Raw genomic sequence first — 72,089 nt, 5'->3', positions numbered from 1 at the left:
TACTCGCATCCAAATTAATGCCATCACTAATTTCTTTTATTTAGAATATGATGAGACCTCTTTAGTGCACGACTTTACCAGGAAAAATAAGAGAGTGAATAGAGGATGGGGGCAGGATTTACCAAGTAGAGGACAGTCCTAAATAGCATTTTAGTGCGCGTAAAGCAATGGACAGGTGGCATCTACAGATTGGTTTTAAAGAAATTCTATTAAAATGGGAATTCAGCATAAAAAGGGTTGACAGGGAATGATTGGGGGTATCGAAAAAGTAAAAAAGGGAATTTGGGTTGGGGAGGTACTGGCCCTCGAAGCCAGCTGGTTATCTTTTCTTTATTTTCTTCTTTTCAATTTGCTGTTCATTTTCTGGTTTCTTATTTTGTGTAGTTCTTGTTGATGATCGAACTTGTGTTGTTTTGAATATTCATAATAATACAGTAGAGGTATCTCAGTGAAGTTCTGGTTGAGAGTGTTTTGTCCAACAATTGTTGTTGAGGTGACTGGGAATTCCGGGAAATTGGGTGCATGTGTGGTTATACAGGTTGAGTTAGAATAAGGTTTCTATCAAAGTGGTATCAGAGCGTAGTGACGATCAGGGTATGGTTGGAACAAGGATGGAAAACTGATTAGATATTGTGGTGAAAGACATGAGAATGATGAGGGAATGCTTGATGGAAATCCCAGCTTGGATTAGACGCAAAGACGAGGAAGAAGCCAGCAGAGTTGAAAGGGCTAGGTGGACAGAAATACTTGTTAATCTGAATCCAAACCTAGGGGAAGAGAATGATGAACCTAATCCAAATACGAATGGTGAACACACAGTAATAGGAGTCGACCAGAATTTGCCGGCCGGAAAATTGAAATGCCGATATTCATGGGTGAGGATCCTTATGGATGGTTATTTAGGATCGAACGATACTTTAATGTGTATCAAGAGCGGAGGAGGAACGATTGAACACAATGGCGGTGTGTATGGAGGGAGACGCGATAAATTGGTTTCAATGGATGGAAATCCATGCTCCCGTAGCATCCTGGCCTGCGTTTAAACTCTCCCTACTTCATCGATTTGGTGGATCCTAAGAGGTAGGATCGTATGAGGCGCTGATGGGAATTCAACAGACTGGCTCTATGGAAGATTACCGTCGTAAGGTTGAAGCATTGTCTGCACCATTACGAGATGAGAAACAAGACATACTTTGGGTTGCCATCCTAAATGGGCTCAGGCCAAAAATTAAAACAGAAGTAAGGTTGGGACAGCCCAATTCGCTAATCCAATTGATTGAATTGGCCCAGAAAATAGAAGAAAAGAATTGGGCTTTGGATGAATTGAAGAATGGGCTAAGTAGGGGTGTGAGGCCCGAAGGAGTAGGTGGAGTTAATAGAGTGGGTTGGACTAATAATAGTGGGCCAGGTAAAAATTTTGGACAAAGTGAAAATGAATTAAAAAAACTCATATGTGACCAACCCAATGGCAACTTCAGGCAACACAAATACAAATACAAATCCAAATCCAAATTTCAGTGCGCAAACGAGCTGAAATTGGAACGATTGACATCTCAATGTCGTTTCGAGCGACAACCAACGCAGCACCAACAATTCCGTTTAACAACCACCGACCCATTCGAATTTCAGGAGAGAGTTCCCTTTTGAACAGATGACAACATGAGATTTAGAGAAAAAGGGCGCGTGGGATATGTTTCCGGTGTGATGCGAAGTTCTTTCCAGGCCATCGATGTGGGGACAAACAGTTCCACGTCATTCTGATCGATGAGGAGGACACCTAGGATGAGACGAACAACAGTGGAGATGAGTTAAGTGAATTTGTCGTAGAACAATTGCAAAATGATGCAAAGCTTTTGATTAGTTCTGTTGTTGGTATTTCGGGTTCGAAAACTATGAAATTGAAGGGTAAAATCAAAGGTGTTGAAGTGATAGTGTTCATTGATAGTGGAGCGTCACACTATTTTATTGGCAAGGGTGTGATAGAAAAATTGGGGATATCAGTGATGCAGACTCAAACTTCTAGGGTGAGAGTTGGTGACGTTATAGAGTGCAGTCTGAGAAAGAAGTAGGAATGTGCAACTGGATATCCAAGGAGTTCCAATTACACAAATTTTTTTCCCATTCGAGATGAACAGAGCGGATGTAGTTCTGGGAATTGCTTGGTTGGAAACTTTAGGGGAGACAACAGTCGATTAGAAGACACAAGGGATGAAATTTAAGTTAGGAGACAAAGTAGTGAAGATTCTAGGGGATCCCGCCTTAAGCAAGACCCTAATTTCATTAAAGGCTATGCTTAGGACGATCCAACGCGAGGGACACGGGTATTTTGTAGAGTTTGGTAATTTACAGAAGCAATCTGAGTTCGAATTTGAGGGGGACAGCAGCATCTTATCAGTTCTGAATCGGTTTCAGTTAGTCTTTACTTCGTTATCAGGATTACCGCCGCCTAGAACCCAAGATCATTCTATTAGCCTCATTCCCGAATCCCAACCCCCAAACACTAAACCTTACGACTATCCCTACTACCAAAAAAATGAAATAGAGAAACTCGTTGGTGAGATGTTAGCTTCTGGAATCATTAAACCCAGCCTTAGTTCCTTTTCCAGCCCAGTGTTATTGGTTAAAAAGAAAGACGGCGGATGGAGATTCTGTATTGATTACAGGGCTCTAAACAAGATATTGGTCCCGAATAAGTTTCCCATTCCAGTGGTGGATGAATTATTTGATGAATTAGAAGGAGTCTCAGTTTTTTCTAAGCTGGATTTGAGGCTGGGCTACCATCAGATTAGAGTTAAGAATGAGGATACCCACAAAACGGCATTTAGAACACATGAAGGGCATTATGAATTCCTAGTCATGCCATTCGGCTTGACCAATGCCCCAACCACTTTTCAAGCCTTCATGAATGACATATTTCGGCCTTTTCTGCGGCGATTCATTTAAGTTTTCTTTGACGATATCTTGGTTTACAGCTGTACAAGAGAAGATCACATTCGGCACCTGGAGATCACCCTTAGCACACTTGAAGAACACCAATTAGTTGCCAGAAAAAAGAAATGCTTCTTCGGACAACGGAAATTAGAATACTTAGGGCATATCATTTCAGCGTATGGGGTGGCGATTGATTCTTCCAAAATCGACAGTATTTTGCAGTGGCCAATTCCTAAGGATATCAAGGCATTACGTGGATTTCTTGGTTTGACTGGATACTACCGACGATTTGTCAAAGATTATGGAAAAATAGCCATTCCTCTTACATGTCTACTTAAGAAACATGCATTTCGATGGAATCCTAAAACCCAAAAAGCCTTTGATGAGCTTAAGCAGATCATGACATTAGTACCGATGTTGGTAATGCCGAATTTTGCTAAAGAATTTATCATTGAGACGGATGCCTTAGGGAGTGGGTTAGGGGCTGTTCTTATGCAAAAGGGTAAACCATTAGCTTTTTTGAGCAAAAGGTTATCGGCACAATCTAAGCTTAAATCAGTTTATGAACGAGAATTAATGGCTATTGTAATGGCGGTTCAGAAGTGGCGACATTACTTATTGGGGCGACGATTCATCATTAGAACGGACGAACGAAGTTTACATTTCCTAACAGATCAACGGTTATCGAGTGAAGACCAACAGAAATGGGTTACTAAGTTGATAGGATTGAACTTTATCATCCAGTATAAACTGGGGACAGAGAATCGAGTAGCTAATGCTTTATCTCGAAGAAGTGAACTGGTTGATTTCAATGGGCTTTCTGTGAGTTACTCTGCGGTGTTAGAGGAACTTGAGCATGCTGTTCAACAAGATGACAACTTGCGTGGGATTGTCCAAGAGCTACTATTGGATCCCGATGGCCATCCACCATTTAAATTAGTTGGGCACCATCTCTTGTATAACGGCCAAATGGTTTTACTGAAGAAAGAGGCCCACATTCAACAACTCCTACATGAGTTTCATTCGTCACCTGTTAGGGGCCACTAGCGCTTCTTTCGCACTTATAAAAGGCTCAACAGTGTGGTGTATTGGGAGGGCATGAAACAGGATATCAAAGAGTATGTCGACTCTTGTTCGGTTTGTCAACAAAATAAGTACCAAGCTTTGAGCCTCGCCGGATTATTGCAGCCCTTATCTATTCCTAATCAGGTGTGGGAAGACATTTCCACGGACTTCTGAAAGCAAATAGCGTCGACACAATTTTGGTGGTGGTTGATAGGTTGACTAAGTACAGTCATTTCTTGACTCTTAAACACCCTTACACAGCCAAAGATGTCGCCAACCTTTTCATTAAAGAGATTGTTCGGCTACATAGGTTTCCTCGATCGATTGTTTCCGATCACGACCGTATATTCATTAGTCACTTTTGGAGAGAATTGTTTAAACAATCGAGAATGCAGCTTTGCATGAGTTCGGCCTACCATCCTCAAACAGATGGCCAATCCAAAGTTGTGAATTGGTGTGTGGAGACATATCTACGTTGTTTTGTGGGAAGTCAGCCTGACCTAAATAGATCTCTTGGTCTGAGTTTTGGTTTAATACAACATTCAATAGCTCCACAGGTATGACACCTTTTAAAGCACTTTATGGTTGCGATCCTCCAACTATCCTTAAGTTTTCCAATCATGGTTCAACTGTCGATGAAGTGAATTGTCAATTGCAAGCTCGCAATGTCATCTTAGCAGAGTTGCAGGAGAATCTCCTCAAAGCTCAGGGACGAATGAAAAGTTATGCCGATACAAAGAGGAGGAAAGTTCAACTGGAAGTTAGGGATTCAGTTTACCTCAAGTTGCAACCCTACCATCTTCGCTCTTTAGCTCGTCGATACAATGAGAAACTAAGTCCCCGATTCTATGGTCCTTTTGATGTTAAAGAAAGGATTGGTACAGTGGCCTATCGCTTGAATCTACCTCCCACAACCCGCATTCATGATGTTTTCCATGCGTCATAACTCAAGAAAACTAAGTACCTACCACCTACTACCCAACCCTTCCCTGTAGCACTGGATGAGGATCTTGTTTTGAAGGTCAAATCGGAGGAGGTTTTACGTACATGAAAACTTTTGAATGGTCCTTTGGAAGTCTTAATCAAATGGAAAGGCCTGCCCAACTATGAGAATTGGGAGGAATTCACCTCCATTGATCTCCAATTTCCTTTATTCCACCTTAGGGACAAGGTGGCTCTCCTTCGGGAGGGTAATGATGAGACCTCTTTAGTGCACGTCTTTAGTAGGAAAAATAAGAGAGTGAATACAGGATGGGGGCAGGATTTACCAATCAGAGGACAGTCCTAAATAGCATTTTAGTTGCGCGTAAAGCAATGGACAGGTGGCATCTACAGATTGGGTTTAAAGAAATTCTGTTAGAATGGGAATTGAGCATAAAAAGGGTTGACAGGGAAGGTTCGAGGGTATCAAAAAAGTAAAAAGGGAATTTGGGTTGGGGAGGTACTGGCCCTCGAAGCCAGCTGGTTATCTTTTCTTTATTTTCTTCTTGTCAATTTGCTATTCATTTTCTGGTTTCTTATTTTGTGTAGTTCTTGTTGATGATCAAACTTGTGTTGTGTTTTGAATATTTATAATAATACAGTAGAGGTATTTTAGTGAAGTTCTGGTCGAGAGTGTTTTGTCTAACAATTGTTGTTGAGGTGACTGGGAATTCTAGGAAATTGGGTGCATGTGTGGTTATACAGACTGAGTTAGAAGGTTTCTACCAGAATACATTGTTGTCAAACCACTTCCACTCCTATTTATTAAATTTATTGAAGCCATCAAGAAATATAGTAGTAAAAATTAAAATATAGAATAGAATCTCATCCTGTAATGTACAATAAAATACGGACTAAAAATTATATCCTCTCATCTACATTATAAATATGGAATAGCATAATAATCTTAATTACCTTGTTGCTAATAAGCTCCAGTTGCTTCACAAGTAGCAAAAGTGTCTCACCAGCAGCAGTAGTCAGGACAGGTAAAAGAGCGGGTAGTGTTATTAGCTCGAAATCATTTCTATCCTACAATAAATTGTCAGAAATCCTAAATTAAATAAAAACACGATAATGCTAGACAGAATATAAAATAAATTCATTACGACATGCTGCCTCAACACTTCCTCCACATTGAGTTCATATCAAACAATCAGATCTATAAAAACTACAAAACTGGCCCTTAAGATACAAGTTCAGGACTTCAAGTCAAACCAAAATATAAAAAGGCAAATCAGAAAGAAACGCTAGAAAGCCAATAAAACAAGCTCCACAAGGTTCTACATTCAACTCATCAAAGGATGCTCCATGCATAGAGGGCATTCAATTCACACTATTAATGTACTATTCTGTAGGGCTGTGCAAAAAAAACCGGTAACCGAACCAAACACGGTAACCGAACCGAACCCGAATTTTTGGGTCGGTTTCGGGTAACTTTTATAAGATACCCGAATTTTCGGTTCGGCTATCAGTTATTTAATTTAAGATAACCGGGTACCCGGTTTTATTAAAAAAAAAAAAAAAAAAAAAAACCAGTTTTTAAAATTTTTTTTTACTCTCAATTTTCAAAGGGCAAAAGCCCTAAATAGGCAAATACATTGCCCTAAAATTTCAGCCCGTCAGCGTCACTGCGTCAGGTCCCGCACTTTGCTCTCATCTCTCTCAAATTCTCTAGTCTCCAGTAAAGTGCGTCAGGTCCCGCAATCTTAAGCATGTGGATTACATTTGATCTTTTATAATTAAGTGATATTTGAAAGGCAAAAAGAATATCAAGGATAAGAAAAGAAAAAAAAAAGTAGAAGAAAAGAGTAGCAGAGATTTGATTCTGTATTTCTATTTCCTTTCACATATTTCTTTGTTGCTGCTTCTTCAGTTGTAAAATTATTGAATGAAATACCCCTGATGGAATTGTATCTTGTAAAAAGTTAAAATTCATGATGAATTTTAATCAAATTCGGGTCATAAACCGGGTATCCAATTTTTGACCCGAATATTCGGGTACCCGCAAAGCGGGTATTCTAAAAACCGGTTCAGTTTGCAGGTACCTTTTTAGGGGTACCCAAACATTCGGATACCCGGTTTTTCGGTCTAAACCGGTTTGGGTGCCCGGTTTTGCACAGCCCTACTGTTCTGAAGGTGCAATAAACAATTTCTTCACATGAAAGCAATTTAACAAAGCCAATGGTGAAGGGAAAAAAAGAAGCTTCTGTTGTCATCGCATTAATTGAAACGGCTATTTAATATAGAATTAGACACAAGTTGTTCCAGTAGAAAACAAAGAGAAGGAGGATACAAAACTTTGGAAGAAATTAGACATCTACTACATGCACTATACCAATCCAACCTCCTTTCAACAACTGGTCCAAACAGATTAAAGTCAACAACTTTACATGCCTATTTGAATGCTATGCAAGGATTTAATAATCTGATTAACAACAATGCGAAATATATTAAATAGGCATGCCAACTTTTGATATTGTTCGCAGTATGAAAGAACTAGCACCTGAGACTCTGCTATTGTGAGAACCATGGGCAGAATCATTGGTTGCATCACTACATTCCGAAGTTCTGCACAAAGTGGCGGTAGAACCTGCACGAAAATCTTGTTCAGAAAAGTTTCTGTGCATCATAATTGTTGCAAAATAGAAGCTTGAATGGTCCATCAGCTCAGAAAACAAAAATTAGCTCAATTCAAAGTGAAATGTGATAGATTATCAAACTTCATTTTAAAATATATAACCAAACTGACAGATTTCAACTTCAAGTCAGGTTACCAAAAACAGGAAGAAACTATCAAAACTAAGAAACAAGAAAATTCTGACCCAAGAGAAGACTCAAACCTTATACCGCAGAACACGAGAATCAAAATCTTTCCACATATCTGATAATGCTTTTAAAAATTCAGATTTCTGCATGTTATCTCTCCCCTGCAAAAAATTAAATTAAATAAACAAAAATGTGATGCTAAGAGGTACCATTTCTATAAAAACTCTTTATTTTTATCTTTTTCATTCCTCAAACACAGCACCAGGAATAGTATATCTCATAAGAATGCGTTAGCAAGCTAAACTGCAAAAGCTTACAAGCATGTGGTCAAGGAATCGAAGAGCGCGCAACCTAGTGTCATCACGAAAAAATGGAGAACCTACAAAAGGAAGCATAAATTTCAAAGAAATATACAAACCAAGTATGAGTTACAACACAAAAGAAATTACAGACAGCCAACAATAGCTCAGGCAAATTGCTAATGTATTTTAAGCAACTAATAGCCACTCCTGAATCTTGCCACAACATCCATGACATTAACAAGTAACAACAATTCTAGGTCTAATGTAGAGAGACCCTCAACAATTTTGCCTAATTTATCGTAAAATTAGAAAGTACATCCAATATCAAGAAAAGAGTAACCTGTGGCTCCCAGTCCAATTTCATATATGATATTATCACATGATAGCCCTATATATCACCAACAAGGGGGTTCGTGTCACTCCTTAAATTATACAATTCAGTTTTCCTCGCTAGTATTTTAACTCCATTAAAATTCTGCCACTCCTTACCAAGCTCAATTCTCTTAGTTTATTTTAATTGTTCTGATGTCAAGTATTAATTATCTTTCTTATTTGTTTTTTTTCTAGGAAACAAAGATAATCTATTAATGGACAAGTTGTCCACACGAAAAAGATAGAGCATCCCAAAAACCCAAAGGTTCGAAAAACACATCTGCTATTCCAAAAAACATCAATGCTAAAAATCAAAAACCCCTAATCACAAAAAGTTACAACCTATAAAATCTTAGTTATCTCAAATCTTTGATTATGTTTTATGTATTTTTATATTATGTGTTTATCTTATTTCCTTTATTATTTGTTGTGTTAAATAACTATCGGTCTTGAAGTTTTTTTAATTCTATAACTTTTACTTTGATATAAAATACAATTAAGTTTAAGTAACTTACACACATTCATAAATCACTTTTCTCTTTTCGGTTTTCTTAGCTTTACTCTTTTCAGCATTAATTAATTGACATTTCAGTTGTTACAATAATATAAATAAATAAAATTTGAAGAATTCTGGATAAATAATAACAGGTGTTATCTCTTTATATGACTCTTTTGTTTTTATGACTCACACTATAAAATTTAACCATATTAATTTTATAGCGTAGTTAATGAGTTAATCATCCAATAATTTTTAACTATAAATATTCTTAAGAGTGCCCCCTCACACAAACTTATGGGTCCACTGCTTCACATAATGGCAATAGCATTGAACATAAAAATGCATGAGCAATATGCCATTTCAGATAATTATGAGGAAAAAGCATGCTCACATATATAAAATTTTCAAATCAAAATGATAGACAAATTCTGACATATTGCCTTCTAAAACTGCAAAACTATGTAGCGAAGATATTGGTGATAGATAGGCAAACTTCTTGACACTTTTCAACGGGAACATCATGGTTATCAGCTTGTGAAAGGGACCCTCTTAATCTCTCTGAACATACCTTCTTTTGTCCCCTGTTATTTGAAATTCTTTTTTTTTTTTTTCTTTTAATGCTGTCCATGTTCAAAGTTCTTTTAAAAACCAATTGAGAAAATAAAATGTCCTCAATTTATAAAAATACAAGAGTGGGAAAAATGAATGGGTCCATAATGCTCACTTTTTTACCTGTAAAATCTGACGCTGTCGGCCTGAGAGACTCATTTGCCGAAAGCATCCTTTGAAGGTCAGGAACTAATTCTGGTGGGATAGAGGAGAAAGCTTCATTGGATAAATAAGTCAAGGTATTCATATACTGCAGGAAAATAAGAAATAAAAATAAAGGACAAGAATTAAACATTGACAACTAAAAATGAAATTAAAAAGACTAAATTATGTTAGGATGAGACAGCAACAACCACTGTTTATTTACAAAACTAATGACAAAATGTTTAGACCATTAAATTAATGTACATTCAATGGTTGAAATTACATTTGAATAATAATAAATGCATATTGGAGGTCGTACATGTCATATGTAATCTAAGCCATCCAAAGAATACCAATTTAATTGTCAGTCACATTCTGTGACATTTGTGCAAATAAAACAGGGGCCTAGCGAATTGCCAATGGATGTGTGTATCTAGAGAATAATCAAATAGAGCAGCATATCGGCAGCACCACAGCTGAAAAAAAACCAACAGTTTTTCTTGTTTTCAAAAAACGCTTGATGATTGAATTTATAACCACTGCCAAAATGCAATGAATTATGACAAAAATAATCTATTAGTACCATCTTGACATTGTTGTGGCAATCAAACAAAGGCTTGCGAGCAATCAGGTGGTAGGCAAGGCATCCAAAGCTGAATATATCAGAAAAGCATCCAACTGAAGCAGTCTTGCTCCGAACAAGCTCAGGTGCAGTGTAATTTAAGGATGGCTGAAGGGGCAGCATAGAATCCTCAACATCATATTCCTGTGCAATCATATCAAATTAAAAAAATGCTAAATATGGTTCACTGAGGAAAAAATACTCAATTCATCAGAACTGGACGACTTGGACCCAATGAAAACATTAAACAAAGAACAGTTGACACACAAAAGGAACCATATAATTCAGTATTGTCAAAGAAGTCCAAGACAAAAGAGGAGACAAAAACCCAAAGTGATCGTGAAAGCAAGTGGACTATTTAGGAAGTGGGTATACATAGTGTTATGGAGTTAAGATCACCAGGATTAAGTGAAGAAAATGCATATAAATAACTTGAAAATACACCAACTTAGAAAAATTAGCAGGATATATTTTCAGAATTTAGCAGAAATAACTAAGTAAATGCAACAATTTTATCCAAAATGAACAAGAATAATGTACCCAAAACAATTTTTTATTCCCTAATTCAACTGAAATTTACTCACAGCATAATGAAAGGCCTGCACATTAGACGAATCACTACTGACTTGATCTGTCGTGATTGCAAAACCAAATCCACCCAGCTTCCATGCCCCACTTGAAGTTATTAGGACATTCTGCAAAAGAATTGTTCGTCATCAGATAACAAATCCATACAAGGGCCAACACCGTAGGCTATTGATCTCTGGATTATAACTATTCCAAATTTCAAATGATAAACAACATTCTTATGCCACTAGATCAAAGAAAATATTAACCATTCCAAATTAAACATAAATAATACTTATCTTCAAAGATAACAATAAAAAAAAGAAAACAAAGACTCCATGTTCATCTCCACAGATTAAGACAAAAAGGACAAAGACTGATTCATATCAACAAAGAAAGATTCACTGAGGAAACAACTTAAGCATTTCAGTAACCTGAAAGAATGTAAATATTGTAAAACAACTCAGTATACACTGGAAAGCAACAGCGACAGCCCATGGCCAAAGGACCATTAACAAAACTGCCAAAACCACAACTCAAATACCCATAACCATTTCCAACAATGTTCCTACCCCCCCACAATCACTCCCCATGCCATCACCATGACCACTGGTGTGGTAACTGTTATAGCTTTCTTTCCCACAATTTCCATCCCTACCACACTAATATTCACTACTAACACAAACACTCATCACTAGGACATGAAAATCAAAAGAAAATTACTAGAAAAGTAAGATAGCCCATATTTTTTTTTTTTTTTTCTAATGTAAGTTCTCCATGAAAAAACCCTTCAGAAAGCAAAGTATTTTACGTGGAAACACCCAGAACTTAAAATATGGACCAGTCCAAATGTCAATGGAATAAGGCGCAAGAAAACGAGGACCTCAGACCCCTGGGTCTCTTAATCCAAAAAAAAAAACGAAAAAGGTAGACAGCCTACCAACTCTCAAGCAATTTCCACTATAGAACAGTCCAACAAAGCAGGAAAAAGTTGTAACAACTTTAAAATGATGAAAACATGTATAAAGTGAACAAATAACCTCAGGTGATATAGCCCGGTGAATGAGATGAGCATTGCTATGGAGAAAATCCAAGGATTCTGCAATTTGGAGTAAACCATGCTTCATTTCCAACAAACTCATCTCCTGCAAAGCAAACACATTCAGAAAGCTACGACTGTCAAGCATAAATAACAATAACTCTTTAGATAGATTCAACACTAAGCAAAGCATCAACCCAAAAAAGAGGTACAACTCCAAGAAACATCTTCAAAGACATAATTTCAAGGAGCAGCTAAGCTGCATACATATTATCTAATCTGGGCTAGATGAGTTATTGTCATAATATGACCAAAAGACTAAGCCAGGAAACTCTTTGGTCTTTTCTCACAGTAGGATTACACAACCAGACTTAAAAATAATTTGGGTTGTTGGATCTTGGAAAAAGTAGCAGCCATTGTTGTTGTAGGGGAAGTAACGAGCAGTTCCGACTTTGTTGTTGTCTACTTGGCCAAAAGGCGTGGAACTAAATCTCTATTTCTTTTACGTCCCTTCCTTTATTAAATGAATTTATGTTAAATGGCAGATAGAAAGCTGGACAATTTGTTCTAGCCTTTTCTTTGAGTTGGCCAAAGGACACATCCATACAGTTAAGATGAGTGCACAAACACCAGATTTCCTATAATTCTGTCTCTCCGAAAAATCATAAACCTAATATGTCAAAACATTCTAAACGAGAACCAACAAAATAAAAAATTCGTAGTATCACAAGTTTTCAAATTCTCATCGCATTGAACATTAAATGCTTGACATCCCAAAAACCCCTATGATTTCCCTCTAGCAGGATATATCAGATCTAAAAGTGGCTTGACAGTCCCCCATCCTACACTGCATCCCATTCCCTAGACATCCCCTCCCACTAGCAAACAAACACTCCATCTCCTAGTAGTTAAAAAAAAAAAACATACAGTACACTTTTCTAGCAACCTAGTATGGAAGATATAATCACCCTTCATTATACATGTAACACCAGGTAATCACAAAGATTTTCATTCACCACATTCTACACTATCTATCTCTCTCCCAGGTCCAAACCTCCACAATCTTCTCTCTAGTATAGAACCCAATGTTACAGGTTCCCTAACATCAGCACAAACTGGGGGGCACAGCTTGTAACAATTAACAAGATGATGTTTAAATCTCTTCATCCATGCCCTTGAGGCATAGACTTTTTAACTTTTCTTGTTTTTCCGCATCAATGACAGACAAAAATAGAAACATAACAGATGTTGAAAAGCTTGAGAAAGTTCTCCTGATACTCATAAATTACCATTGACCATTCCAATCCTATTTCAACAACTGTTGTTAAAATATATGAAAACCAATGCTGCCTTAAAAGATAACCATAAGGTCAGCCAAATAAGACAGGATTGAAACCCATAATAGATCATGACACATATATTACACAACTTGTAAATAATCTTCTTCTGAAGACTGCAAAATCCAGCAAAAGCTACCCTGATGTTTCAATTCACTAATTTAATTTATTTTTCTTCAAAATAACTGATTTATGCCAAATCACCATATACTTCACATGTCCCATCATAGCAAACATATCATTATATATGAAGACAGAAATCCATAAAGCCAACTGTTACATCATGACATTTGCAAACTACCAATGCTTACATTTCTCTTTCACAAGATGATTTGAAGCAACAATCACAAAATCCAACCAAAAGAACTAGAAGAACACACAGCTATCCAATGCCACTGCTAAACCTTAAAATAACTACATGATCATAACCAGATCATCAAACACATCATCGAACACAACACTCATAATCTACGATATAGACTTATAACTACAACTTTCACATTAAAAGTGTTATCATGATCCCATCCCAACTGATGTGACAATTGATATCATGAATCACCAAATTAACTGCCACATCATCATTTTGATAGATATACATAGTTCACAATCCCAACTTCGGAAGTATAACATTTACTCTAATCCTGCTAATTTAACTCATTCAAAATTTAATTGAAGGGAAAACCTAATTCAATTCAAAATCATAATTAATTAACAAACTAAACAAACACATTACGCATACCAATCCCTTAAGCTCCTTCGGCACTTTCATGACATTCCCAAAATTCTCCAAATTCCCCAAAGCGTTCGCCACCGACGCGAATAGCGGCTCCGTCACCATCGCCATCGCGTTCTTACTCTCATCCATTGCCTGCACCACGTGTACAACTCCCGGATGCCGAAGCCTCACCAGTCTCCCCGCGTCCGCACGCGCCAGATCCAGAAACGCGTCCTCCACCGCCTTCGACAATCCCGCACGAACCCTCGCCTCCGACAAAGCGCGCTTATCCAGCACCCAAACACACACAATTGGATACTGCTGAGCGCGCGTAGCGTCACGCGCCTTGGCGGAGTAGAGTTTCCAGGCGAGTCCTGGCCCTGCCGATCCGATCTGGTCAATGATCTCGTAATCTTGGAGAGGTTTCGGTCCGGTTACCTCCTGTACGGTTGTTTGTACGGTTTTTTCGATCACGGCAGCGGTTTTGGCGAGGGCTTGAGTTAGGGTTTTCATGTTGAGAGACATTTTAAATTTTATTGAATATTTGGAAAAAGATGTTGAAATAATTCCTTTTTTTTTTTTAAATGTTTTGATTTAATTTTGTGAGGGATTGGAGAATTTGAGACGATGAATCAGAGAAGCTTTCTTCTCCCGGTTTCCGTTTGATCAAAGCTCTCTTTTTCGCAGAATTGTGTTGAGGCTTTTTTTTTTATATTCATTTTTTAAGTTTTTAATTTTTGGATTTATTAATAAGGGTAAATTACAGTTCACTACCTGAGGTTTCAAGAAAAGTAATCGCACCCAACAAGTTCCATAGAGAGCATCATCCGAGGGAAACTTTGTAAACCCACACATGATTGAGGAATAATTTAAGATGATTACATATTGTATAATTTCTTTTTATCTCATTTATTGATTATAATTTATATGTGCGTTGATGTATGAAAAAGTTTCTATTTACATAATATTCACTAAGCAAAGATACGCTATTAAACAACAACAAAATTGATTGAAGGTTAGACAATATTTTCAACGGAACAGTCCTTGCCATTTGTTTCAACGGGTTGATTTTTTTAGGGAAAATGCAGTTGAAAACTTTGCATCTCATAACTCCGAAAACTACCAAGAACAACCCTGCCATTAGTTTTTCTATTAAAATAGATGGAAGACCAAGTTTGACCATTACAATTACAAATTTACTTATAATTGATTATTAACTTGACCATATTAACCCTTACAAAATTATGATTGATAAAGTATTATCAATATGATTCAAACTCTAGATCCAAACATCAGACTAGTATCTTCACCACTCTGCATATAAAACTTATATAACTATTAACCACTTACCTTATGGTCGGAAAGCATGATCTTAGGTTACCTAAAGGTCTTGTTTGACTCTTACTAAGCGGTCACTTGCCACATTTCAATGAACTCCGAAGACTAGTTAAGTTACACACAAGCTGGTTTGAACACTTTGGTTAAAAAAAAAAAAAAAAAAACTTATGTAATTATGGTACAAAAACAAATATATAACATACACAAACAATATTTTATTTTATTTATGTTACAATATACTTAAAATTAATAATAAAGTATATATAAAATTCATGTTAAAATAGATTTAAATTAATAATAAAGTGTATATAAAGTTCATGTCAAAATAGATTTAAAATTAATAATAAAGTGTATTCAAAATTTATGTTAAAATATATTAAAATTTAATAAAAAAGTATATTTAAAATTTATGGTAAACTAAATTAAAAAAGGAGCAAGTTCCTCCACCACCGCAAACCCAAGTTTGATTCAAGCACAATACATTAGTCCATAAGGGGCAGACACAATATTCCAAGAGTCTTGGGCATTTAAAAAAAAAAAAAAAGATAATTGTTGGTTTTCTTTTTTCTTACTTCGTTCTTTATTATACTTTATATTAAAAAACAAATTAAAAAGATGATATGATTCAACCTCAAATAAATTTTTGTTTTTCTTTTTTTTTTTTTAGAAGAGTTGGGAGAAAATTTTAACATAAGATAAAAACAGAAAAAGAAAATGTAAAATTAGAAAACGAAAGTGATCATAAACAAGATGTCACGTAGCTAGATTTTTTTTTTTTTTTTTAAGGTTTGTTATTTTGTATTTGTTAATTTTCAAATTTAAGTATATAATATTTTTTTATAAAATATTTTTATTGGAATTTTAAATATATTAAATTTTATAGGAACTTTACATATATTGAATTTAATATTTTTCAATATTATTAAATATAAAATTTAGTATATCTTATATAAGTTTAAATATATTAAAATTGACGTTAAATATTATATAATTTCAAAGAAGTTGAAAATGTATTAAATTTGATACCCTTATTCCTATTTTATGGCTTAAATCTTATAATATTACTGGTGTATTAGTTTAATTTTGCACTTAGAGGTCTAGGTTCTAACCTTTTATGTATTAATTTATTCAAAAGGCATGTTTAACTTGAAAAATAAATCCTGCTCTTGGTCCCATCCATTTTAACGGGAAAAAAAACTAACAATAGGGGTTGTTCTTGGTAGTTTATGGAGTTATGGGATACAAAGGTAGTTTTTTGAGTTTCAGCGGTTGTAATATCATTCTCCCACTTTTAAAAGAAACTATAAAAGTGTGTTTGGTTAGAGGTTATGTGGAATTACTCTAGTAATGTTATCTTATATTACTCACATTACCATGTTTGGTTGTTAAGTAATAAAAGATTTTGGTAATCCTAAAAAATCAACAGTAATTATTATTGATTATATAGGTGATAATCTGAATATCACTATTTTCTTATGTCTTCTAAGAGTACTTAGTAATCTTAATTTTGTTACAATTTTACATCTAAGAGTTTGTTTGGATCATATAATATTTCATTATAAAAGATGTTATATTAATGGAATGATATATTACTTTAAAAATTATTAGGAATATTTAGGAAATGTGTTTGATTGGTGCAAAAAAATTGCTAAGTAATATGTATGATTGGGAGAATAAATTGGTGGGTATGTTATATAGATTATTAAATTGCCCTCCTTGTTGAATATTAATATAATATCATTTTTTGAATTATTTTTTAAGCCCCTATATTTGAAATTTGCTAAAACACCCCACCATATAAAACTTTAATTTATAGCAAAATCACCCCCGCTCACCCTAAGCCACTATCGACAGCTAGCCACCACCTTCGGCTACCATCAACAACAGTCAACGGAATGGTGCACGATTGGCTGTATATAGCCGGTCGTGTGCCCAAAAAGCCATTTCCAGCCATAGATCATAAATCCATGGCCGTGAAATGACGACCATTTCACGGCCAAATATGGCCGTTTCCTGCTTGAATCTGGAAAAGGCCTTACCAGTCAGATCTCGCCATTCATACACCATTACAGTGACTAACGTCGGCGGCCGAAAGTGGTCTTGGGTGGTTAAGAGTATTTTGTTAACTTTTTAACTTTTTTATGACTGAGGTATTTTAGCAAAATCTCATATGTAGGGGGTTAAAAAAATATATCTAATAATATTAAAAAATAAGGGCAATTTAGTAATATATATAACATACTTATCAATTTATTTCAATCTAACCAAACACATTTACTATATCATTTTTAATAATCTTCAAGGTAATCTGTCTTCCCATTACTATAACATTCCTAGTAAACATTTCCAATAATACAACATTATCTGAACTAAATGCACCATAATTATAATATCAAATACTCATCACTATTCACATGTCATCGTCACAACATTACCATTGAATATCATTTTAATTGTAGACAACATCACATATGCATCATTTTATTTAAATGAATCAACAAAAACATATAATGAAAAATAGTATACTGACTACAAAATTGAAAGATCTTAAACTTTAATGTAAAAAAGTGAGAGCGAAAATGTATTGTTGATGTCTTTAAACTTGTCATCGATTGGTTTGTATGTCATAAAGTTATATTATTATTATTGTTGTTGTTATTAAGGTGGCAAATATTCCTAGAGCGGGTTGAATAGGAATCTATAAAATTGTTTATGGAATAAAAACTTTCACCAACTCAAACACGTTATGAACTTAAAACAACAACAAAGATAAGCAATAAATAAGAATGATGTTACACAATAAGGATAAACAATTTTGAGCAACAAATGAAAGAGAAATATAAATATGAGCAATGAATTAGTGCAAATAATAATGATGCTTCAAGTAAATATAAAAGGAATAATAAATGAGTTGAGAGAGAAGAAATGTTCATAGATTTATATTGGTTCAGAGCTATATCCACAAGTCTCTTACATCCACTTCTTCAAGACAACCTCTTTGAAGTTCCATTAGAATCAAATTCAGGCCTTTAAACTAATTTGATAGAATTTTGCCTCTTATAATATTTTGACAAGATTTTGCGTCTAGATTTACAAGATTTCACCCATAAGATGTTTGAAAAAGTATGTAAATGATTGCCTTTTAAACTAAGCATTAACACACAATAAAAACAATACTCTCAAAGGTTTACAAATGAGTGCAAGAAAGTGATGTTTTGTTTTTTATTTTTAGATCAAGAGATTATGTGAGAATGATTTTTTTTTTATAAGGCTTTGTTTCTCTGATATTCTCTTTGTCCTTTTTTGTAATAAAACACTTTATTTATTGCTTGTCTCCCTTTGAAGTAAAAAGGCATTGCTGCTTTTAATGCAATTCTTAAAAGCTATAGAACCTAGAGCAACGGACATTCCACCATCACGAATAGACATCTCACCATCGCGAACGATCGTTTTTGACACAAACGATCACTTCGTTCAACTTCTTGAATGATCGTTCTACCATCGTGAATAGTCACTCCACCATTGCTAATGGTCATTCCACCACGGGGAACGGTGGGTACATTGGCTTCTTAAAAATCCATAAAAATTTCAGAAGCATGCGCGACTTCCTAGAACGATGACGTTCTGCCAAGAACGATCTTTGAGTGTGAACGGTCATTCCACTATGTGGAACGGTCGTTCCACTTTAGATACATGAAATTCAACTTGATCTTCAAGGCTTGGCTTCCAAGATTTGTCAAAGGCGCAAAACGTTTGAATTCTGAGTACTTTGACTTTTTACCTAAATGGAATGGGTATGTTGCTTTGTCATGCCGTTGTGAGCAACTTGACTCCATTGACCATATGGAATGTTGTCGTGCTAAGAGGAATGTGCATCTGGGCAACTTTGTGAAACAAGAAACGGTCGTTCCTTCATCCTGCATGATCGTACCAACTAAGAAAACTGCATTTTGTTTTTGGTTATGACTTCTTATCATACCTTAGCTTGTTTGTTAAAGAACCAATCAATTCTTTGGTTAGTTTTTATAAGTAAATCGATGGGTTAAACACAGCGGAAAACAAAATTTTTCCTATCGATTACTCTGAAGAACCCAAGATCAGGGTCTGATATGTATATATTCTACATGCTTAAATTGAAATAACATAAAACCAAACAAGGATCGGATCATACCGGCGTTTGAAGGCTTCGTCAATATCTCTGAACGCGATCTCGCTACCGATCCAAGTGTAGGACCGAACTTACGTCGTCCACATGAAGACAGAACAACAGAGACCAAAGATAAAGAGTGAAAAGAGACCAAGGTTTGGAAAGGATAAAGAGTGAAAAGAGAAGAGAAAAAAATTCTCTCTAATTTTTCACTCTCCCACGACAGCCACAAAAGTGAATGAATGAATTCTATTAAAACCTATTTTGCTTTTCTTCATGTAGAAGAACCAAATATCAATTCCACCTCCAAATTTTATAACAACCCAAACTTAGGTGGAATCACGCATAGGTCCCTATTTAATTATTTAATTAAATTTAATATTAACTTCAATAATTAAACTCGTAATTTTCCTAAATTATTCCAATAAAATTGGATATAGGCAACAACCTCAGTAAATTTAATTATACAGCAAAATTTTTTGTTCGAAAGATGAAAATACCCTTCCATAGTTAACCACTCTTAACTGTTTCCTTAGTGTGTGTGACCCGTAGGATCCTCGTCATACTAGCAGTGAGTAGTATCACGATTGACACCAATCAATCGTCTCACTGCAAACAGACCAAGATTGACTCTAGCAAGACATCATGACCCAATAAATTTGGATTCAACGAAATAACTACCTGTCAACGATATGGTTACCATGCAATCAAAAACTTTCATCATCTGTTATCTCATCGAGACTGAGGCATAGAAATAGTGTTAACCTCAATTATCCTTGATATATTATATTTAGTTACTAGACCAATGACCAGAATAATAAATTAGATTAAGCAACAACTCAATCCCACTGTAATCACAGATATACTGTCATTGTCATTAACTGAATTACGCCGTGAGGTAACTACTCTCATATCCAAGAGTGACGAATCCTCTATCGATCTACCATAGTTTTGATATACTCCTCGATGTAGCCAATCACTACCATATTGACAGTTCTGAATAGAACTGCGTTGGGCTAGTATCAAACTACACCAATCGATGCACAAGACGCTCCGGTGATCTCAAGTCTAAGGATCACATGTATCACCATTCGTTAGAGGATTTGTTCCATAGACACTGGGTTACCATCTATATGGAATCCTCTGGTGGGTTAGTCTAGTGAACTTGCCTACAACAAGCACCCATGTGTTGCACCAGGTTGTTGGCAAATAATCTTGACAAGTGAGATCAATCACTGCATTTTGACACAGTCGTTCAATACTATGATAGCCTTACCGTATTATTTGTGTCCTTGGTTAGAATAATACTGGGGCTACAGACATTTTTAGAATGACTACCATATGTGCTCACAGCGTTCTCACTATCAAGATTTGAAATACTTGATACACTCGTCAGGGTTCTACCATCCTAAGGACATATATCAATACATACAACTATGATTTACATGATTTAGTAGATAATGTCTTTTATTGATTAATAAACATCATTACAAAGAGTCAATTCCACAATAATTATTGGCTCTATGACACATACTCCAACAATTTTGGCACATCAAAACACATGAGGGCTCAACAAAATCCTTAGACAACATCATCAAACACAAAACCACCTCTTCTTGTTCCTGCTCTATCCCTAAAATAGATGACAACTTGGTAGAGAAAAAAAGAGATTATAGTTCCAAATTGAAGCAAGCGACGGAGTTGCGGTAGCAGAGAGATGAAGCAAGCGACAGAGTTACGGTAGTGGAGAGATGAAGCAAGCGACGGAGTTGCGATAACAGAGAGATGAAGCAAGCGACGAAGTTGCGATAGCGAAGAGATGAAGTGAGTGACAAAGTTATGATAGTGGAGAGATGAAGCAAGCGGTGAAGTCACGGTTGCGGGGAGAATTGGAATTTAGGGTTTGATATTCGAATTGAAATGGGATATAAATGTCACTTTGACATAATTTAGAAGGCAAAATTGTAATTACAGATACCCCCTAATAGTTGCAACACTTGCATATATCCTCTATCAAGCTCGAGTAAGCTCGCAAGCTACTCGAGCCGAGTATTAGAAAGCTCAAACTCAACTTGATTCTGCATGTGAGTTGCTCAAGCCTGAGCTTCTCGTGAGGGCCTCGACTCGCCTAACGCCCCTAATGGCTCCCCTTAACCTTTTGGCTATAGCTCACGTCAAATTTCTAAAAGAAAAAGAAATCAAATTGTTGATGCCAAAATTTGCACCAGATTTGGAGTTACAGTCTTGCCCAGTGATTTCCTATTTTGTCCACGACTCGTTGACTTCTTTTTGTACTTTGGAACACTTGTCAACTATAGCGTTAATATATGTTCTTGCAAGAAAACAAAAAAGGCTTCCTATGGAACTGCATGGTTAGAACAAAGGGTGGAGGCTAATTACGGCGATGGTTAACTTTCAATCCAGAATGTTCAATGTGAGGTTTTTTCTATCTGAATATTGAGGTTATGATTCTTTGCATATTAGCCTCATTTATATAGTGAAGTATTAAAGAATTTTAAAAAGTTCCTATTTTGACTCACATTCTTTACTCCCACTGATTCCTCAATTAATCATGATTATATTTACCATATTAAAGGAAATCCCTAAGATATTTTACTTGATGGACATTTGGCAAATAATATCAAATAGAAAATTATTATTTTGCCCTTGGGGAAACTTATGCATTACACAAACATAGTATTATTTTATAATTATACTTAAAATTATATTCAATGTATTGTTGTTTTTTTCTTAAAAGAATCCCCATAATTCTACGAATGATGTTAGTTCTCTTATTTTTTTTAAACACTTTTAGAATTCTATGCCATTTTTTCTTCGGTTTCCACACCCATGTTTTCTCAATTAATCATGATTATATTTCCTTTGTCTTCTAGAGTCTTGAATTAAAAATAACTTCTTTTTTTCTTTTCAACAAAATTATGATAAATTTAACTTATTATGTGAGTGTTGTCTTCATTTCTCTTTATTTTAAAATAAAATTTAATTTTAAATAACAAAACTCATTATCTTAGATATGATTCTTTTTTATATCTTCACAATAACAAGATCAATAATTTTATATATATACTTAAAAATTATTGTCAATCCTCCCAAAAATTAATTTCTAATTCTACCTTAGGCGATTTGCATAGTGGTATCGACGTCATAACCAAAACCAAAAAAGCAACGTTGTTTGGCCACATGACAAAAAGGATTCAAGAAAATAAACTTTGACTTCTTCCTTAAAAAAAAAAAAAAAAAAAATTCTCCAATCATTTTATAATATAGACCCATAGTACATTGAGTCAATGTACTATGGGTCTATATTATAAAATGATTGGAGAAAATAAACAAAATTTTATTAGTAAAGTGGTAAGAAGCTCATTCAGTCTTGACCACAGCCTAGGTTTGAGTCTCTGCCACTATCCTTTGATGAGATGGTATATCTACGTCCTGCAAAGATGGCATAATGTTCAGTGTAAAATGTTAATGAGATTGGGGAGTTGGAAAAAAAATATATAAGCTCCGTTTGATTCGCTTTTGGGAATACTATTATTAGTATTCTCAAAAAAGTTAAACAGTAAAATTGCAAAAACTCACAATATTATTCAACTTTTTTTAAACCCCTTAAATTTGCTAATTTAATTAAATACCCATAAATATTTTTTTTAGAAATTGCAAAAACACCACAAAAATCCACATTTACCAGATTCCAACGCACTACCGACTGAGGTTTTGGTTGAATCTGGCCAGTAGTGCGCCGTCGAAAAATGCCAGATCTAAGGCCAAAGACAGCTAGATCTTTGGCCGTAGCTAGTTGTCAATGACGACCAACATATGGTCGTCGTTGACCATCCACAACGGCCGTATCTTTGGCTGTCGTTGACGAGCAAATGCGGCCAGATTTGGCCGTCAATGGCCAGATCTAACCGTAAATCTGTCCTTTACCGGCCAAACCCACTGTCGATATGGTCAGAAAAGGCCATATCAGCGCAAGACCGGCAAGATCCAACTGGTCATGCGTCGATACGACAACTCCAACCATCCTCCGGCAGTGGTGGCCGACTGTCCTTATTTAATAGGTGGATTGGGGGTGTTTTTGTTAACTTTTAATATTTTATTATAAGGGTGTTTAGTAAATAAACAAATATAAAGGGTATTTTTATTAATTTCCAAATCCTACATCGTAATACCTGCCAAATTCAATTTTTTTTAACTTTTTTCAAAAAACTTTTCTAAAAAATGTAAAAAAGTGAACCAAACGGAGCCATATAAATCCCCATTCAATGAACTATATATAACATCTTCAGAATACTCTTTTATACTAACTAATTCTGGCTTTTAAATAAGGATGCTCAAATGTTTTATCCTACATTGTCAATATGAACATTAGAAGAAGTCCACAAATGAGCTTGTAGCGACGATATGTAAAACAAAAGTAAAATATCATGTCTATTATTAATAAACAATGAACCATTCAGGCAAAATGTTCGACAATGGAAACTCCATATCCTCAATGTACTTAATAAGCATCCTATAATGTGTCCATCACCTTTTGAACATTCTTCTCATGGCAATTGGCAAATATTTAAGTTCACATGGTATTTTGCAAATTGACGGTAGAAGAGGCTACGAAGCTAAGGACTGACAAACAATAAGACACCAGCTTTCCCAAATCCCAACTACCCTCATAGCCCATCAAAATAAGTCCCAGGGGCTTCAGATACATAATTCATCTATGACAGTGGAGCTATGACATTCTGATGATAACAATATATAGGAATTTAAAGAGCTCCTGAGATATAGTTTCACAGGACAACAGTATTGCAAGTATTGCAAGTAGTTGCCTTTATACATAGGAATTTAAAAAGCTCTTGAGATATAGTTTCACAGGACAACAGTATTGCAATTAGTTGCCTTTATAAACTCGTTTCTTTTCTTCTAAATTTTGTGAAGGGAAGACATCCTTAAACTAAGATTATAAACTCTTCAAAAGGGCTAATCAATATTAAACATTAAAACCTTCAGGAGGGAAAATGATGGGTCAAATTTATGACTAATTATAGGCATCAATGGAGGGTAGTAGGTATCAACTTAAAAGCCTGAATAACAGTGGTATAGACACTCAAAAATTAGCAATAACATGACATAGCAGTAAATGCAAGCATCGAACTGCACTACAAACCTGAAGCATGTGATCTATTCGTCCTTCTGCATTTCCAGTTAGCCTCTCCATTATTATAACACCATATGATATTTCTTCTCTTTCTTCAAAATTTTCTGACATTGCAATATACACAAAAAGATTGTTGAGGGCATTAAAAAAATATGGAAAAGAAATCAACATAGATTAAGTGAAATTTCATTTATGGGATCAGGGCTTTGTTGTTTACTTTTAATATTATCTTTTTTACTACTGAAAAATGGAGGAGAACCCTAAGTACAAGAATGGTGGGTCCCTTCAGCCATTGTTACTCATATGTGCAAAAGGAGGACAACATGAAGAAACAGAAAAGCACTAAAACAATAGCAGTAGAAGATTATATTACCTTCTAGGGCATCTGCATTTCTCGATTGATAAACTGTAAGTACTTTAACCTGTTTCAATAGCATAAAACTCAGAACTTCAATACTCACACAAGATCAGAAACCAAAGACCAAAACATGTACATGATAATTCTGGGTAAACTTAAGAACTAAAGGTCAAGTAATATTAAATTGATACATTGAATGTTATATATACATATAAACATATATAAATGAATAGCTACGGAGTCGGAATTTCAACAAAATTAAATTCTCCAACAGTGAACAAAAAAAACCACCCTTAGATACATACATAATATTTAGCTCAAATTGAGGGGAAAAAAATGACACTTTGACAAGTATGGCCAGTCTTGGTTAAGTGAAAAAAGAGCTACACCGAACAAAGTTGAACCTCTAATGAATTTAATCATCATAAAAGTTATTCTCGGAAACAGAATTTTAACTTCTGAGGGAGATATAAAGAACAAAAATGAGTCTTGATTCTGAAGCAAATACCTTAGATACATACATAATGTTTAGTTCAAATTGAGGGGATATGACCTAGTTGAGATACTGAGGAACTGATCACACAGACTTATCGGAAATAACAAGACCAAGCCGAGAAGGGTGATCAAAGCACTATCCTCCGTCACACGCGCCCCCACGCGCCGGTTCGTGAATACAACAGTAGATGAAAAGGTGGAGCGTGAGACTCACGCGCTACTCCTCCGGTGAACAGACTTTAGGGAATGGTCGATCAGCAGGAGGGGCTTCTTCCTAGACAGGCGGTGAGAAAAAATAGGGCCACTCTCTAGAGTGACTCACAAATAATGCTCACTTGGGCAACCAAAAAACCAAAAAAAAAAAAAAAAAAACGAAATTAAAAAACAACCTAGAATTGCTTTGATACCATGTTACAAACAGAGAACTGATTGTAATTTTCTTATATTATATTGACAAATTATACATCAATATATAGGAAAATAAAGAACTAATCTAGGAAACAAATAATCTAATCTAGAAAATGAATAATCTAACTTCTTATTTTACAGATTTGTTCCTAATATATATTGATTACAATCTTATTATAGATTTATACACTTAATCATGCAAAATCTGAAAGATTTTGCATGATTATCTACAACAGTTCACATATACAAAAAAAGTCCGAATAAACAGATGGTGATTTTTCTTATAAGAAACTGATAATATGTATTGGAACAACATGAATTATACCGGTGGACAAGCTGCCAACAAAAGAACAAAAAAAATCAGCGTAGGGGTAACAAATCTATACAAGAGAATAAAATAAAAACTAAGTGGTGATAATTTTCCTTATCCTGGCCAAATGAAACCAAACTATAAATATTAACCCAAAACCTCTTCCCAGTTAAGATGTATGTATAAACAAAAAAGAACAATCTTATTCCCGAAAAAAAGTTAAATAGTCAAAATCTATCACATAATTCCCATTGTTACTTCTCTTTGCTTAGCAAAAACCAATGGTGATTTCGAAACGTTAAATAAAATGGTTTCTTATTGCATTCACAGGCTTTCACAGTGTCAGTTAGATGTTTCAAATAAAATTGACATGCCATTATTGAAGCATTTTATGGCGAAATACAGTCCACCACTTCAAAGGTCAGAAAAAAATAAATAGAGCATCCTGTAGCATTGATATGGATGTGCAAAGACAAACCTATATGCTACAGGATCATATGGGTGAAAAATGTTGAACATTTGACGACAAGCCAGCATCTCTTCAATTATATTTTCTTCATCCATATAATCTTGCCCTTTTCCTGAACAGAGAAGGAAAAAACAACAAAAAAACTGGATTTCTAGAGCTTCAAGTATGGAACCAAGTATAATAGAAGTTCCGAAGAAAAAAGCAGAAATTAAAATTAAAATCAACAAAAGATGAAGATGTTTAGAGGATGGTTGAAAATACGAATTTTTAGTGTTGAAAATGCATGATTGCCTGAACTAGCATCAAAATACACAAGAATTTATTACATATTACATATCTATGAGCTTCTAGAAAACATATAACAAAAACTGCCAAAGTTACCAGCAAAGCAATGAAAAGAAATTCTTCTAACAAATCATAATTTATCCTGAATTTCCCACTCAAATTGATGTAAAATCAAGTCCAATAACGAAAACGTGAAAACCTTTAAACTTCAATAAGGATCTAATGAGATTCTAAAGATGAAAACATTTCTCAAAATCGTGAGGAACAAAAGTATACTTCATTATCCACACCCACGGCCAAATTATATAAATATTTACAAATATACAAAATACTTCTCTAAATGTCATGTCGCAACAGTGAGAATATTCACTCATCAAAATTTCAATCATACAAGCGTATTGAGGATTACCTATTCCAATGCGGACATTTCGGAGGGCAAGGAAGACACCAAGAGGTGATCCAACAGCAAAGAATGTGTCAACCTGATATGTAAGAATTAATGTCAAATCAGTAACAAGATTCACCATCTTAAATTTATAGCTTGTAAGAGGTTCCGTTTCTGACGTTGAATTCGAGCTTTGTGTACTTTATATAAGGGGTATAACTCTTTGGTTCATCGTCTAGCATAGGTTCAAGCTTCTCAGAAATGGGTTGCTTTGGCTTAGTGGCAAGTAACTCATTTTTATCTGTTTATGCAGCCAATAAAACCCAGAGATATTAACACACAAGAGCCCCTTCCATAACATAGAAACAAAAATAGAATGTGAAGATCAAAGATTAACCCAATGCAGGCCTACACGTACCTCTACCTTGATTGTACGATTCCAGCTCTGCTATTTTGGCTTTCAGGGAATCAATCTGAAAGACAGGAAATTTCATTAAAAAGTGGTATCTATTATTATGAACCAAAGATTTCACAAAAAGTATCTGCCATGAAAAGGTCAATTTTATATCCTTGGCTCGTTAAACAAGATGTGACCATACTTACAATCAACTCAACTTCTTTAGCTGTTTGCTCAGTGTCTGTAGCTGTTGCAGTATCTGACACGACAGTACCCACAAGAGAAGAAAAATCTTCAGCAGGTGCTTCCTCGTGCTCTAGATGAGTTGATTGTAAACTCATCTAATCTTGTCCTCGTCAGCAGACCCCACCTTATCACCAGATTCATTTGTCTCAGTGGAGCTTTTACCCTTCAGATCAGCTGAACAGTCACCATTAGAAGGTTGATTGTTCATAGCATGGGAAGATTCTTCAATGGTATCTTCTTGTTCCTTGTACCTCCAATCTATTGGAAATGGGGATGATAGATTCTCTTGATGGGAGAAGATGTCATACGAGAGGACACTTCCCAAGGAATGACCATATATAGAAACCTAAGCAAATGTTAATATAAGCTAAATAGTCACTTAATCATTACAGCCTAACAAAGAGATATTAGCTGCATACCTTTCCGTCATAACCAGGATTTCGTTTAAGAAATTTCAGATATAACCAATTTAATTGGTTTGAAACCTGGAGGAGCAGAAGTGCATCTTCATCAGTTCAAACTTCAAACAAATTTCAAACTTAACAGACTAAAATGTGACTGTTTATGCTCAAGACATCAGCAAAATTTTTCTTTTTTTACGAGTACAAACAATTAGAGCATAATATTTGCCAAAAGAAAAATGTGACTGTCTATGCTCAAGATATCTCCAACAGACCAATGTTCCAGTTTAGAGTACACATGATGAGAAGCAATTTAAAACTTTTTTCGATAGGAGAATTAGACGTATACTGCTTTGGCAAAACATAGATAGTGGATCAGGTATCCACTACTACAAAACAACCCCTCTAATTATGGTCTAAAGCTTTAGAAAGGCTCTCATGAACCTGTGCAGTAAAATGTCAATTTAAACAAGGAACCTGGATTGAAAGAAGCTTTATAGTTGAATAATGAAACATCTTAGTCATTGGGAAATAGAAATGAAAGAAGAGAAGGTGAGAAATTGGAAACAACTTATCAAAAAAAAAAAAAAAAAAAAAAAAAAAAAAAAAAGAAATTGGAAACAAGATAAGCAGTACCGAGTTGATAATATCCTGACAGTAGATGGGCTCATGGAGTAAACACATCATGAACTGTTGCCACAGCATGACATGCAAACCCCGTACACCATCAAAGTAATCTTTTCAACTGCAGTTTCGCAACTGAGCTTCAAACATTTTCTCCACTGTAACACAAATATAGAGGCATAACAAAACACTTCAATGTACCGAATAGCACCAATATAGAAAAAAAAGAGAGAGATTCGCTATGGGACAAATATAAAGGATAGAGAATACACACTTCAGATACAAAATGACAACATATCAGAAAACAAAAGAGAGAGATTTAGTTAAGTACCAAAATTAGTAGCAAATCACTGATATCCAGCCAGCTTATAATGATTCCAGATCATTTCAGGAGCCCGAACCCAATACGTTTCGTATCATTTCAGATTGACAAGATAAATTCAATCCTTCCTGAGATACTGATTTTGACAGAAATCAAGTTCAATATTACATGACTCTTTTAAATGATTCCAAGCTGATGGCTGTAGACTAAAAATTTATGACAACTGTCCAAAGTAAAAATCATTCCTGATGGAAATAATTTCAGATTTACATGACAAAAAGTAAGCAACTAAGAATAAGTGAGACATGATGGTATATCTACAAAAATAGACAAATAAGAGATATACTTCACAACAACATGGGGTTATCATTTCTAATTGAAAACCTAAAAGAAACTTTCAAATTGATAAAAACTAGGCATATTGAAATGCCATAAAAATGTTTCATCATCTACATAATATACAAAATGTGCATGCCTCATTCATGAATATGAAGCAATTACATAGCCATAACAATATGATACATAATTTTCTAGTTTTCCAGAAACGGAAGAGAGATTGAGAGAGAAAGAAATCAAAAGAGAGATTATAACTAAGATACACAACATATCCACAAACACATCTACAATCTCGTCGGTCCATATTAGCTTTACATAAAAAAGAGCCTAATTTCATCAAAACTGCATCAAACATTATGCATTTTCAGATTCTAAACAGCTTGAGATGGGTAATTGACACAAGGGAATCAAACTACATACAGAAGAGAGAGTCAATTAAGTACAAAATAATTTCTTATTCACCTGGCATTGGATATAATGAACTCTCTGGGTGCCACGTTGGCGTGTAGTAAGGTGTTGTTCAGCAAGACTTGCTGTGATATGGCGAAAGTTGCCGACATCATTAACCAAATTAGATTTCTCCAACCTCTGACCAATACCATGTACCATAAAGACAAGGTGCTTAACTGGAACCTATATCAATCAAAACAAATAATACAAGATTAAAATCTACTCAAAACATATCATTCTAGTTTAAATAATATCCGCGAGGCTTGTGGTTGGATCCACATAACAACTCAATTAATTAATTGAGCACATCAAAACACATGTTAGACCTTAAATATTACTGCTGTTCATTCCTGTTAGCTTTAAACTTTAAAAATCAATCATTACCCAACAGAGACAACATATTTTAGATGATATCTTCATATAATAATTCAATACCAAAATGGAAGGGCAAAAATAAAAATGTGCAACTAAATAAGTCATAATCACTAGCTAAATTTAAGCTCACTTAAAATACAAAGGACACTTACTTTTACCAAGAGAACATAAAAGACAACAACAAACCATTACCTAGATTTAGTTACAAAATGAAGACAGACAACAAACACGTTTAACTTTTTATTTAAACAAGACTTATAACATTTAAAAGAACATGAAATAAACCATTGAATTGAACACAAAAAAAATAAAATAAATAGAAATCGAATATATATTCTAATTCATCATATGTTTTAAATTCATAAGAACCACTGTAAATTGCCAAGCTTCTTGGTACCCTAATTCTTTCCATAAACATGATCATAGCAAATACATGGCAGTAGATGCTAGCATCTAAGGGCACCGAAAGAATCACTTAATCCATAAAAAACAGAGAACAAGAGGTTTCATTATAGGCCCACAAATATTCCAACACTAGCAGGTGTTTTATTGATGTAATGTTATTTATGTCTATCGCTTATATTTTACTTGATGTTCATATAATCTACACTTAGATACAATGACAAGCATGTTATAATACTAAGATAGGTGAACCATATACTCGTGTTAGTTTATCTCCTAGAGAATGTCCCCCGTCAGGATTAAATAGATATTTGCCTACTCACTCCATCACCATCGCCTACCCAAGGATCATTGTCTACAAAAAAAAGACAATGCCTTGAATTTTTTACAAATATGACAAATTTAGCCTCCACAAATAAAACCTCATGTTTTTTATTCATAAGAACCCCTGAATTTTTAAAGATATTATTCAAATTAATAATCACGAAAAAATTGCCAAATTGCATTTTAGGGAAACTTAACAATGGCATGCATAATTTTAATGATGAAAACAAGACAAGTAAGAACAAGAAGCAGAATGCCAGATTCCATACCTGAGAACAAAAATCATCCATTTCCTCTTCTTTCTGCTGATGCAATTCCTCCTGAATGTAGTTGGAAAACACATAAATAACATTACTTCCAATTCTATTAAAAAAAAAAAAAAAAATAATGCCCACCAGTCAAAAGTATTTTCAAACGGAAGCAGACCAATTTGATGAAAGACAGAAAGTTCCAACTGAATTTATTTAATCAAGCATAAATTACTTATAATATATTCCAAGAAAAGAAATGCTATTAAATTCCCTAACCAGGATCTAATTACATATTCCTGAAGCATAAGGCACAAATGAAGATGCTAGAAGTTTTTATGCTAGTAAAAATTTAAAAAGGGAAAGATTAGAGACCTGGCTTGGTTTTTTTGACTGGGATTTCGAATAACCACACCTTAACTTAATTCCATTTCCACTGAAACTAATGACACCATAAAAACCAGAAGCATCCTAGGTATCATCCTCGCCAATAAAAAGTGCACAAAGTCCCTACACGCACAACCTGAAGATACATTAATCTTTTCATATACATATGCAGCAGACATTCATAATCAGGTATTGGAAATTCCCATCCACAAGGCAATATACATACTGGGGTAGAGCCTTGTAAATCAACTCGAGCCGCAAAAAGTCCAGAGGTTGAAATCTTCTATGGTGCCAAACCTAGGGAAAGTCAAACTTCTTACTGTTCCCATACAAAAATGGTAAAACAACGCATAATGCCGAATGCAGTTAATTAAAAGGAGAGAATGACTATAAAAGTACAACTTAAAAGATAAAGAAACTGCAGACTGCTATTGTCAGAAAGCCATCGCATCCTAAAATTGCATCTATTAAAGAAGGTAATCAATCTAAATCAGTCTTTTATATATATACACTTTTCTTAATGAGTTTCCTAACCCCAGAGGGCAGGTCATTATATATACAAATCACAGGCATACTGACATTATGAACTAGGAAATAGGTCTATATAGATTCCACCTTATCAAATAACATAATCGTTCACAGTGTCAGATATAATTGCACCAAACCTTACTACGATAAGCAATCTCCAACTGTTCAGCAACAACTTCACGTGGAAGCCAATCAAGGCTCCCTTTATGAGCAAACCAATGACCTCTAAGAACACGTCGATTGTCTCCATTCCAATAAACAGGGAAACAGTGTCTCTTCAACAAATCTACCTGCAACATTTTTAAGGATTTGATCTTCAGAAGTATTCTCTGAGTTGAGTAATAAAAAAAAAAAGACGGCTCTTAAATATAAATCAATAATTAAAAAAATCAAATTAAAATTTCCGCTCAAAACTTCTGAGTTTCGCAGACCAGAATATATAAATAATTAAAAAGGTCAAAACATAAGTTCTTAAAATAACTAAATGAATAAAGAACAAGAAACATGGCATCCAGATCTACATGACAAAAAATAACAGTAATAATACTAAGAAGTTAATAAATCATGTCTAAAGCCATATTTCACCCTTACTCAACACACACAACAATTACAGCAGAAACCTCTGAAAAAGGGTTACCTCATAAAGTCCTCCCTTTACAGGAACTCCAACCCTTTCTTCTTCTTTATATAGCTGGGATGATAGAGTAATTTCTGAGGAAGCAAGACTTGGTTGCTTTTCCAATTTCTGACTGGAACTAGGTTGTTTCTTTGGACCTTCACTACATTCTGCAATTCTTCCTCTGTCTGTAAAGGTACAATCAACAGATAAGCATTTAGCCAATTGCATTAATGAGGAAAACCTGTCTAACAGTTGGATGCAAATATTGCTCAACAAAAGTTTCTTAGAACTAAAATCATTTTATATTAAATCACCTATATTGGTTGCTTCTAACCATGTCTCGTGAATATCTAAAGGAAATTTCATAAAATCTTGCATCATAACAAACATTAACTAGAAGGAACTTATTTTTTAATCAAAAGAGGTTGATGGTCTAAAAGCCAACCCAAAATCCTAATAAAAATAGAAGGAAAAGCATAATCATTTAACAGACCTGCAAGAAGGATGCCTCTATGCCAAGAGAATCTCTTATACCAAAACAAAAGTATTCATTCTTTTCCACTATCTCAGTTGGAGGAAGTGAAGCAGTTGGCTCTGTAGAGTCACAAAAGGAGCAATATTTCATCAAAATTCACATGTATCTTTGATTTGACACAAATATTAATGGCTAAATCTATTAAAGAGAAACAAACTACTAAAATTTGTGTTGCTGCAGCTATTAATCAATTATTTGCTCACAACTGAACCCCCTCTAGGAGGCACTACGACTTAGTCTTCAACATTCTTAACAGTACTACATTTATCAAATAAAATATTCCGCAAACAACTAACTTATAATAGCTAACAAAGCAACATGCATATTGAGCCAGCAAAGCTCAAATCTAGATAAAAACTTGAAACATCATATCAGTAAAAACGAAGCAAAGTAACCTTGCAACAGAACTCAATGCATACCACAAAACAACTAATCACGGTAACATGTTAGCTAACCCAACAAAGCTCAAACTCCATAGACAGCCACAAAACTTTCATATGCGTAAAACCAAATCAAACCAAAGCAAAGAGACCACTGGAAAGCCAAGTGAACTCAATGTAGACATACCCACATCTAAATAATGATGACCAACCAAACTAAAGTTCTTGCTTAGCTAACTGATATATGTTCAGAGAGAGAACATAAATCATCAGATAGAATATATGTATGCATGCAGGTATGTATTTGCAGGACATATGCATATAGGCCCCTTAAAACAGGTAATAAACACTCCAAACCATTTATACCGGGCCATGATGCAAGCTTCAAAAAAAATGTAAAGATTCTTGCCAACTGTTTTCGGGTTATATCTCACCAAATTCACGGAGTTGCCCAAAACCCACTGGCTAGGGTCAACTGAATGAACCAGTAACCATAGCAATCAAAGCAACTTGTAATTATATAGAAAGAAGAAGAAAAGTTTTCTAAGAGAAAAAAAAAAACGAAAAAACAAAAGAATTATGTCCCCGCTTTACTAAAGCCAATCTAATGCTTTTGGAATGAACAGATTAGTAAACCAAAACATCAGAGTAATTTCAAATGAAAATTAAGGCATAGAGGGCATTGACCTAAATCAAATCTGGTAGAGGTTGCTATTACAGCTTAACTTTAAAAGTTATGGTTCATACTTTGCATGGGCTTGAAGTCCCCTACGTAGACGCATTCAAGGGTCCCGCTCCCCAGTGAGTGGGCGGCGGTCCCACTTGCCGATGAGCGGGTGGGGGTGCGGGGGCAGCAAATCATATCATGAAAAATGTTTTAAATGGACATTTGCGTTGGTGTTAAATAGCATAAACTGAATCAGATTATAGGTGAGCTGCATATCTTTAGTATCATCAACTTTTACCAAGTCATATAGGCCATCAATGTAATTTTACCCATTTTATAACTGGGATGGGAAAAGAAAACATTCAAGATGATCCAGAGTACCCAACTAATATTCTCTTAGATGGCTTAGTTGTAACATGAATTAAACCATTTCCATTAGACGCAACTTACCTTCTCGGTACAAAGAGATGCACCGAAGTGAAAAAGCAAGCTGAAAACACCAAACTAAGGCCATGTCGCTGGATGTCTGTCATCACCAAAATGATAACCACGGATGTTAAGTACAGTACTAAAGTACACAAAAAAAATTATCAAACTTCAGGCATGCCATGAAAACTCAAGGAAAAATGATGAGACCATGCAAAATCTGTTCCACTTTTTCAAAATATCTGAAAAAGGAACACAGAGGAGATAAAGGTAAAAACAATGGAAAATAACATAAACATGAATCACCTTAAATCGTGTAAACAACAAAGCAATGTTATAAGTGTGAGCCATAGCCTCAAAATTTGCAGGGTTATTTCTACAGATGTTGCTCGAACATGAAAGCAAAAGACTCACTTGATGGCTACTCAGTCGGAAGGAAGTTGTCTGCGGGAAATAATTTAGACAGGTAGATGATTAAACAGAATTTCTAAAACACTCTTTAAATTTAAAATTATAGGATTTTGGGGTTCCATACTGTTTTTCCATTAGTCAGAGCACACTTAAAGCTATATGACTGACTATGAGTGTTTCACATTCACATCTGGTACCCGACTTTCCTCCTGCAGTCCTCCATCCACGAGTTTTTCTTTTTCTTTGCCTTTATCCTGAAAGGAGAAACTTCCACTTCTTACTTTCTGTGACACAGAGACTGGCAAGATGCTAGAAACAGCTTGTGAAGTATCCTTGCCCTGATATGACCAAGGGGAGACCAGAGATGGCATTGGCACAACAGAAATCACACTATGCCCCCCAACTCGGGTTTCATGGTCCGGATGAGACATTGCTAGGAGTAACTGATGAAACAGAGCATCAGGAAAAGCCTGAAACAGAAATCCTCCAAAATTAGATGTTTCTTCAAACTTCTTAAAACTGAACAGTATATTGCAATTTCAACAAGTACACTTGCCTTCTTGTAATATGATATGTTCGGGATGGAAGAGACAATCTGGGCAGTCCTATGAACAGCTGAGATTGTTGTTCTAGCAATAACAGTATTATTTGAAATATTCTCTAGCAAACCAGACATCATATCAAGAATGGGTCCTGCATTGCCAACCCGTTAAGTACAAACAGTTGTGTAACAGTTGGATATATGGCATGCCTGCATAAATATTTTTAACTCACACTTCAAAAAATAAAAAACATAAACAATCACAAACCTTCTTTGACAGCTCTGAAATGCAATTTTATACGGCATATTGAAGACCAGCATTCCATTTAGCCATATCATCCACAGCATTAGATAATTCAGCTGCATTTTGCAGGCATATTTGTAACTGTTTAATCAAGTTGGTTATTGCACCAATGATAGCAACAGAGGCCTGCAGCTTTGCATTTTGCGTGAGTTGTGTGGCAAAGTCAACAATATGAATCTGTACAAATGTTGTTTGGCAACATTCTTATGATCCAAGTGCTTGATCAAGATAGATAGCAACAGGTGAGAGTTTCCTCCTGGAGATTAAACAAAAAAAAAAAGTTCATATCAATTATATCCACAGAAAAATTAATAAAAAATAATGGAAACATGATGGAGCATTAAGATTCCACATGTAACCTGATTCCTCCAAAAGCGACTGCAGGTACAATATAACAAAACAAGCAACTCCTGTATCTGATGACCAATGATTTTCTACATCAAAATGATGGAAAAGGGGTTCAAGTACACACCTCACTGTTGTAGCTTCCTTAGCCAACCTGGCTATATTATTCAAGCAAACTTTGGACCAGTAAGAGGGGCTCTTCGAAGTGTCACTTTAAAATTGGCATATAAAGTTAAGTATGTTAACTACATTTAAGAAATCTCCTAATATAAAGAATATATACCCAAGAAGTAAAAAAAGATGCCTCACGTTGTTGAATACAAATCAGGATTAGTCACAAGGTTCTGGCGAGAGGAAACCCTCGTACTCATATCTGGAAAAGATGAGCCATGAGATTCTTCTTTACGCACCCCTTGCACCCATTGGTCCTGAGATTGAGAATGTTGCCTCGCTTCCTTACCATCTCCTGGTTTCATTTGAAGATCGAGGTAGTTCTCCAAAGTCACGGAAATAATCTATTTCAGAATGGAGAATTACTTCAAATTAATATGAAAAGCAAACATTGTGCACACTTGCTAGTGTGCCTCATAGTCCAACTTAAAATATAACAAGGAAAAAATTGTTTCCCAAAATTCACCTATAAACTAGATGACATTAATTATATACATCACGTAAGAAAAAAACACTAATAAGAACTGTTGTAGATAATCATGCAAAATCTCACAGATATTGCATGATTAAGTGTATAAATCTATAATAGGATATTAGGATTGTAATCAATATATATTAGGAACAAATCTGTAAAATAGGAAGTTAGATTATTCATTTCCTAGATTAGATTATTTGTTTCCTAGATTAGTTTTTTATTTTCCTATATATTGATGTATAATTTATCAATACAGATATAAGAAAATTACAATCAGTGTTTGTAACATGGTATCAGAGCAGTTCTAGGTTGTTTCTCAATTTCGTTTTCTTTTTCTCTGCCCAAGTGAGCATTATTTGTGAGTCACCCTAGAGAGTGGCCTTTTTTTTCTAACCGCCTGCCTAGGAAGAAGCCCTTCATGCCGACCGACCATTCCCTGAAGTCCCGTCACCGGTGGAGCAGCGCATGAGTCTCACGCACCACCTTTTTCATCTGCGGTCGTAATCACACGCCAGCGCATGGGGGCGCGTGTGACGGAGGACAGTGCTCCGATCACCCTTCCCGGCTTCGTCTTGATATTTCCGGCAAGTCTGTGTGATCAGTTCCTTAGTATCTCAGCCAGGTCAGATCAGTTTTGTTGATTTGTGTTGGTATCAGATTTCGTTCTTTGAAGAGTTTTGTTGGCTATTTGTGTTGAGGTCAGTTTGTTAATTTTTGTAAGTTGTGTTGGCTATATGTGTTGAGATCAATTTTTCGTCTTCTTACCATGGCTGATAAACCTATAACTGATATGGGTCCTCTAATGTCAAAAATTAAGGAACATAAGTTTAATGGGTCTGATAACTATTTTGATTGAAGTAAGACAATTTGTCTCTACCTGCGAAGCATTGGTAAAGATGATCATCTCACAAAAGATTCGTCTAAAGATGATTCAAAGCAAATATGGTTGAGAGAGGATGTGGGTTTGTTCCTGCAGATACGGAACTCCATCAACAGTGAAGTACTTGGTTTAATTAATAATTGTGAATATGTGAAAGAGTTGATGGACTATCTAGATTTTTTGTATTCTGGGAAAGAGAATGTTTCTTGTATTTTTGACGTATGCAAAGCCTTTTATCGAGCTGAGAAACAAGATAGGTCTCTTACAGCCTATTTTATGGACTTTAAAATGATATATGAAGAACTTAACGTCCTTTTACCGGTGAGTGCTAATGTGAAAGTTCAACAAGCTCAACGAGAGAAAATGGCAGTTATGAGTTTCCTAGCTTGACTCCCTTCTGAGTTTGAATCTGTTAAATCTCAGGTTCTAGCTAGTTCTGAGATCACCTCCTTTTACATCAGCACTAATAAGAACCAACAGGAGGAAAAGCAAACTCACATTGTCAAAGTCCATTGAGATATGTGATTGCTCACCCATGAACCACAACTAAGCATAGGAAGCGGGAAAAGATTATTAAAAGTGGCATAACATTAACAAATGAAATCTCTACATTTGAACAAAAAAATAATTAAGTTTGTCAATAGAATATGTTGGAGTTATGAGAAAAGAATTTAATAATTATCTATTCATGTATTAAAGGACAACTGATAAAATCAATTCAACATCTTCTAAGTCTGATAAAGGGGCCTGTTGACAGCTAGAAGAAGTGACAAACAATGTGGTCTAGAAAGGTACTATAGAGAACCAGCTTGCTACTAGAAGCAGATTTCATGTTCAGTCACTGTCTCCCACAATCAGGAAAAAGTGATGCCACACCCACAATCTTAAACAAGGAATGTGATGAGACCTTTAGTGTGCTGGTCTATAATAAGAAATGTAGGAAGGGGCAGTAGTGGATTAACTGTGATTAAAAGGCAACTAACGTGCGAAGAGAAGAAAAAGTGGAATGGACAGGTGGCGAAAGGAGAATGGTGGATGGTTGAATTCTGTTAGGAGAAGAGAGTGAAAAAAAGGAGCAGCAGAAGATTGAGAGACGGCATCTGAAAAGTGAATATAGTGAAGAGGAGGTAGCTGGCCCTCGAAGTCCAGCATGGAGGTAGCTGGCCCTCGAAGTCCAGCATATTAGTATTCTGTTGTTATTTTGATTAATTTCCTTGATGTTTCCTTGAATTATTTGAATATACTCTTGTGTTTATCATTCTGGGTGTGGTTGGGCAAAAGAATCTAGGTAGGTTCTCATCAGAATGCAAGTCCAAAAGCCAAAAATTATTCTTTTTCACAAAAAGGTTAGCTTGTCTTGTTTTAGTTAGATTTTCATTAAAATTGATTAGGTCTTCATTATCTCCCATGTAAGAAGGACTAGAAGTGTAGGACTTGGACTCCTATGTACCTAACCTTACCAAATCCATACTTTAGCAATCATGTTAATTCCTCTCATCAAATGCCTTAGAGAAGTTTAGAAGTACGAAAAAGTAAAGAGAAGTTTAGAAGTAAGAAAAAGTAAAAGATTACAAATAAAGTGTACACAACTAAAAAATGGTTACGGCATTTCGAAGCAGATATAAGTACCAAAAACCAATTAAATTACAACAGTCTGCATAAAAATATTTTAAATTACAACAGTCCGCATAAATAGATTTTAAGCATCATAAGAAAGAAGAATTTATAAAAAGAAACTTAAAAGAATTGGCCATAAAGATTAACGTGCATTAAGTCCGATTGTATGTGTATCTAAATGTGCATTTACAAAGCTAGGCAAGTAAAGTGTACCATGTTAGAGAGAGCTTGCATTCCAGCAGGAATGTGCATTAAGTCTGTGCATTCACAAAGTAATACACTAGGTAAATAAACTGTACCATGTTTGCGAGAGCTTGCATTCCAGCAATACACTAATACGTGCACCAGGTGTCCGCTAAATCAGCACAAAAAACCTGATTGGGGTATCAAAAGCTAAAATAAATCTAGAATAAATTTGTGATTTTAAATCTGATTTTAGAGCTGGTACACCAAATATAGTACATCTAGGAAATCCACCAGCCACAAATAAAAAGGGAAAATGTACTCTTACCATATAATAAACATTATCATAGGTGACAAGAACATATCTTCAGCATAGTTAGTTTCCCACATGAGCTTGCTATCAATCTTCTTGCCCTCTTATAACAAGGATATTAAATCTTTCATTATGCCTTCAGAGAAAGTATAATCATCGACATTAAAAAGACACAAACATAAAAGCATTAGACTTCAAAATGGAGTAATGTTTAAAGCAAGAAGTTCATAATAATATTTTCATGTTTCTTGACAATAAAAACATATGCATTTTTTGAAGCCAGGTAAAAAGTACATTCCTTGGTAACTACACATGTAATTATTAGGCACAATTAGACACGAGTCATGTTGTATCCATTATTGTCTACAACACCAATTTTTTAATTCGAGTATTATGCAAATCATTGATAGTATTTTTTTTTTTTTTTTTTTTTTTCCCAAAGGAAACAAGAAATTTTGTATTATGAAAAAATAAAAAATAAAAAACAAAAAAACAAACAAGCTGTCCTAAAGTTTCAAAAACTATAGAAGAGAAAAGTCAACTCGAATCTATTGACATATGAAACCCTAGCCTAGCAATCAAGAAAAACCTTTTCAGATTAGGTTATTGAAGCTCCCAACTTTGAAGAATAAAGAACAATGAAAGATTAAGAATAGAAAAGAAAAATAAATCACACTTACTTCTGCTCCTTACATGACGATAAGAATTTCTTATAGATGCAGGCCATAACTTTTACAGATAAAAAGTTCTCATTCCAAGAATCCCTGTAACATCTTTGCTCTAGCTGATTAGTAATCTGTGCAGATAAGATACTGAAAGATTAAGAATAGAACTAGATAGTTAAATCGAAACAAAACGATATACTGAGATAATTTCAGATCCAGATGTTGTTTATATCTCAAACATAAATCTTTATATTTCACCCAGGTCAATATTCTAAGCATAACAAACAGCACTCACTAGATTTTTTTATTCATTTGCATGAAACTGGAACCAGAATCACTTGTGATAACGAAATTTGAGTTCTTGATAAATTTATGGTATAGCAATTATAGAATAGCACAGAAGGCTAAAAGAAGAAAAAAGGCACAATCAGCATAAGGCAAAAGTAACTAAAAGTTTGGCAGAAGTGGAAAGGGATTGGTGAAAAGAGTAGCTTTAGTAATCATTTTACATTTAAAAAAATAATGCATTATAGTCTGAAGTAAAAGATAAAATGGCTGATTTGCTCAGTTTGGAAGTTTTATGTATGCATCAAAATGCAAAGTAATGGGTCAACCAGAAGATAAATCATACCTTGGGAATTCGTAATGGGTTTTTCGAAGCATTTTCACAAAGCTTACCAATTTTTCTATCAATTGGTTTAGCATCCTGCATACAAATAAGCACATGAAATGCCTCAGTTTTCTTTTTAAGGTTGTTCCTGTTTTCAGGAGGTTGAGAGTGGAGGGGCGTGAATCAGAAGCATAAAGAAATTCTGTAAAAAGCAGGGCAGATACTAAAAGTGATAAGTTCGATATTTCTTGACGTCTCTATTGCTAGCATTCAAGTTCTCTTCTAAAATGTACAAGATTTCTCTTGATGTAACTGAGTAACCTTATTTGTACTACTAGCAGCAGAAGCAACAATGAACCTTCCACTTTTTTGAAACGTTTCTATGATATGAAAACAAATTTCACATGTTTCAAAACAGCACTAGAAACATGGCTAAAATATCACAGTAAACCAAACCTTAACTAAAAACCCAATCTTACAGACAATACTCCATCTTCATTTAGGAAACACAAAACAAGTTAAAAATTAATCCATACATACATTACCAAGACCAATTAAACCGATGCAATTGCCATATACTTTCAAAGCCTAAGTTCAAGTGACATTACACAAGCTATAAATCCACCTGATTACGGAAAAATAACTCTGCCAACAACTTTTTGTATCGCTTCACAGCCTGTCTTGACGTTGTGCGCATTGAAGGACAGAAAAAACAGGAATTTAGCTAAAGGCCCTGCTCAAAATACACCAATAGAAGAAGATTTATTAATATGCAGAAAATCTTCCATGAAATTGGTTAGATCAACTTAAATAAAATAGGCATACTGTCAGGATGTAACGACCACTGATTTGCACACATAGAAGCCAAGAAACTTTCATGGCAAACTGATTGAATGATCCCAATTCGAGATAATGAGGAAAAAAATGGCATTGAAATTAGACTTTTAAGAAAAGTTTAAATAACAGAAGATGCACCATACTCAGAATTCAAATATATGACTTTACTTTCTCTTACCGGATTTAAATATTAATACTTATAAACTTAACTGGAAAAATGGTTAAGACTTTGAAATATAAACAAACAGGAGATATGACATTCGAGAAGACAACATAGACACATCTAAATAGTCATTTTGAACTTCAAACTTGCAGTAGTACATGGTAAATTAAAGGAGTGCATGTTGGCATACAGCTAAGGACTAAACCGTCAGTGATTTGAATCAAATAAATTTTGCTTGAACTTTTACTAACTTCCCCAAAATTATTTCAATGTTAAAGTGAGAATTCCACAACAGTTACACAGTTACTTACGAAACACTCTTATCAGTCAAGACATAATCATAAGTAGAAAAGTTCAAATAGTTACACAAGAAGCTATGATGTATTAATATAAATTAATAACTTCCAAAAAATATAGTTGGTACCTTTAAACTCTCTTAGATCATTACATACAAAAGACCAGGTGCTTCCCTCTGAATCAACTCTTTTGTAGCTTCAGGGGTAACGTCTCTTGGGGTGAAGCCAGTGCCACCTTGTTCAAAATATATTCAAAAAAGAAAAGGAAAAGGTCAGGATAACCCAAAAAACAAATTCACCCACAGAATCAACTAGCTGAATACAATCTGAAACTTACCAAGGTTAAGGATGAGATCCATTCTGTCAATATCAGACCATCTCTGGATAACATCTTTGATTTTCCCTACATCATCTGGGACTACAGCTGTTGCAACTACCCTCGCTCCACCCAACCTTTCAGATGAGGAATTTACAACAGAAACAGCTCTAGGCCCATTGAAAATTAAATGTGTTCAATCATTTACTATCAAAATGCAATGCAGAAACAGAAAGATAAAATTAGAAGACATTTTTCTTATTTTTCTAATAATTTGAACTAAATGGACATCCATTGTTCACTCAGAAGTAAACCAAAGTTTCTGCATCGTTCTACTATGCATGTCTAGCATATTAAATTTAAGAAGCGTACAACATTTTCCATGAATCAGTTAATCGGCCATGGCTCACACAACCAAAGGCCTTTAGTTAAATGGTCATTAATGCTTTCAAAAAGATTTCAAGTTTGGTCAATTCTTCAAATAGTCAAGCATTACAAAAAAGGATAGTTCTAAAGTGTTGTCAGTTTATTTATAGTTCAATGCTCTCAAGGAAGTTCTAATACAAGCACAATAGAAGCAAAAATAAGAAAGAACACCACCAAGATGACTTGATGATTGACATACTATTTCCAGAATACTGTTGCATAGCATTTAGTACTTTCCATGTTTCACTTTGACAAGGAGTAATATCAGCTTGGCTTTTTACTATGGCATCAAGTAAGCGACCCTTCTGAAACAATGATTCAGAGAGGTGTATCCGGATGCTATTAAGTTTAGGTAATGATCTTCGCATTCCCAATTAAGGACAACTTAGAGAAGATGATCCCAAAGATTGAGTCATCCAAGAACATAAAGATACTAATCATCAACTGTTTGCTATATACTGTTCCATATCTAACTCATACAAGGCAGAACATCAGCTCTGCTCTATCACTGTAGCATCCATAAAGATTTTTAAAACTACTAAGTCAAAAAGGTGTACCTAGATGCCTTTTCTTTGTTTTGCTTTTTAACATATCTAAACTGGAGGGATGAATAAATATATATACACAGGAAGCATGAAAAAAGGATATAAAAGAGAGAGAGAGAGAGAGAGAGATAGAGACCGAGACAGAGAGCACGCATATACACAGATTTAGTACCTTTGATCAGGCCCAGTTGCCGATGCAACTGTATCACTTACTGTGAGAATAGCTACTTTGAAAGTGTCCTAAGAAGCATCTGTACTTGCCTCTTTGGTTGTGCTTTCTTTCATTGTAGAAGCCAAAACTGATCCTAAGCCAGTCTCAATAATACCAGTACTACTAAAATCTGAAATTGTAATGGCTGACACAGAAGTTCTAGCAGAAATTAAATTGCCACCTGCTGGCAACTCCAACAAGGCATTGGCTGATTATTATTCACTTCAAGTGCCACCTTCTGGTGCATATCTTGACCTTATTATTTATAAAATTTTACCTGCAAAAATTTCATAAAATATAGATTCTTCCTGAAGAAATGATCACAGAAAAGATACCTGCAAATTAGAGAATAAAAGATTAAAAAACTATACAACAGACTTGACATTCACTTACATCTGGAAAACAAAATCAAGGAGAAGAGCAAAAAGGTACTCAGAAGTTGCAGTATCCATAAGCAGCTTGTGTAAGCTCCGGAAAAGGACCTCATTAGTATACTTTAAGGAGCTGGCTTCAGATATATGCGGAATCAATGCAGGTTAATCAATTTCCTGAAACCAAAAAGAGATTCAAACCATGGAACCTCGTTTGCCAGCAAATAATGATAGATTTCATAAATAGTGAAACATTTCTTTCATACACAGGAGACATATCCCACACATCACTTTTCTTCCTATTTTCTTCTTTCTTTCCTTTTTTCCCTCTGTTCAAGCACATAGCCTTAGATATCATCATTTCACATCTCTTTACAAAACTGTCAACTTTCATAGATATAATAAGTTATAAATTTAGGGACAGTTTAAGAAAAAAAACAAAGAGTTTAATGCATGTATCTAATTATAAGGTGGGGAAAGTGGGGAAGCAGGAGTTTGAAAACAGACTTCTGTGACTGCAAGCACACCCAGAAAAGCAGGAAACAGAAACGACTATGAAATAGTAGGGGAAAAAAATCTGAAGAGAGCCTATTTTCAACAATATTCCAATTCTCATGCACACTGCAAAATTATAACCTGACCTGATGCCAGTTAAAATCTAAAACATAGCAAAAAGTAATTAACACAAGTTTACAGCATAATTCAAATTCTTTATCTTATCAGACTCCACATTTTTTTGAGTATGTGAAAAATGGGCTCAGATTTCCTTTACTACTATTTTCTCTTTGGTATTTACTTTACCAGAGCAACAAATACAAGAAAGGATATATTTCAGCAGGCATTCTATGTTTCCATATTGGCCCAATTGAGGAGAATTAGATCCATTATAATCAAAACATAAAAATTTAAATAAGACTGCAACGAAACAAAACCTAAGAAAGATTGCCAATCCAATAAGTTGGAATACGAATCATAAGCGTATATATTCTGAAATATTCCCAAGAAGAAGCCAAGGCCAAACAATCAGTGATCAAAGATCACAATTGACATTTGATTTACTATGCGATCCAGTGAGAAACTAAACATATAATCCACAATATCAGGGCAAAGAATATTTCACAGTGAGTGAAATAAAATTGAACCTTTAAAATGATGATCCAATCCCCCAGAGCAAAAACAGCAGTACGATTCTTCAGTGGTTCTCTTCCTCTTGAAAAAAGACTAGCGCTTCGAGTCTCAACACCAATCAAATCACCTCAACCAAATTAGGGTGAAGTGAATAAATATGAAAAGAAGAATAATTACCTCAACCAAATTAGGGTGAAGTGAATAAATATGAAAAGAAGAATAATTACCTCAACCAAATTAGGGTCAAGTGAAGCCACGGTTTGAGCATTGCCTCCTTGATTCATCATCTCATTAACATCCTAATATTAATTCACTGTAAAAAATTATATAACAAAGCCAAAACCCTAAATACGAAACTGAACAAGTCTTAACTTTCCAAAATAAAACTAAAAAACCCAAAGATCTTGGGATCAAAAAACCCAAAGATCAGAAAGAGCCGTTGGAGAGAAAGAATATTAAAGAGAAGAAGAGAATTAAGGTGTGCGTGCGTTCTTTTTGAATTATAAAAGAATATTAAAGAGAAGAGTGTGGCTGCCTCGTGCCTGAAAGGTATGTTGGGTGCTGGTGTTAGCAACGGTGGACCCGAAACCCAAGCGGGTGTTACATAGAGAATTAGGCGTATTTGTTTATTTGAAAGTAAATGAGAGAGGAAAAAAGTTAAAAGAAAAAGAGAGAGACAGACGTACTATTCCATCCACCAATACGCCACGGAAGATCTAATGCTTCTATCAAATCTCTACTTAACATAACCAATTATTTGAAATGAATGTTCAAAATTAAAGAAAAAAGTGTTATTATTAATTTGTGATAATAAAAATTGGTTGATAGATGCACATGGGACAAGTGGGACATGCATGGTGATGTTGCAAATTGATATGAAGTTAATAATTACGAAAAGTGGTATCATATGGTACCATACAATAAAATTAAAGTTTTTAGGGTTTTTTGTGATCATAAGGATGGTATGAAAGAACACATAAGTTTTTTGTAATTATAATAAGGATGGCATGAGAGGATATGTGTTTTTATGCTTTATTTTCAAGATTTGGAAAATTTTTGAGAGTATTTTAATTTACAAGACCATTTTCTCACTCACCATTTAATTTAAGATTTGTAAACCCTTGGACTGTGTAACTATTATGTGAAGCTGAAGACTGATATTTAGAATGAAAATTTAATCTCTGTAGTATGAAATGTAACAATTTATAGCAAAGTTTGAAAGAAAAGCTTAATGAATTACAATTTCAAGCATGACAAAACTTTAAATATTTTCTTTTAAAATCAGTTAATATAAACCTTATTAAAATCTTAATAGTTTAAATAAAATACACAGTTTTACTATAATTAGATGGATAAAATCAATGTTGTGACAATTGAATGATTGGAAGAAGAAAGGAATAAAGGTAGTTTTATAGGAGGAATTGTTAAACTGTAATTATTCAACAAAATATAGTTTGAAAAAGGAAAAACAAATACACAATTGTATCCATGAAGGGCAAAAAGATTCAAAATTGTTCAATTAACCCATTGGACATATTTCAAAAAATGCAAATTAATATCTGTCAAAACTTGAAAATAAAATAAAATAAATCAGACTTTCAGCAGACATTTTGGTTAATCTTCAAGTACATAAACTATGAAGCAATTAATCAAGTATGTTGAACAATGAAGATCAGTGCAAAAAAGATGTTTAAATAAAAGAAAATCGACAAATTAATCTTGAATCTCAATGTTTTGTCTAGCACCAATGAATAAGCATTAGCTTGACCTTCGTAATCCAATTAAACTTGTAATGGGTATTATAAGTTTCAGAAAAAAGAAAAGATCATGCCAATGAATTACAAAGGTCAAGTACATTTTATGTTAGTTTGCTCAAGCCCCCAAATATAATATTTGAACTATTGAGGTTGGCCTATTTCATGAAACCTCACTCATCCGTGATTACAATTGTAATTACAACTAAATGAGCATTTTATAACAAAAAAAAAAAAAAAAAAAAAAAAACAAACAAATCTAAAACTCTATACAATGCTTCTGTCTCACTCACATTCAATCATTTCTAGCCCCTTGGTCTTAACTATTTCGTGCATTTTCTAACTTTCATGGTTGAACGAACCATCTTTCTGAGGTTATATATATTGAATCACAGAGAGAAATAAATTACTATAAGAAGCATCTACGCATTAGAATTATTTCTCCACACACACCTTACTGGGCAAACTTATGATTAGATAAAATGTGTTCATTAATACAGGATTACACACAAAATAGTAGCAGCATACATAAGTTATAAGTGTATAGCACAATAATAGTGTGTATATCTAACACAAATGGACACATAAAAAAAAAAAAACACCACCCAATAGACTCAACAATGCAGGGAAACATCAAGAATTAGGATACACATGTAAAATAAGGTGAACTCCTTCTGCTTTTGACCGTGTAGACCTCTCCCAACTCTATCACTAAAGCAGTTAGGCCCACCGAGCACTTTTACTGACCAGGTCACCAAAGTATATCCCTTTCCACTATTTGAAAGATTCTTAAAAAGTTAATTAGTCTTGCAGTGCAGATACACCTGAACACAAACACACACACATACACGTGCACATGAACACACACACACACACACACACACAAGTGGGAGAGTGAGAGAACCATATACCAGTTGCTGGTGCTCAGTGCGCTATTCTCATCCTTGGCTATGTATTCCCCAAAATAGTCAACCAAGAACCTGCAGAGTGGAGAATTTTACACAGATGAGTAGAATATAACACATCACATTAACTGCAAAGGTGTTTTCTCTTTATTTCATAAATTAATTGAACTTACCATGCCAGAGGAGCATTCTTATCAAATTCTCCTTCCCTTCAAGTGAAAAAACTTTTTGAGTTCAAGAGACCAATCCTGAGGTATTTAAAGGTCCAGAATGTCATTCATGAAAAACCATATAATGTAAACCAACCACAAAAAGTATCACCAGCAAAGTAGTTCTCAGGGTTCAAGATTCTAAGACTAACCACTTTTTGAGCTGTGTTTAGGACAATGCACATAAGATATCTCTAATGCCCACTGCACTTCCATATTTACTGTTAGTACTATATACATGGCTATTTAATTAATTTAAAATGACAATAAAATAAAAAATTTTACCATACAAATCACACAACTATACGTAGACATAAAACAGTAAAATATGTTCTAGGACTACTCTTAATACTACATCTCCTAAACCAATGGCAACTCCGCTTGTAATCAATGGATAGAAGCTGCAACATCAATACCCTCTGCAACAAAATTTAATACAAAATAGATTAAACAGAATGATTGTAGAATTTATGTAACTCTTCAGTCAGAATTTAGTTAAATGCTCGTTTGTATTGAGAACGTTGTGATTTTGGTTTAGAGTGAAGCAACAGGCATTGAAGGGCACATAACAGTATGAAAGTAAAATACAGAGCAGATTTAAAGCTTACAAACAATTATCATTACAAAGGAAAAAGTAATAATAACATGAACCAGTAAATACTGGCCTGGTAGGAACTGGGCCATAGGAGGATGCCTCTAAGAACTCATCAACTACAGAAAGGTGTACTGCAACTCTGGGATATAAAAACAGAACACACACCTCACCAACAAAACAATCAAGCTTTACTTATGAGCCTCCTCTTTTAAAAATTTTCTGCTCCCTCAAAGCCTCCACTGACCATTGGGCCTACCACTAAGACCAGAAGCTTTTCAGAACTTTGTAACTATCACAGGTTCACCTCTCATCCATGCATTTGAAAATGCTCGATTTCATTGTTTCCCAATTGAGTAGCAGTTGGGCAGCAGAATAATTGTCCTGACTGTTGTCCCTATGAGTGTCTGCCTAACCAAAAGTTTTTACTCCATTTTCAGCAGAATATACATGATTGCACAAAAAGACTCCTTGAGAAAAAATCCAGCGGCTTAAATTGATAGCCAGGTCCTCTCATGTCTTAATCATTTTTTCAATCCATTACATCAAAGATGTGTCTTAGTGGAAGTACTAAGTACCACAACCTCCATGTGCTTTGGGAGGACAAGAATTCTACACGCTCGCTTTCTCCGATCAGGAAGTTGCATGACGTTTAGCGATCTTGTCTGCAGAAATTTGGCTGTCAAATCTGTAACCTGACCTTTGCTTTTTCAGCTACTGCTATTCAGAACTCTTCTTCAATACGTCCCTGTTTAAAAGCTTTTCTTATTTCTCTCCACAAGCAGCGTCGGATACATAAGAACATCAGAATTGGGGCGCTTCTGTGGAAATAACATCGACCTGCTGGCAATTGCCACGGTGAATAAGAAAAGATTCATGGTTTAAACTTTTACCATTATGAATATAATTTAAACCACTATATAAAGAATTATGAATTAGGGTATCTTGAACTCATAATAACCAAACCTAACGCATTCAACAATAGAAGATGAGAAGTTATGCCCGAATCTTCTTCTACACAGAAGCTGCAAAAAAATTGACAAAATAAGAATTAAAATGAAGAATTGGAAGATATTAAGCGATATAATGATATTTTAAAGCACTATAATAAGATGATGAATTATCTTGACTCATAGTACCACCATTCAACAAAGAAAGATGAGAGTTATGGGATTAAACATGCCGGTCTTCTTCTAACGCGAAAACTGCAAAAATTGGACAAAATAGAAATTAAATGAAGAATTGGAAGATAATAATAAGCGAAGCTCAGTGAGGAAAGAAATTACAACCCAATCAACCAAAACTATTCCAACATACAAACAAATTCAAATCCAGCACAAAACAAAGAAACATATCACATAAAAAAGAAAATTACCTTCTCCAAATCCCTATTACGCTGAAAATCAGCCTCACCTATTACCTACATTTAAAACAATCAAACAAAACATAAATATTTATATTCAATCAAAACCATCACCCTTTGCAGACTTAGTCACAATCACAATGAAAAACTAATCATTTCACTAATAAAACCTTAACAATTAATTAAGCTTACCTTCATGAGAATGATGTCTAGAAGCTCTGCCCCGGCGTTGAATCAGACCCCCAAGTGTATGACTGTAATAAATGACGATCATTAAAACTGAAATTTCTAAATAAATAAAAACAAAGTTTAAAATGAAAGAGAAATTCAAATCCCAACTCGTCGTGCTTCGGACAAACAACAGACTCCCTCTGATCAGAGAAATTCAAAACCGTGAGTCCCTCACGCGCGCCAAAAGGCGTTCTTCCAATGATACAATTGATTCACCTTCAAAAATTCGAAAATTTCCACAGAAAAACACCTATCACACAAAAAACACACGAAATCTCAGATTCACAATAAGAACATATGATTCAAAAATTACAAATCCGTTCGTTTCCGGCCAATCCAAAATTTCTCGAGAACCAACGGAAATCAAAGATTATCATTCCGTCAACATATCTAGATCCAACCTTGCTCTCCATCAGAAAGTTCATGACGTCTTAGCTATCTTCTCTGTAGAAATTTGGCTGTCAAAATCTGTAACTGACCGTTCTTTGAAACAAAAATTTAATACAAAATCTAATTTGTAAAAAATAAACAACGGTGCGGACCTTTAACCTTCCAAAGAGGATGCTCTCATAAACAACATACGATTTAATCTTGTAAACGTCGTCTTACTAAAACGGCGTGGAGAATCAAGAGCTCACCGCGCAAGTGCCGGACAGTGGGACGACTGTGACGCTCTGGCGTGGTTGTGTGTCGCATGGAGGATGTGATAGAGCGGCGACGTAGGGGTAATCGTAAGAGGCTGAGTTGCCATTAGCGGAGAGTAGATGAACTTTTGATTATATTTGGGCCGAACGATTTTGACATACCACGGTTATCCGCACAACAATTTGGTACCTAAAAGGTTTTGTTGAAACGACAAATAGGTACTTTCCGTCTGTCTGTTAGTGATTTTCTGTTATATATAGTGAAAAAGACTAAATCCATTTAAGTTTCAATTTTAGTTTTTTATAAATTAAAATTTCTAAAAAACCCCCTAGGTTTCTAATTTAATTAACCACCCCCATAATAAAAGTTTGTAAATAACAAAACACCCCCACCACCACCCAGTGCCAGATTGTCACCATCCCGGAATCTGCCAAAAATGCCATTGACACGCACGACCCGTACGTGCCATCGCCTTTTCCGTCAATCCCCACAGATCTAGCCGGAACAAGGCAAGATTTGGTCGTCGACAGCAGCAGCTACGATCTGGCCTTTTCCGGCCAAATCCTTGCTGATCTGGCCGAAAAAGGCCAGATATCTACTGCCAGATCTAGCCGCGACCTGGCAGATGGTTTTTTTGCGGCTTCGATCGGCCATATCTACGTAGATCTGTATTTTCCGGCCAGATCACGGACTTGGTGGAAAGACAGACGACGCGTTACGAACACAGATTCCGTTGCGCGTAACGACACAGATCCGACGAATCTTGTCTCGTAACGCCGTACGGATCTGGTCTGTGTCGTAACGCACTTTCCCCAGATTCTGGCGGTGGTGGCCGAATCTGCACTGGGGTGCACGGGGTGTTTTGTTATTTTATAAATTTTTATATTAATTGAGGTATTTTTAGTTAATTTGTAAACTTAGGGGGTTTTTTAGAAAGTTTTTAATTTAAAAAAGCTAAAATTCAAACTTTTAGGGCTTTATCTTGTTCACTATGAATAAACAGAAACAACAACAGAACATGATTGGAAGGTACCTATTTGTTATTTCAAAACCTTTTAGGTAACGTGTTAGCACAAACTTGGTACTGTAGTCGTTCTCTCTTTATATATTAGAGCATTAAATGGATTGGGTGAATTTAATGTTGAGAAGATGAAACAGAAAATCATGTAGCTCAGAGACGGTGGGTTGCTATGAACGTGATGTACTCAATACCATGCAGGGCCTTTGTATATTGTTTTAATATCTCCGATTAAGCGAACGTGGATGTGAGACCTGTCCCCTTGATGATTGTTAGTAGTATCTCTCCAGTAATATCTTTCATTAATTCAATGGTCGGAAATTTGATTCAACCGAACATCATCACAATGCCAATGCTCACATTTGCTATTACTTTTACTAAATACAATCCAGTTCAAAGATGTTAAATCTTTATAAGTAATACATCTAAATTATTATTATTTTAATTATAGATTAAGCATAATACAAATTAAGATGAACAATTTATATATAATTGAGAGGAAAGCTTAGAAATTACAATTTCAAGCAGAATAAAAGCTAGTAAAATGTTGACTTACACTGTCATGAAAATCTTAATATATTGAATAAAATACACTGTTTTATTATAATCAGATGATAAGATCAATATTTGTGAAAATTGAGTATAGATAGAAGAAGAATGAAAAATAGTTTTATATGATTTGTTAACCCCGATATTATTCACAAAATATAGTTTGAAAAGGAAAAACAATAGGTTGTACCCATGAAGGGAAAAGATTCAAATTGTCCGTTAACTCATTGCCAAAACTTGAAATAAATAAAATAAATCAGACTTTGAATAGCATTGGTTATTTTTCAGTACATGAGCAGTGAAAGATTAATCTTCCAACAAGTCAGCAAGTTTGTTGAACAATAAAGATTATGCAAAAAGATGTTTAAAATAAAGAAAATCAGCAAATTAATCTTGATCACCATGAAAAGCATTAGCTTGCCTTCGTATTCATTGAACTTCTAATGGGTAGTTGAATTTCAAATAAAAAAAAAAAAAAAAAAAAAAAGATCGTGCCAATAAATTACAAAGGTCAATTACAATTTATGTTATTTGCTCCAGGCCCCCACATATAATTCTGAACTATTGATCTTAGCTTAGTTCATTAAAACTACAATCTATCGTGATTACACTTGTATTACAACTAAATTACATTGTCAAACGATGGCTGGGGTGTTCTGCGTAAATTATTTTCAGAATAAGGTAATAATGTCCAAAAAAATGTATTAGTTAGAGTGCGTTTGGATCAGTTCATATAAGATACAGGGGTAATCTTGTTTATTTTGAAAGATTTGTTGTTTGGTTTGCAAGTGATAAAATATTACAGTATATTTATCAAATATGTTTATTGTGGTAATGTATGGGGGTAATCTGATACCCTCAACCAGGCTGTTATTAAACGATTACCAATAATTTGATTTTAATACCTATTTTGCTTTTAATTAAATACAGTTTCGACACAATTGCCTTCAAATGTCTACCAATAAACTTACCCAACCTCTTACATTTAAAAATTTAGCTAAATACCCCAGCGATAAAGTTTAAAAGTTAACAAAATACCTCTCATCCTCAGACTACCGCCGACCACTGTGTCATTCACTGTAATGGCTTACGACCAGCAGGATCTCGCATTGTGCACCTAGAAGTCTTTCACGACTAAAATCTAGCTTTTTTCAGCCATTTGTGGCCGTCATGGATTTGTGGTTGGATTGTTCGTGAAAGCACCCTCATAAGCCCTGGCAAATGGAGCGATTATGGTTATGTAAGGATATTTATCGTGCTCTGGAAGAAAAAACGATAAGATAGTATGGTAACATGAAAAGCACAAACATTATTTTGTTTGAATGATACCCTAGGTAATCTCTGTACTATTTATTCTTTTTCCTTTTTTGTTTTTCTAGGGACCACTGCTGTTGAATGGATATCCTTGACCACCAAGGATGGAATTTCATACTTGAATGGAAATCCTTTCAACATGAGCAATCTGAGACTACTCCAAATTACTAGCTTTCAGCTTTTGGAACTTGAATACCTATCAATGACTGCGAATTCTAGATTGGCAGGGTTACCTTTCAAAAACTTCTCCTCCAAGCTTCCACCCAGAGAACCTTTTTGAACTACTATTGTGTTACAGCCACATTGATATCTTTGGGATGGCAAAGGTGCATATCGAATTATTTTCTTTGGCATAAATGGTAATCTTACAAAACCAATTATTTTTATTATTAATTTCTTTGTTTTTTTTTTTTTTTTTTTCTTGTTAATTCTTAACAGTCTTTTGGGAATTGAAAGCCATTGATCTCAGTCACTCCTTGCAGCTTATCAGACCCTCTAGATTTTACGAAGGTTTCCAAACCTTGAGCAACTCAATCTTGAAGGTGTTACAGTTGGATTGCTTAGGTTCACCCATCTGTTGGAGTTCTCAAAAGGCGGATGGTATTGAACTTGAAGCATTGTAAAAACCTTGTTGAGCTTTCCTACGCGATGTCTACGGTTTGAAATCTTGAGATTATTATATCTTATGGGTTGCCAACAACTACAAATTGCTCCAAAATTTTGGGGAAGGAGCTAGATGCAAGTGGGACTTCAATAAACAAGTACCATCCTCCTTGTAGCTTGAGGACCTTAAATCATTAGCTCTACGTGGAATGATATCTCTCATGTTTTGATAATGCCTCATCTAACAGTTTTCCCTTTTCTAAAAGTATTAGATCTTGGTGATTCAATATCTTGGAATGAGCAATCCCTATGATATTGGCTCCTTATCCTTGTAGAAGAATTAATTTTAAGCAGAAGCAATATTTTTAGTCTACCGGAAAGCATGAAGCAACTTTTGAAACAAATTCTATGCTTGGAAAGTGCCAAAGCTGCAGTTCCTTGCCAGAGTTCCGATAGGAATAATTTTTATTGGTGTAGAAACTGTCTTGTTGGATATGTTGAAACATGTCCTAGTGCACTGAACGAAGCATTCTGCACACATTGCACTACATTTTTTAAATGTTCAAAAATGGTTGACAATCATGGTAGATAGATACAGCTTGGAAGTTAACGTTTGCTGAAACGTTGGCTTAAGGTATCTCTCTCTCTCTCTACTCTCTCTCTTTCTTATTAGTGTGTGATTAGATAATCTTGAATATTACAACATTATGCTTCATTTGCATCATTCTTCAAGTAATCACTTATTCTCTTCATGTTGTAGGATCTCTGATCGTTCTTCTCAATTTCATTTTTGTCTTCCCGAACGAAAATTCCAGAATGGTGTCAGCATTCAAGTGATGTGTTTCATTAGAACCGTAGGCCCTTCCCACAAGTTTGATGAACTCATGGATTTGCCATGGTGTTGCTGTATTCGCAGTTCCTATTATTCCTATAAAATTACCGATAATCATAAATGGTCTCTTAAGCATGTGTCAATGGATTCACAATTTCAATTTCCATCCCTGGTTTCACATTTGGCTAACTATTTGTCAAGTGAGTTATTCCCTAACACACTTCAACTGCAAAATACATGTTTATGCTACCTTTCAGTATCATCCGAGGGTACATGATGCCCATTGGTACAGTGAAAGGATTGGATTCATTTAGTTTACGAGCAAGACAATGGTATATGGGTCCTGGTTACAATATCGAGGAAACTCCAAAAGTGGAAGTCATCACATTGCATTTCTCCTGTATTTTATGAAACACAATTTCAGGAAATTTGATTTTTGAACTTCTCCCAAATAACAGAGATAAAACTAGCACTTCCTAGACAGACAACTCCTGACCAACTAAGAAGAATTACACTCTCAAAGGATAGTTTTGTCCGTAAATTATTCCCCACAGTTTGAATATCCTTGGGGACAAAAGGTATTCTATTTTGATTTCTTTGCATATATGGTAAATTTTTTTTGGAAGCAATGTTTTCTGGTGTGTATATAAATCACGTAGGATCATTAAGAAGTATTTCTATGTTAATTGATTTTAAAGATTGTGACAATTAGTTTCTCTTAAGAAAGCCACAGGTAGCATATCTTTATTTCCAGCATTTCTCTTTCCTTTATGCATGGTTATTATTGATACTCATTATATTCTCATGTTGCAGAATCTCGGTAATCATGGGCTCTGTTGCAGAATCGCTTTTCTGATCCTCAATTTTGTTATCGATCTTCGCAATATCAACCTCTTCAATTTCATACTTGTCTTCTTGGAAACGAAATTTCAAAGTGGTTTAGGTGATTGAGTAATCAGAGATCAGTAGACACCCAACTACAATCCAGTAAATGTAATGAACTCATGGATTCGCTTTGCTCTGTGGTATTTAAGTTTCCTCTGGTTATTCGCATGAAGGAAATGCGACAACAATTCATTGCCATTTAAGCATAGGTTCAAGTGAATTATAAATTCAAATTCCACATCTCTACTTCGAAAACTGTGAAGTCTGATCATCACCACCTTTGGCTGGGCTTTTTTCAAGCAAGCGGGTTTTTTAAGGAGAGTGGCCAAGTGGTTATTAGCCATTCATGCTGCTGCTTATACTCTCAGAAGCAGAGGTACATTGTATGCTGAAGGTTATGTGAAACAGTGTGGGTTCGTCCAGTTATGACAAGACATTCCTCAAACACCAGTAACGGAAAGTTCATCATCCCTAATTGGCTTCCTCCATATTTATGAGACGCAGCATCAAGACTTCGAACTTGTTCCAACACCGATGACATGGCCAACCACACCACCTCCTGACAGTCACAGGCAGTCAATACCATCTGACAGTGGTAGCCAGAAAGCTCCTGACAACCGCATCGCAGACACTCCTAAAGCAAGATTTTCGCGATTGTAGACTCGAGAATGTTTGCGTTCGGATAGCGGCTAATTGTTTTCTGGAACAAAAGTGGCCTATTCGTTGAGAGCAACAGTTTAGATCGTTTTACAATAAATTGCAAATCATTATCAAGGCTTTATCGTGGTCAAGACACCGCTATCCGAGCGCATTGTACAATAGAGCTTCTTAAGGACACAGATAGACAATCTAATAAGTTTCATTTTTACTACTACACCCATTTCCTAGAATCAAATTGTATACTCAAAAATTCTTATCCATAGTAGTAATACCAACAATCAATTTTCTTATCCATAATTTAAATTGAAGAAGAAATATTGTGAAGAATACTTAAAATTGAATTAATTGTATCAATAATTTGTCTCATCGTTTTTTAATTTCTTACTCTCATTTAGGGCAAAAAAGAAAAGAGAATAAATCAATAAGATGTAAAGACCCTTGATTCACATGTTTCTTCTCACATTTGATTTCGTTTTCACAAAAAAATTTAGGATTTTGTCATTGAAATGAAGTATTCCTTGGTTGAAGAAAGTGGAACTCTTAAAATTAGAGTTTCTTCTTAGGGAAATTTAGAGTGTGAGTAATATGTTAATTGTTTTTTTTTTTTTTTTCCTTCAAGTATGTTTGAACCATTGGATTAAAATGAATAAGGGTGGTAATTGTCTCAAATCAAGTCATGACCTATTAACAAACCTTATCGACATTTATACAAAAGCATATTAACATTAATGCATAGAATTGGGGAAATAAGAGTTTTGAAGTAATATGTAATTTTTTTTGTATTTGTTTTTTGTTTTCTGTTCAATTATGTTTGAACATTGGATTAAATAAGATAAAGGGTGCAATCTGTCTCAAATTAAGTCATGACCAAAAGCACTTGATTTAAAACCCTCAAGAAACAAATCAACATGCTTATGCCTAGATATAAACAAGAAACCAGATTCACAAAATAAAATTAACCTGCACCCGCATATCTGGCATCTTCATCTGTTTTTTTCTCTCGATATGCATAATCATCTATCCTTGATTCTTCTGGAACTCTAAAATTTTAATATAGGGAACTGAAGGGTTAAAAATAAGAATTACCCCTTATTTATCATACAAAATTATAATACAATAAATTTTAGAATTGTGACTTATTCATTGCCCTCAACTGCAATTCAATACCAGACTTGCGCGTCCCTTTTATTATTACACCCAAACTAGTAAGTCTAAAAGCATACACCCAAACTACAGCATTATTGTTGAGACACTGAGTTATCTCCTCTTCTGCAGACTTCATTGCCTTCCCTTTTTCGGGAAAAGAGTACCCTCCCCTGGCTGAAGATAGAGCTCAGTTATACAGGTTGAACGCAACACATCATAAAGAGATACCCTTGTATAGAAGAAGATGACTGGCAAAGAACCAATTGCAAGCAACAAGGAATGGAATCCATACCACTCCATCTTTGAGAGATAAAAACAGCCCACAAAAACCGCTACCATCATTGCTGCTATTGTTAGATAACAAAGTGTTCCAAGTCCACAAGCAACTTTCTGGCAACGGCTTAAGAAATCTTCTTCTGCGAGTGAGAAGTGAAATGGATAGTGTTACTATGGAGCAAGTGGATAATACCAGTGAAACCGCATCTGATACAATAAAAATTTTGAAAGAACTTTTTTAAGGAATGGAGTCCCTGTCTCACACTGTTGCCACCTGGTACAGCCAAAGCTGCAGCAAAAACCATAGTGGTAATGTGCTGCCACAACCATGCAATAGTTTTGCCGTGTCCTTCATCCACTTCTCTCCATCATCCTTTAATTTCTGGTGTTCCTGACTAATAAAGCTCTAGGGTTTTTCCCATCTTTCTTTTCAGTTTCAACATCCAATGGATTCATAACTTTTCACTTCCTACATATATAAATTTTACGAAATATGGATCCAATGAATAGTTTCAGTCAAAGATTTTAAGTACTTTCAAAACTCGATATTTCCTCATTCTGCAGCAACAGAAATCTGTTTTTGGGCAACTTCTAAAATTTTTTACTTAAAGTGAGGACTGGATATAGCTAGTTCCCAAACGCATGGCGTAGTTTCATTTCTGGGGACGGCTTTCAATACTGCATAACTACAGAGTTTGGTAGATCTAACTTTAGTACTTCAACGAAATTAACTGAGATAATATTAATGAAGAAATAACCAAAGTTCATTTTAAAGAACGGGAAGAATATGCTCTCTAATTTCAAATTTAAAATGTAAGATAAATTAGCAACTTAATTATTGCATAAATTAAAATGGAATAAACTAACCAAAGTATGCTTAAGTGTTTAAAGATTAGAGAGGACAACATCGATTGAAGCATTTCTGATTTTTTTTCCCAAGTCCTTGTTGATTGTAAACAGTCTCCTCATTGTATTCTCTAGCAATTGCGCGTATAATCTGGGATAATGTAGAATCGATCATTAATTATATAGTAAACGGCGTCAAATAGTTAACCATAATGTGTACTTAATTTTGAGGATTAAAAACATGATATTACAATATATATATTTTAATAATCTCATTTATGTGCCCTCACGACACCAAAGGTCAGATGTTTAGAAATAAGATCAATTTTAAAATTTTCACAAAACTAAGAACTCTTTCTTAATATCTATTATAAGATACAAAGTAACAATACCAATAGTATTCTTATGTTTTAATAGAAATAAGAAAGTTAATAGAATACTGATATGATATATATTGGTATATGCAAGCAAATGAACCTTCATCCGTTAAGGATGATATAATTTAAGTGGAATACGAGATGTATTTCTATTAGGCTCCCATAAACTAGAAAAATATGTTTCTCACCACTTCTTCATGGCCGAACACACACTGCTTATAATTAAGTGGACTAATTTAGTGTATTTTCATACTTATTTGCACAGCTAAATCCACATTCATGACAATGTAAAATTTAGATTGTAAAATCCAAAACAAAACACAGCATGGTGAATATTTTAAGTTGGAGAGTACTGACATTGGTTGAAGCATCTTTGATTCTTTTCCAAACTCCTTGTTGATTGGCAACAGGCAATTTAGCCAAGACATGTAGCTTGTTTCCTTTTCCTCTGTTTCATCATGAGCAGTAGCCAAGTCTTTGTGTTCCTCTAGCAATTGCAGCGCAAATTCTGGAAAGACATAAATCAACATCTTGGTAATGTAGAATCAATTAATTATGAACAGTAAATTGACCATTTTTTTGTACATTAATTTTGGAACATGAGTAAGACATTTTACGATTATATTTTAATAATCTCATTTTTGTGCCCACAAATACCAGGATTAGAGGTGAGATGTTTAGAAATTTTCATTATTGAGAAACTATGTACTTTCTTTATATTATACCACACAAAGATAGAAGACTCTCTTCTGAGTATGAAGATACACTTGTGTCATAACAGATCGACTAATTTTGATCCATTTCATAAATGACTGATGACATGTACTGTGAAGATGATACATATTCATCCACTATTATTTCAACTAATCTAATTATAGAGGCTTGCCTTTAATGGTGGAACACAATGTAGTTGCAATAAATGGACATATCATAGATAAAGTCTAATTAAGCAATTAAATCCAAAAAGTAGTTGTAAAACATATAGTAGGAATCTGATCTTTGCTCACAAACAATGTGATATAAAAAAGGTAAATGATTAATTTGACAAGTTATATCACCTACATCTTATACTATAATTAATGTGGTATTAACAAATTAATTAAATATATTATTGTTGTTGCAAATTTTATATATTCACCTAGTCACATTATATTATATATGAAATTTTTTAGATGATCTTTTAGGCCTTAAAGTCAAACAATGTAAAGAATATTGGTAGTCTTCCGTGAAACCAGTTCTTATCAGAGCAAAACTCAGCATGACGATCAGGAGGCTTTAGAAGTTTTAGTGAGATAACAAGCCAATACATTTCTCATGGCCGAAGAGAACTGCCAACAAAAGTGGTGACAGTTCGCTATTTCCTTTCACCTGTGCTAAGTACTCTCCATTGTTCTCTTTCACCATTTCCTTGACAACTTCTGTCATTTCCCCCTCTTCCTCTTCTAAGTTTCCATCTTTTACCATTCTTGGCAACTAATATCATTTCCTTGGCAAGTGCCAACTTTCCGGATGCAGCAGCAAGACAAAAAGCTGTATTGGTATTTTTATTTCTCACAACTAAATCCTCTAATCTATCCAGCTTACGAAGCAGTTCTCCAGCAAATTTACAGGACTTTGCCATAGCCCCAATGTGGAGAGCGGTATCTTCTTCTCAGATAACTTAGCTGTATATTCGTGAATCTATCACATCTTCCAATCACCACGTAGTGCAGCTCGATACAATTTTATGTGTCTCTGATTTCTTTCTTTCTGCCAATTTAAAACAAGAAAAAGTTTCATTATATTACTTTATGTACATAAAATATATCTACATGGGCAAGAACAAGTTTTACATAGATAAAAAAAAAAAAAAAAAAAAAAAAATCTTCTGTATAATATACAATTACCTTTAAATATTTGTTTTTCCCTTTTTATACTGTACACTTATCTCTTTTATTTTCACTATTTTAAATATCTTCCCCTCAGTCCATCTCTCTAAGTTTCTTTTTCTAGAAGAAAAAAGCAATTATTGCAATCAATCAGTAATTTTTTTTTTTTTCAACTCTTCTAAGATATCACTCTTTAGTTCCCTTATAGTACACAATTATATTATAACACATAGGAAAAAATATGATAATAACAAATAAAAGTTTGTAATATTATCAAGAGAGAACTTTAATTATTGTAACATTTTTTAATTCATTTTCGTGATGTGTTCTACTTCAAATCACTTCTGCATTTCTAAAAGCTTCTCTAAGTATTTATAATTATAATAAAAAAAATCTCTAATTTTAGAACATTTATTTAGTGATATGATAAGGTTGATATTTTTGTCACTTATAATTATTTTGTATTGGAACAAAAAAATTAGACCAGGTAAAAATTACGCCCTAGATTAAATCAATTTAAAATCTAGCACTTTTTACATACTTTCAACAGGTAACGTCAAAATTAAACAAACCTTTCTCGACATTTCATTATTGAGAAACTATATATCTTTCTTAATATTATAACACACAAAGATCAAGAAACTCTCCTAAGATATAGAAACTCACTTGGTCATAATAGATCAACATTTTTATTCAATTTCATAAATGACATGATGACATGTAGTTGATAAGATGATACATATTCATCCATATTATTTCAACAATCAATAATAAGAGGGCTTGCTAATGTGGAAAACAATGTAGTTGCATAAATGACATATCATAAATAACAGTCTAATTAAGTAATTAATCCAAAAAGTTGAGTAATGTAACACTTACAAAGTAGGAATCTGATCTTTGTCCCAACAATGTATATAAAAATGGTAATTGATTATTTGACGAGTTATATCACCTATCTCTTTATACTATAACTATGTGGTATTAACAAATTAATTAATATATTATTGTGTTGCAAATTTTATTATTCACCTAATCACATTATATTATATAGAAATTTTTAAATGATTTCTTTTAGGTAGTTAAAGTCAAACATGTAAAGATTATTGGTAGTCTTACCGTGAAAACCAGTTCTATACAGAGCAAGAACAATCGATACGATCAGCATGGTTTAAGGAAGCTTTAGTGAGATAATAAAGCCAATATCCCATTTTCTTCCCGGCGGAAGATAACTGCAACGTGGTGACATTCCTCCATTACCTTTCACCTGTGCCATGTACTCTCTATTGTTCTCTTTTACCATTTCAACATGACCCAACTGGTGTAATATTTTGTTACCTTCTGTAAGACCGATCAATATAAACACTCTGAATATATAAAACAATCTTAGAGGGCACTGAATAAACAAACCCCAGATCGAGTTACTAGAAAATGACCAATAGAAATAGTTTCATCTCTCTACGCATACATTCTTGATTGCTCCATAGCTGTGCGCTTGGCTATTTAGAGGAAAGCTGATGTTTGGTTCTGAAGATAACGTAGAAAAAGCAGAAACAATAAGAATAATTCACAAAACAAGTTCAGAATCACCAAAATCAGAAAAGAGTATTTGTATACCTCCAACAAGCTCTGCACGGATATCAGGATTGTTCTCACATCATAAGCCCATGACGATTTATCCTGTAAATTTAAACCAAATGACATGATATGAAACTTATATAGAGACGAATGCATCTAGAGGATACAACTAGTGCAGAATGAGAAAGGTTACCTGAAGATGTCCAGCAAATATTGCATAGACATCAACATTCGGATGGAAGCAATCGGTTTCAAACTTCACCTTGGAAGGCTTCAAACTAATCGCAAGAAAGGGATAACTTGTACTTGTGCCTTCAGAAACTGTTGTCTTTTTTCCATGGGTGTACCTTTCCAGAAAAATATGTTGTTCTCTTCAGAGAATGCAGATATCCCAGAACCTCAATTCGTTTGAAATTACATTGAATTCACTGATAAGAAAATTCAAAATTTAATCCTTTAAGCCTTGGAATATGAACATTACTTTTGGTGAAAAGAGTAACTTTCCTCTCCTTGTTTATAAATTTTCTCAGAAACCAAACAGAAATTTAGATAGAAATACAAGAAAATAGATCACGATTGGGGCATAAATTCAGTTGTAAGCAACTTAAAACTGTAATTAAGTTTTTTTCTTAGCGAAAACGTAACTTCCATTTCTGGGTTCTTAATTTTCTCTCCATCCAAACAGAAATTAGAAGTTAATAAGAAAAGAAAATTATGTATCAGTGTTCTTACAATCAAGGCCATCAGTTCAAACAGCCAATCTATTCAATCAAACATATAAAATGAACAATTAGAAAATCTCAAAATCCTAAACAACTTTTAGAAATAAGCAATCAAATCAACTTAAAAACCCATTCAAGAACTCAAAGATTCACCTTTGAAAAGGATAGGTTGGTGGTGGTGGAAGGGGTGGATGGTGGCCTGAAACGTGTGGGTTTGTAAAGGATAGCCTATGGCGGTGGAAGAGGAGTCGCGAATGACGTGGCGAGTGTGGTGGAAGACGATAGCCCGTGGTGGAAGAGGACGCGAATGACTTCATTTCCATTCTAGGTGTTTCAATTGGATTTTGGGAGAGATTTTTTTTTTTCTTTAGGAAGAGGAGTTGCGCATGACGGTGGTGGAAGACTGATTTGTAGGTCAATTTTGAGAGAGATTTATAAGTTAGGGGAAGTTGAGAGTTTGATCATGGGAGAGAGATTAGATGGAGGTGAAGAGTAACGTTATATGCACTAGAAGTTCAATGTGCACTAATTATTAACATTAGAAATTTGAATATTTTTTTAGAAATTTGAATATTTTTTTAAAAGGAATTTTAAATTTTCGATGTTAACAGTTAGATTAGTGCACATAATTTTATTCTTAAGTGGAATTTAAATTTTGAGTTTTTGAGTTTAAGGTGGCATTTTGATGATCCGACAACTGTCACGTCATCTATCAGTTGTGATGTGAAAAAGAGGTATAAATCTAATATTATGTTTATTTATAATAGTCCATAAGTCAACAATTCTAGTTACATCTACCGCTAATACAATACAAGTTGGTGGCAAATAATTATATAAAGAATAATATTACATATATAATATTTCTTATGTAATATAATGTAATAAAAGATGATTGAATGAATTTTTTTAATTTAAAATCAATCAATCATATTATACAATAAATATTGTATATATAGTATTATACTTATAAAAATCAATTTTTATAAGTATAAATTTCAAACACTCTTACCACACATGATTATAAAAAAAATAGAAAAAAAATAAAAATAATGTGCATGGCTGAAAATGACACAGCAATCACCATTCAAAGCTCCAAGCCATCATCCTGCCCTGCTCTTAAACTTTTAAGTGTTAAATTCATATTCATTTATCTGAATGATATGAAGTTACTGCACTGTCTGTACCACCAGCAGCAGTGCACTCGAGGGCCATATTAGAATTTTGTAATATTTACGTGAAGTAGAATATTTTCATTTTTGCATGCCACTAAAACAAAGTATTGTTTGTTCCGATACGCTGCCAATTGATGGTGGGTTTCGAATAAGAGCATTTCCATGAGGGAGACTGGGAGAGGGACGGAACTGAACCAGAAAAGTACACAAAGTTCAGAAATAAAATCTGTCAAACTTGCAATGAAGGAGCGTGTTGATTTATAAAGACTGGATTATTGAGTGGAATAGACTACTACCATCACAGCGACACTAGTGCCTCTCAATGTTTTTTTCATCGGTACAAGTTTAGATCAACTTGGTTGTGGAAGACGCTGTATTGACTAAATCTAAACTACTCCATTTAAATTACAATATCATTTCTTTTTTTTTTTTTAATTAATTTAAACACTTTGTAGTCATCAAGATAATGATTATAAGAGTTTAGATCATTGAACTATAATAAGATACTGAGACACCTACTTGGTGTCCATGATTGATGTACTTGTCCCCTGTTTCATAATTTAAAAACAAAAAAACAAAAAAAACTTTATACAAATCATGTGAATTAAGCTGGATGAATTATGAGACTTGGCTTGAGGTATTGTTGGATATAGGAGTTGCATTTTGTATTTAATTTTATTGTTTGGGCTTTAAATGATAGCTAATTATGTTATTGGGTTGTAATTATTTTGTGACCTTAATTGTATTGGTGGACTTAAATTAAAGGGGCCCAGATTAAATTGGTGTGGGTATAGGCTTCAAGCCCATATGCTAATTGTAATTGTGGTGTGATAAAAATTGGAAACATGGATGGTTTATAATGAAGAGATGGGCTCGGCCCAATATAATAAGTTGAGAGTAAGGAGTGTGTTGGGTTTTAATTGTTGAGGTGGCCAGCTGTCATTATTACGGCCCAGTGAATGGTTGGGCTGTTGGATTAAATTGAAGTGGTTAAGTAAAATGTGTAAATGGGTTTAATTGAATTAGCGAGTATAGTTGGTTAAGCGGGCCGGTCTACTGCAAATGAGGCCCAAAATTGTGTTAATTGGGTTTTTGGGTCTTATTCTTTAGTGGGTTGGTCTATAAATATTATTTGAGTTTTTTGAAATTGATCAGTGGGCTGGTATATTATTAATAGGCCTACATTATATTTTTGGGTTTTCAATTAGATTATAATTGGTGGAAGGATTTTCAGTAGNATTTAAAATGTGAAAGATAAATTAGCAACTTAATTATTGCATAAATTTAAAATGTGAAATATAACTAATCAAAGTATGCGAAGGGTTTAAAGATTAGAGAGGACTAAAATCGATTGAAGCATTTCTTGATTTTTTTCCCAAAGTCCTTGTTGATTGGAAACAGTCTCCTTATTGTATTTCTAGCAATTGCAGCGTATAATCTGGGATAATGTAGAATCGATCAATTAATTATAAATAGTAAACTGCGTCAAATAGTTAACCATAATTGTGTACCTCAATTTTCGAGCATTAGAAACATGATATTACAATATATATAACCTTGTTTGGTTCATTATTATTATCCATATTCTAGATCTGACTTTTCAAATAATGTTTGACACATTATTCCATAAATATTAACCTATTTTTTTTAATTACTTTTAGACCCCATAAGGTTATTAATTTCATTAAATACCTCCTGAAAAAAAAGTTAAAAAACTAGCAAAAACACCGCCGCAACCCATACTTGCCAGATTCCCGCAACCACCGTCAATGGTAGCCGAAATCTGTACAACGGCCTACCTGCCGACCAGAAATGGCCGGAAGTTCAGCGATCTGGCCTTTTCCGACCAGATCCGTGAAGGTCAAATCTGGTCGTCAACGACAGCCAAATCTTGGCCATCGTTGACTGAAAACGACGAACATATAGATGGCCGTCCTTTTGGCCTTTTCCGGCCGTCGCTGCCACAGCAGACCGTAGATCTGACCGGAAAAGGTCATAACGACGCATTACGACACAGATCCAACCGATCTGTGTAGTAACGCGATTTTCCGACCAGATTCCAGCGGTGGTGGCCGGAATCTGGCACTGTAGGTGGTAGGGGTGTTTTTGTCATTCTATATATTATGGTGTTTAATTAAATTAGCAAACCCATGGACTTTTTCATAAATTTTTAAATTTTACCTCATAATACTCCCCCATCCAACTATCCAATATTATTCTCAAAATCCTATCCAAAATAATAACCAAACGCACCCTATATTTTTTAATAATCTTCATTTATGTGCTCTCACAAGACACCAAAGGTCAGATGTTTAGAAATTAGAATCAATTTTAAAAATTTTCACAAAACTGAGACACTCTTTCTTAATATCTATTATAAGATACAAAGTAACAAATATCAAGATAGTATTTCTTATGTCTTAATAGAAGTAAGAAAGTATTAATAGAATACTGATATGATATATATTGGTGGTAGGCAAGCAAATGATCCTTCATTCGTTAAAGGATGATATAATTTAAGTGGACTAAGAGATGTGATTTTCTATATAGGCTGCCATAAACTAGAAAAATATGTTTCTCACCACTTCTTCATGGCCGAACACAACTGCTTATAATTAAATGGACTAATTTAGAAAATATTTGCACAGCTAAATCACAGTTCATGACAATGTAAATTTAGATTTTAAAGATTGGAGAGTACTGACATCGGTTGAAGCATCCCTCGATTCTTTTCCAAATTCCTTGCTGATTGGCAACAGGCAATTGAGCCAAGGCATCTAATGCTGTTTCCTCTTTTTTTTTTTTTTTTTTTGTATTTTTTTTTTTGTTTTTTTTTTTTTTTTTTTCTGTTCATATAAGCAGTAGTAACTTCTTTGTGTTCTCTAGCAATTGCAGGCAAATTCTGGAATGACATAAATCACATCATGGTAATGGTAGATCAATTAATTATGAATAATAATTGACCATTAATTTTGGAACCGAGTAAAACATTTTTACGATATTTTTTAAAATCTTCATTTTTTGTGCCCTCACAAGATACCAAAGATTAGAGGTGAGATGTTTGAAATTTCTTATATCAGAAACTATATCTTTCTTAATATTAACACCCAAAGATCAAGAAACTCTCTCTAAGATATGAAGAAACTACCACTGTGTCATATAGATCGATATGTTTGATCCAAATTCATAATACATGATGACATGTACTGTGATAGAATGATACATATTCATACCAATATTATTTCAACTAATAATATACGAGGGCTTGCCTTTGGGGACACAATGTAGTTGCAATAAATGGACATATCATAATAACAAGTCTAATTAAGTAATTAATCCAAAGTTGAGTAATGTAACCTTAAAAGTAGGAATCTGATCTTCGTCCCAAACAATGTGATATAAAATTGTAATTCATTAATTGACGAGTTATGTCACCTACTCATTATACTATAACTAATGTTGGTATTAACAATTATTAAATATAATTTTGTTGTTCGCAATTTTTATATATTCACCTAGTCACATTATATTATATGAAATTTTAGATGATCTTTTAGGTAGTTAAGTCAACAATGTAAAGAATATGGTAGTTCTTCCGTGAAAACCAGTTCTATCAGAGCAAGAAGCAATCGATACGATCAGCATGGTTTGGGAAGCTTTAGTGAGATAATTTTCTCTTCCGGCGGAAGATAACTGCAAACCAAAAGTGGTGGATTCCTCTCATTACCTTTCACCTGTGCATGTACTCTCCATTGTCTCTTTTCCATTTCAACATGAACCAAATGGGTTTAATATTTGTTTACCTTTCTGTAAGACCGATCAATATTAAACACTCTGAATACATAAAACATCTTAGAGAGCAATGAATAAACAAACCCAGATCGAGTTACTAGAAATGAACCATAGAAATGTTTCATCTCTCTGCGCATACCTTCTCGATTGCTCCATAGCTGTGCTGCTTGGCTATTTAGAGAAGCTGATGTTTGGTTCTGAAGAAACGTAGAAAAAGCAGAAACCATAAATAATTCCACAAAACAGATGTCAGAATCACCAAAATCAGAAAGGTATTTGCATACCTCCAAACAGCTCTGCCACGGATATCAGGATTGTCTCACATCATAACCCATGACGATTTATCCTGTAATTTAAACCAAATGACAGATATGAAAACTACATAGAGACAAATGCACTAGAGGATAAACTAGTGCAGAATGAGAAAGTTACCTGAGAATGTCCGCAATATTGCCATAGACATCAACATTCGGACGGAAGCAATCGGTTTCAAACTTCACCGTGGAGGCTTCAATGGATAATCGCTTGGGAAAGAAAATATAACTTGTACTTTGTGCCTTCAGAAATCTGTCCTTTTTCAATGATGTACCTTTCCAGCAGAATATGTTGTTCTCTTCAGAGAATGCAGATATCCAAAATCTCCTTCGTTTGAAATTACATTGAATTCACTGGTAAGAATTCAAAAAATAATCCTTAAGCCTTGAAATATGAACATCACTTTCGGTGAAAAGAGTAACTTCCCTCTTCTTGGCTTATAAATTTTCTCAGAAATCAAACGAAATTTAGATAAATACAAGAAAGAGATACAACGACAAATTGGGGCATAAATTCTTTTGTAACAACTTAAAATTTTAATCTAAGGTATTTTTCTTAGTGAAAACGTAACTTTCCATTTCTGGGTTCTTAAATTTCTCTCCATCCAAACAGAAAATTAGAAGTTAATAAGAAAAAGAAAATTATGTATCAGTGTTCTTACAATCAAGGCCATCAGTTCAAACAGCAATCTATTCAATCAAACATATAAAAATGAACAATTAGAAAATCTCAAAAATCCTAAACAACTTTTAGAAATAAGTATTCAAATCAACTTAAAAACCCAATTCAAGAACTCAAAGATTCACCTTTGAAAAGGATAGGTTGGTGGTGGTGGAAGGGGATAGATTGGTGGCCTGAAACGTGTGGGTTTGTAAAGGATAGCCTGTGGTGGTGGAAGAGGAGTCGCGAATGACGGTGGCGAGTGGTGGTGGAAGACGATAGCCCGCTGTGGTGGAAGAGGAGTCGCGAATGACGTTGCTGAGTTCAATTTCCATTCTAGAGTTTCAATTGGATTTTGGGAGAGATTTTTTATTTAGGAAGAGGAGTTGCGCATGACGGTGGTGGAAGACTGATTTGTATGTCAATTTTAAGAGAAATTTCTAATTTAGGGGAAGTTGACAGTTTGACGTGGGAGAGAGATTAGGCTTAGTGGAATTGAAATTTTGGGTTTTTTGAAAAAAAAAGAAAAAATTAATTTAAGGGGAAGTGACATGGCATTTTGATGATGTGGCAAAGTCATGATATAAGAAAGAGGTGTAAACTTAATATTACTGTTTATTTACAATAGTGGATAAGTCAATAATTCTATCCACCTTGACCATTAATACAATACAAGTTGGTGGCAAATAATTATATAAACAATAATACTACACATATAACATAATATGACAAAAGATGATTTGATAAATTTTTTTTTTAAATTTAAAATCAATCAATTATTTTTAAATACATCATATTATATGAAAAATGTTAAAAATGTTATATATATATATATAGTACTATACTTATATAAATTAACCTTTATTATTTAAATTTCAAACACTCTTACCACACATGTTTATAAAAAAAAAATGTGCATGGCTGAAAATGACAACAATCATCATTCAAAGCTCCAAGCCATCATCCTGCCTTGCTCTTAAACTTTTAAGTGTTACTGTTAACTTAAATTCATATTCATTTATCTAAATGATATGGAAGTTACTGCACTATCTGTACCACCAGCAGCAGTGCATTTGAGGGCCTTAGTAGAATTTTCTAATATTTAGGTGAAGTATAATATTTTCGTTTTTGCATGCCATTAAAGCAAAGTGTTGTTTGTTCCAATACGTTGCCAATTGATGGTGGGTTTCGAATAAGAGCATTTTCACGAGGGAGAGGGACTAGACTGAAGCAGAAAAGTGCATAAATTACAGAAATAAAATCTGTCAAACTTGCAATGAAGGAGTGAATTGATTTATAAAGACTGGATTATTGAGTGGAATAGAATACTACTATCACTGCGACACTAGTGCCTCTCAATGTTTTTTTCATTGGTACAAGTTTAAATCAACTTGGGTGTGAAAGACATTGTATTGACTATATCTAAACTACTCCATTTAAATTACAATATCATTTCTTCTTTTTTAATTAATTTAAACACCTTGTAGTCATCAAGATAATGATTATAAGAGTTTAGATTATGAAAAATGCTATATCCACCGAAAAATTATACCGAAACAGGTGAAGCTTCTTTTCTCTGCCAGGTAGCTTTCGCACAACCCATGTATAATTTGTACATAAATAGCATACCAGATTCTTCACTAGTTTTTAGAAAAAAGAAAAAAAAAAAGGAAAAGGAAAAGTCAAAAAGAGTTGGCGACATGTTCCCAGCCAAAAGAAAAAAGAGTTAATTAAATATGGACGCCCGTCCATTAAATATGGACAACCGTCCATACTTAATGGACGGTCGTCCATTCATTCCTTATGGACGGGCGTCCATTCTAGATTTTTTTTAAAATTTTTATTTTTTTTTCCATACTTAATAGACGGTCGTTCATTCCTTATGGACGGACGTCCATAAGAGTAGGAACGCCCGTCCATTATAGTTTTTTTTTTTAATTTTTATATTTTAAAAAAAAATTAATAACGTTAAATGCTTNTATATA

The 72,089-nt window shown here is 34.4% G+C and overlaps 2 protein-coding genes, 1 long non-coding RNA gene and 1 pseudogene across 6 annotated transcripts in view; all 4 read right to left on the bottom strand.

The window, feature by feature from the left end:
- The window catches only part of LOC116130587 (SCY1-like protein 2), an 18,585-nt gene extending 4,111 nt beyond the window's left edge, over positions 1 to 14,474 (bottom strand). The window contains exons 1-9 of the mRNA XM_031416305.1: positions 13,974 to 14,474; positions 11,899 to 12,003; positions 10,876 to 10,986; positions 10,253 to 10,435; positions 9,649 to 9,775; positions 8,061 to 8,122; positions 7,818 to 7,904; positions 7,481 to 7,567; positions 5,893 to 6,006 (exon numbers count right to left, since the gene is read on the bottom strand). Of these exons, the coding sequence (XP_031272165.1) occupies positions 5,893 to 6,006; positions 7,481 to 7,567; positions 7,818 to 7,904; positions 8,061 to 8,122; positions 9,649 to 9,775; positions 10,253 to 10,435; positions 10,876 to 10,986; positions 11,899 to 12,003; positions 13,974 to 14,474 (1,377 nt within the window). The remainder of the gene's footprint in view (positions 1 to 5,892; positions 6,007 to 7,480; positions 7,568 to 7,817; positions 7,905 to 8,060; positions 8,123 to 9,648; positions 9,776 to 10,252; positions 10,436 to 10,875; positions 10,987 to 11,898; positions 12,004 to 13,973) is intronic.
- A 10,565-nt stretch (positions 14,475 to 25,039) lies between these two features.
- Positions 25,040 to 35,829, bottom strand: LOC116130571 (annotated as a pseudogene).
- A 128-nt stretch (positions 35,830 to 35,957) lies between these two features.
- On the bottom strand, positions 35,958 to 41,039 carry LOC116130588. 4 transcript variants are annotated; one of them, XR_004128081.1, is made up of 7 exons: positions 40,908 to 41,039; positions 40,243 to 40,363; positions 40,031 to 40,105; positions 36,898 to 37,103; positions 36,603 to 36,746; positions 36,208 to 36,499; positions 35,958 to 36,091 (listed from the first exon to the last, which is right to left on the bottom strand). XR_004128081.1 is itself a non-coding variant. In XM_031416308.1 (5 exons), the coding sequence occupies exons 1-4, from the start codon at positions 38,649 to 38,651 to the stop codon at positions 36,448 to 36,450; spliced, it is 372 nt and encodes a 123-aa protein (XP_031272168.1). In that variant the 5' UTR covers positions 38,652 to 38,742; the 3' UTR covers positions 35,958 to 36,091; positions 36,208 to 36,447. The 4 variants fall into 4 exon arrangements, 3 of the variants coding, with proteins under 3 accessions (XP_031272168.1, XP_031272167.1, XP_031272166.1); XM_031416308.1 differs by lacking the exons at positions 40,031 to 40,105; positions 40,243 to 40,363; positions 40,908 to 41,039 and adding an exon at positions 38,613 to 38,742 and having other exon boundaries at positions 36,603 to 36,677; XM_031416307.1 differs by lacking the exons at positions 40,031 to 40,105; positions 40,243 to 40,363; positions 40,908 to 41,039 and adding an exon at positions 38,613 to 38,739 and having other exon boundaries at positions 36,716 to 36,799.
- A 2,484-nt stretch (positions 41,040 to 43,523) lies between these two features.
- Positions 43,524 to 45,902, bottom strand: LOC116130589. Its single transcript, XR_004128082.1, has 3 exons — positions 45,810 to 45,902; positions 44,729 to 44,844; positions 43,524 to 44,631 (listed from the first exon to the last, which is right to left on the bottom strand). It is a non-coding gene; the product is annotated as an uncharacterized LOC116130589 (long non-coding RNA).
- Positions 45,903 to 72,089: the final 26,187 nt, after the last annotated feature.

The sequence above is a fragment of the Pistacia vera genome, unplaced genomic scaffold (assembly GCF_008641045.1).
Source record: "Pistacia vera cultivar Batoury unplaced genomic scaffold, PisVer_v2 Contig223, whole genome shotgun sequence".
Classification (NCBI taxonomy): domain Eukaryota; kingdom Viridiplantae; phylum Streptophyta; class Magnoliopsida; order Sapindales; family Anacardiaceae; genus Pistacia; species Pistacia vera.
This window is presented reverse-complemented; position numbering and strand designations above follow the sequence as displayed.

What these genes read in the sequence shown, in the direction of transcription:
- LOC116130588 (XM_031416306.1), bottom strand. Translation starts at nt 38,651, where the DNA reads ATGGGTGAGCAATCACATATCTCAATGGACTTTGACAAT. An exon ending in TCTCAATGGACTTTGACAAT is followed by an intron (nt 37,104 to 38,612) that starts GTGAGTTTGCTT and finishes ATTCTGAAATAG; the next exon opens with ATTATTTCCGTGACTTTGGA. An exon ending in CCTGATTTGTATTCAACAAC is followed by an intron (nt 36,800 to 36,897) that starts GTGAGGCATCTT and finishes CCAATTTTAAAG; the next exon opens with TGACACTTCGAAGAGCCCCT.